The sequence below is a fragment of the Sebastes fasciatus genome, chromosome 4 (genome assembly GCF_043250625.1).
Source record: "Sebastes fasciatus isolate fSebFas1 chromosome 4, fSebFas1.pri, whole genome shotgun sequence".
Lineage (NCBI taxonomy): Eukaryota > Metazoa > Chordata > Actinopteri > Perciformes > Sebastidae > Sebastes > Sebastes fasciatus.
Genome location: NC_133798.1, coordinates 22,485,368 through 22,539,940, shown reverse-complemented (window position 1 = coordinate 22,539,940; position 54,573 = coordinate 22,485,368). Strand labels below are relative to the sequence as shown.

At 39.7% G+C, this 54,573-nt stretch overlaps 3 protein-coding genes across 7 annotated transcripts in view; 2 read left to right on the top strand and 1 right to left on the bottom strand.

Annotated features, from left to right (window-relative positions):
• Positions 1–275: 275 nt before the first annotated feature.
• On the top strand, positions 276–18,267 carry tbc1d2b (TBC1 domain family, member 2B). The gene is made up of 13 exons (XM_074632871.1): positions 276–834; positions 1,503–1,653; positions 4,495–4,666; positions 6,505–6,659; positions 6,834–7,084; positions 9,861–10,286; positions 10,453–10,563; positions 10,758–10,954; positions 12,289–12,783; positions 12,880–12,997; positions 13,223–13,408; positions 15,030–15,151; positions 15,680–18,267. The coding sequence occupies exons 1-13, from the start codon at positions 376–378 to the stop codon at positions 15,873–15,875; spliced, it is 3,039 nt and encodes a 1,012-aa protein (XP_074488972.1). The 5' UTR covers positions 276–375; the 3' UTR covers positions 15,876–18,267.
• Positions 18,268–18,400: 133 nt separating this feature from the next.
• Positions 18,401–38,230, top strand: dapk2b (death-associated protein kinase 2b). Of its 5 annotated transcripts, none has more exons than XM_074632876.1 (12): positions 18,406–18,566; positions 19,129–19,286; positions 28,435–28,656; positions 29,284–29,422; positions 30,976–31,105; positions 31,202–31,250; positions 31,346–31,372; positions 31,472–31,624; positions 32,074–32,119; positions 35,081–35,170; positions 35,274–35,354; positions 37,169–38,230. In XM_074632876.1, the coding sequence occupies exons 2-12, from the start codon at positions 19,210–19,212 to the stop codon at positions 37,244–37,246; spliced, it is 1,092 nt and encodes a 363-aa protein (XP_074488977.1). In that variant the 5' UTR covers positions 18,406–18,566; positions 19,129–19,209; the 3' UTR covers positions 37,247–38,230. The 5 variants fall into 5 exon arrangements, with proteins under 5 accessions (XP_074488974.1, XP_074488975.1, XP_074488973.1 ...); XM_074632877.1 differs by having other exon boundaries at positions 18,413–18,566; positions 19,126–19,286; XM_074632873.1 differs by lacking the exons at positions 35,081–35,170; positions 35,274–35,354; positions 37,169–38,230 and adding an exon at positions 33,247–34,895 and having other exon boundaries at positions 18,401–18,566; positions 19,126–19,286.
• Positions 38,231–52,689: 14,459 nt separating this feature from the next.
• Positions 52,690–54,573, bottom strand: part of ciartb (circadian associated repressor of transcription b) — a 9,256-nt gene continuing 7,372 nt past the window's right edge. The window contains exon 6 of the mRNA XM_074632870.1: positions 52,690–54,307. Coding sequence (XP_074488971.1) covers positions 53,921–54,307 — 387 coding nt within the window. The 3' untranslated portion in view covers positions 52,690–53,920. The remainder of the gene's footprint in view (positions 54,308–54,573) is intronic.

The window sequence follows — 54,573 nt, the reverse complement described above, 5'->3', positions numbered from 1 at the left end:
TTTTTACCCAGGGGCCCCCTAACAGATTCATCCAGCCATGTTCACCTGACAATTTTAAGTATTTGTATTATGTTTTATATCTCCAATTTTGGGGCTTTTCAATGTTTTATTATCTCCAAGTATATATCATTTTTAAATTGGCTATATCAACAATTCAAAACATCTTTAATGTAACATCAAAGCAACTATTCTTCTCCTTTAGGCTGCTTTTAATAGATCATTTTCCCCACCTTTTTTTTTTTTTTTTACCATTTGTAGCAGCTGGAGTATATCTCAGCTAGGTTGCACATCTGGTCAAACACCCCCACCTAGCGGTGCTGCAGCCTCACACACTGCTGCACCACGTCACCCTCTTTGAAATAAACTACACCTCCCATGCTCCTCCTCTCCAAGAGGCAGGGCAGTCATGCGGATGGAAACAGAAGGAGTGGGCATCCGCCGCCGTGCTGCAAGAAGAAGAAGAAAAAGAAACTTCGAGGAAAGATGCACGAAGAGGAGGATGGCAGCGAAGAAGCAGCACAACACTCCTGCCCAGCGGCCCGGATCGTGGCCTCCAGGTCGGTGGATGTCGCCGAGGTGGAGGGAGCCAGAGACCAGGCCAACAAGCTCTGCGGATACTTGAACAAACTGTCCGGCAAGGGGCCCCTGAGGGGTTACAAGCCGAGGTGGTTCGTGTACGATCCGAGGAAGTGTTATTTGTATTACTTCAAGACTCCCCAAGATGCCTTGCCTCTCGGACACATCGAGATAGGAGATGCGAGCTTCAGCTACGATGTGGAAGGAGAAGAGGGTCAGTTTGAGATCCGCACAGCTGGCAAGGAGTTCCTCCTGAAGGTAGAGCAACTTTTCACCATGTGTTGCATTGCTTTGCTGTCATTTGTCACTTCCTTTTCTCATTGTGGAAACTGCAGAACCACCCATTCAAACTTGATTTATTCTCAGCTTTGATTTAAGTCAGATAATGACAGTATTTGTTTGCTGACAGCCAGGGTTGTGATTTGACAACTTTTAAAGAACAGCTGACTACAAAAATCCACTATACATGTTTTGCCAGAGAAGAGCTTAATCAGCACATTACTCAGCTGATTGCATCCAAACACACTGTTTGAATGTGGAGATAACTCTGCTTCATGAGCTCATCATGAAGGCTCTTCTCATGTGATGGTGTCTTCTTAGCTGTCACATGACTATGGCTGGCTGCCCACTAAAGTCTTTTAGCAGATGGTGTGAATGGTTAATACCAAACAGATTGCATGGCCCGAGGCTGGAACTGAGACTGAAACCAGCGTCTGCGCTCATTCACATGACAGATCCTAATAGTAACCTGCTATAAAAAGGGCTCCTGGGTGGTTTCATGCTTTCACTGCTTTATTTAATACCACAGGTGTTATTGTTTTCTTCGGGTAAGCTGTCATTCCATTGATATTGATGCGTGACTTGTTTTTAACCCTTGATCTCTATAATATGACTGACTTGTGTTACTTGTGTGCGTGTGTTTCTAGGCGCCCACTAAGCAGGTGATGCATTACTGGCTCCAGCAGTTGCAGCAGAAACGTTGGGAGTACAGCAGCACACGAGGCTCCGGTCAGAGAGACAGCTGGAGCTCCCCGACCCTGGCCTACCCTCCCACCGGCCTTGTAGGCAAAGATAATGGTAGGCAGGTACACACACACACACACACACACACACACACACATACAGTGTGTATGGACACTAGGGCCGAAGAATTAATCAAAATTTTATCAAAATTGCAATATGGCCTACTGCAATTTTCAAATCGCAGGAGGTGCAATATTTATTGAAGACCAAATGTGTGTCAAAATGTAATTTAAAATTAAATATTGTCGTGGTGATGTCCTGGTCTACACATGATATTCTGCGGACTTAAAGGTCCAGTGTGTAGGATCTGGCGGTATCTAGCGGTGAGGTTGCAGATTACCCCAGGAAGGGGTGTCGGCGGGCGTTGATGCAAATTTTCGTAGTGCCCAAACGGCGGTACTAAAAATTCTTTGCCCGTCATGTGATGCCATTGGGCCTAGAAAGACTTTTTCCCATAGACTTACATTGGGAAAGAGACGTCCGTAACTCAGCGAATCATTTTTTTTAGGTAAATCAGCTTCCCAGTACGAACACTCTAATAGACCTTATTTAAATCATTAGGTCCTTAAAGTTGTAAAATATACTAATAGCTGAATCCAGAGTTATTTCCCTTCCTCCATTCATGTGACTGAGACCCAGACCGAGGCTGGAGCGAGGGCTGGGAGGCGGAGTTAAAGGAAACGCTACTGCACCTGCTCTATGGGCCCAATGGATGCAGAAGATCGCCGGATGATCCGGGTACTTTATCACTCGGCAGTCGAGCCATTTTGGCTTCATGCGCCACTAAGCAACTCTCATAGGAACGAACAGGAGACCGCCTCCAACGTTGATACCAATTCTCTTTATACATCCATGGTTCTGGGCTACTGTAGAAACAATGCAATGCAACATGGCAGACTCCGTGAAGAGGACCCACTAAATGTCCCCCTAAATGTTACACACTGGTCCTTTTAATAAAACATCTTTGTTTTGTACAGATATCCACAAAAATCATAATCATTTTTAAATGTTTTTCAATGAAAATGAGAATAATGATGTTAAAATAATCATTCCTTCTAATATGGCAAATAATATTGCAATATCAGTCAAAATAATCGCAATTAGATATTTATTTTTAAAAATCGTCCAGCTCTAATGGACACTCGTTTTCACCGCTCTGCTCCATCACGTCCAGGAAACCAGCTGAAAGTAAACACCTGCATCTATCTGATGGATTCATATTTACACAAGTGCTACAAACACAAGTCGAGTGACTTTGTTGCCAGGTTCCCCCGTTCCTACAGAACGAGCATGTGCAGCAGGAGTGGTTAACGTCAAGCGCTGATTAAAGGAGAAATAAAGGAGTTCACATCTACTTTATCTCGGGTGTGTTTTATTTGAAGGCACTTAACAGAAACAAATCTCATTGTGGGTACTGCTTGCTGCTTTCAAGTGTTCTCACAAGTATCTGCTACTGTAACACGACAGAATAAATACAGCTCGACAGCATTTACAATATAGACAAGAGGATGTATATATTTATACAGTATAATACATTATTAACCCTATCAGTCCCAGCATTACTCGTTATGGCGAGTCAAGCAATGTGTGTCCTGCTCTCCTATACATATTTTCACCCTAGACAGGTGTCCTTAAACACACATGTTTTGTCCGTAGATTCATGACCTCGTGTCTCTTTCTGTTTCTGTCTGTTGGGAATTAATAGTTGAAATGACATTGCTTCTGACAGCATTGGCTGGAAAGCTGAAGGCTGGATTCCACGGGAGGCAAAAAGATACAAGCTCTTGGGCAGATAGGCCTAAATATAAGACTGCATGATGTAATCATGAGTGAATAAGGTTTTAACTTGCCAATACAACTTGTTTTGTCTGTTCTAGCTGAGTGAAATTAACCTTGTATGTCTCTTTCCTTTCCTGTCATCACATACACAATGTTCTTTCTTGATGTTTATCTATCTTACAAAGGAACAAATACCTGTGTTATCACTGTCAATACACACTGAATAGAGGTATTTACTCAAAAACACTGTAATGCTTGATTTTGTCAACAGCCCCATACAAGACCAATCATCTCAAATCAATAATCCTACAACAATTAGCTGTTCCTCATTGTAAAGATGTAGATACAAAAGTGCTTAAAAGTACTGAGATATTTTGTTTCATACTTTTTTTTTTTACACCCTGTGTGGTTTCTGTCTCAGACGTCCTTGACCTTTTGTCAGCAAGCGAGCTGTGATGATGAAATGTGTGGGTGCAGTCTCCTTAACTGTAATTTTCCCTCGAGCTGCTGGGCAGAGGACATTAAATGTTTTATGTTGCCCTTTTTTCGCACGGCTAGTGAAAGAGATTAACATGCCTACGCTTCTCTTCACAGTATAACAAGATGCAAGAATATCTGGTAATGGCCACCACTGAGTATAAAGGTTTAGATACAGCACACACAAAGAAAGCACGCTGTAACACGTGAAACTAATTAGCTGTACTAATTAATGTTGGCAGGAGAGGATGACGTCAGTTCAGAGGTTTTATCAGAGCAAAAGGAGTTTGGCAGGTGTGACAGCATAGCTGTGAGGCAGTTTGGTCATTTATAAAATGTTACCACCCATTTCATACAAAAAGGAGACTTTATATTTAGCCTTCTTGGCTCAGAAATGCTGCATACTGTATTTTCTGCTGGTTAAAGAGCTGCCCCATGAAACCACAGACATCCCCTCTGCTGTACTGTCATTCTGGATGATTCGAGCTTCACTTTACTCTGGAAACCATTCAGGGTTGACGATCTCATTTCCCCAACCAACAATTTGCATAGTTGCGGTCCTGCAAAACAGTAGTGTTGGTTAATGGGATATTATTATTGTTATGTTGTTCTAATGGGCTGTAATGTGTTTCATTTCAGATGTGGTCTTTGAGAAGCTGAGTGACAGCATGGAGAAGGTCCGCAGCGACTTTGCCATGGAGACAGACACAGATGGCGGTGGGATGGTGGGGATCCAGTCCGCCAGAGGGCCTTCTGCTGCGTCCACAAACCCCCTCAACTTCTCCCTCAAAAACTTCGGTACAGAACTCAGGTAAAGCTTTCTGCAGGATGAAATCATACGCACAGTTTTTAAAAAGGAAGTACGTTTGATTTTTAGTTCCTGCCAAACTGGCACAACTAGTTTAGTTTTAATTGTGGCCTGTTTAGAGCTGAATAGAGCAACAAAAAAACACCCCTTCACTTCTTCCTGTGGTTGTCTGCAGTAGAGAGGAAATGGTTACATCCATAGTTGTTAACACCAACAGTTCCCCTTCTGGGCCATACAACACATCTGTTCAAATGATGCAAAACACTGGCATGCTAAAAATGTGACACAGTTTAGAGTTGGTAGAGGTGCACTTGAATCTGCTGCCTACTCCTTATAGCATGTCTGTTCTGCCGTTTTATGATGATTTAGCTTCTCATGTGTTGAAATGCATAGCGTTATATAAGGGTTTGCGCAGTTATAGCTCATGATCTGAGCAGAAATGTGATGTTAAAAGATCCTCAGTTATGCTTATAAAGCGTGAATCCGTTGCGGAGCTGCAGTAGACGGATTTTTCTGTCACGTGGAGGCGACTGACTAGCGTGGCCAAAGCGCATCCAGCGTATACGAGGTGTGAGGAACGCGAAAACTTGCAATTTGCTGCACACAAATAGTCATGTGGTTGCAGCGATCTCACATTTAGACGTGTGAAAAAACACAGGTCTGTATGGGGGTCTTATGGTTGACATGAACCTTGTTTTTTATCACTTCTTTTTTTTTATTGCAACCCTTATTATAACACCAACAAATTACAGAGAAAACAACAGGTTGCCGATTTACATTTTGAACATTTCATCCAGTTAACCCTCAACCCCCATCAGACAGAGCATCCTTATTTAGACAGAAGATCTTTTAAGGAAGTATCAAGTTTGTCCACATTAAAGCTGTGTTTGGTCGTGCATCATTGACTCTTGCTGATGATAGTTCCAGGTAAGAAATGTCCAAAGCCAGTGAATACTTGAAATATCATGAGGAGGTTTCCAACGCTGGACCAAAAATGTTTTTAGCTGCAGTCAGGTCTGCCAGCCAGACTTTGCGTGTTTTGTCCGTAAGGGAAAAGGTATCATTTAGAAGATGTGCAGCAGGGTCCGTTGGTAGTTGTACCCCTGTTAGTTGTGCATACAACATTTATACAACAGGTACCAGTCCCATTTGATGTCTAATTCTCTGTGTTAGATATGCTCTATGACAACATTTTTAAATGTATATACTGATGATTTTTTTGAAGCACCGGTAACATTAACCCAAATTGCATCCCAGTCTAAATCTTGTCCCAATTCAGCTATATCCCTATCCCTAGCTTTCATTCCTGAAGTAGGCATGTATTTCTGTGATATGTGACATTGCATGTCTTGGAGCATTCTGTGTCCAATTTAAAATAGGATGTTCTTTTTAAATCGGACCCCCAGGGAACCCCGTAAGCTTTACAAGCTGACCTTACTCTGAAGTAGAAGAGAGTGTTTATCAATATTGTATTAAGAGACAAGTTCTTGACATGAACCTTGTTCATTTTACATTCAAGAATGCCTTCCATTTATGTTATAATCTAATTATTATTTCATTTTATATAGACACTTTAGTTGTATTGTGTGTGTGTGTGTGTGTGTGCTTTTTTTTACTTGTATACAGCTGCAGTTCTGTTGGCCGATGTGTGTAATGTGTAACGACCTCAACAAAGGCCGCTTGTGGTGCTAATGGTACCATTTACAAAGTAACGGAGTATCAGGCTTCCCTGCAGTTTGCCCTTGATCCCCGTGGATTTGAAAAGCTTTCACATATGTCCAGCAGCAACACTGAAGCTCCTCAGTCTTACTCACCCTCTTGTCTGGTTTCCATTCTGTCAGGAACTCCATGTCTTATCTGCGGCCGGGCAGGGGAGGTGAGAGCAGACGCAGTGTGTTTTATACCCAGAGCAGCCACAGCGCGGAGGAGTGGGAACTGGTGGACGCTCCACCCAAGGACTTCCCTGAACAGAAACATCATCCAGACACACACAGACGTACGTTCACTCCCTGCTGTTTAATACTCCGCTTTCATTCTCCAGAGAAGAATTTGCTCCACTCATTTGCGCAATACTATGACAAACGGACAAACACTTCATTCTTCCATAACGCTTCTTCCTGCTCCGTCCCCCTGAGTCACTTTTATTACGTCTTTATTTCCCCTCTTTCAGATTCCTTTGGATCAGCGTTTGCTTTCGACTTTGCGCGCAACTCGTCGCGGACTAAGAGGCCTTTGCTGATGGGCAAAGGCTCCGGGAGGTTCGGGCGCAGTGCTGAGACGCGCAGTGCCGAGAACTCCCCGGTGGAGTGTAACGGCAGCAAACCTTTCGAGATGCAGCTTCGCCTCCAGAGCCAACAGGAAGAACTGAGCCGCATGCAGCAGGAACAGGCCAAACTCAGAGAAGAGCTGGCCAGTCAGAAGGTACAGTGATCTCACTCTCACCATGATTGACTTAATGTGTGAATTATCCACATTAGAGGAAATGCCAGGCTGCTTTTACGATCATCTTATTTAATGCAGCACAAGCTTGAGGTCGTGGTGTCTGACTGGGCAGTTTGGTGTAATCCTGATTGCTCTCACCAGTAAAGGAAGACAGCGAATGATTAGTCATGCTTAAGCGAGAAACGAGGAAATAGCAGTTCTCCTAACAACAGTCACAGCTGTGTCGTTCCTTCCCATTACTCTCTGTTCTTGTTTTAGTGTTTTGAGACTAACCGATGGCTGCAATGCCAGTCAGATAAATATATAATGTGACATAATGTGTGTAAGCTTCCCTTTTGAAGTGGTTCACTGCCAGCTCAAACTTTAACAACAATTAACTGAGTAATTCTGAGGAACTGACTCAGCTGGCTGTATCTGACTGTTGCTGGAAATACACAGTCACTGCTGACATTGTATTGTTAATACTGTTGAAAGTTATGGTGCTCGTGGTGTTTGAATACAGTCAATGTTTCTTGAAAGAAACAATGTTGGCGTTACTCATTTTAATCCTCAGACCTCTCTGTGGACCCTTTTTTTTCTACCTTTTGTTAGAAAAAAGTTGGCAATGAAAACCGTTTGTTTAATTGTACGTCACAGTTACTGTTTCTGCATCTGTCTGACCACGTGGGTGTGTTTGTGTGAGTGCACATGTCACACAAACGTGTGAGCCAAGTATTTGCACATTGGTCACAGTTAGGCCTGTCTCGATAACTAATTTTACTACACGGCTTTGTTGAATACTCTATTCTGATTGGTCAATCACAGAGTTCTACGGTCTGTTGCTATGAGCGCAGTTCTGATGTTGGACTCTGGCGGACCGTTTAAGTAGCCAGTAGCCGTTTAATTAGCATTATAGTGTACAGCTAGCGGGTCATTCGCATTGGGGTGCCACATCCACATGCCACCCTGTTGGGGTTTATTTCACAACAATAACTGGCTCGCTATACATTATCCCTTACTTTTTGAATGATATATTGTCCCAGAAATAATTACAATAAACAATATCATTGTCATTTTGAGACCATTTTATGCCACTGATATAATAATATAATAGCATAATAATGCAAGTACACCCTTTCAAAGAGCATTGAACTTCTAATTCTTAAGAATATTCAGACATTGGAATTGGAAAGTGAACAACATATTAAAATATCTGGGGCTGACCTGAATGCTTTGAAGCTTTGACAGTGGCCATGGTATTCAACCTCCAAATCATTATTCCAATGCTTCATTTTTTAAAAATCTTTATTATTATTATTATTATTATTATTATTTATATATAAATATGTAATAATAAAATAAAAATCCCCAAATTGCCCATGAAATAAGGGATAATCCCACTCCATTATTCATAATTCATATTTAACATGGATTATTATTAGTTATTCTTAGACAGATATTGCTGTTTGTTGTGTGTAGAGGTGCATGTGTAAAACAGGGGAGATGGAGACAGACAGACAAAAGAACATGTCATCCTGCTGCGCTGCTCCGTGAAGCTTTGAATACCTTCGAATATTTCTCACCGAAGCTTCGAGCCCAAAAATGGTATTTGGGACAGCCCTAAAAATATCCTAAATAGATAATCATAAATAAAATAAAACCTCACAACCAAAACAATAAAAAACCAAAATAATAAATCTTATGATGCAAAGGAAAACCCTGCTGTTTATTCTGGCATTGTGTAAAACGTTGTTGACATTCTCATGTAAACAAACGCATGTAAACACAACGGGCGAAATCGAGGTCGGCAAAAATTATTGAGATCATGTCCATATATCGTACGATATGTCAATATAATAATTATTGTGACATGCATAGTCACAGTATAATGTATACTTAATGATATACATAGCTATGTTAAACTTTTGATACTGAATTTCGTGCTCTGTCATCGGGGCAGAGTGATGGCTGTGTTACATGTTGCTGCTTCATTCAGTAGTATGACTGTGGTCTCTGTCAACCAGTGTGAACTCGCAGGGTTTCTCTTTGGAAGTTATTTAGTTGAGGTGGTAAGACACCCAGATCCTAATGCATCCCGATACATGCAAAATTTCATAAACGTTTTTACATTTTTTATGATGATGTTGGTGGATGGTGTCCGTTTTAGTCGAGGTGGCCCACCTCTGTTGTAAATCCTGACTAGTGTACGCAGTTAGAGGTGTTTGTTAGAAGGGCAAATATAACAGAATTGTTATACAGTTTTTTGAGATTTATTTCCTTATGCAAGTAAATTTTAAGTTGGATTTGAGGTCAAATAACAGGCTGCAAAACTGTGGCGACACTTTTTTCTTACAGTAAACTCGTCGATTGTTATTAGTTGTAGAAAATAAAATCATCTTGTATGATATAATGTACATGTTAGCTTAAGTTTGTGGAACCTACACTTCGTTATTTACTTCACTCTAAGCTTGTTATGCCTCTGCACCCAGCAGTGTAAGGTGTAAGAAATGATGAAATGTAATTAAAATTCAGTTCATAGTGAATATGGTCAGCAGTTATGCAAGTAAAATCTCAGCAAACAGAATATGCAGCTGTCCCTGAAGAGTTTGTTGATTTTTTTTTTTTTGTAGATATTCGTGAATTTGCCCCACAATGACAAAAACATTGAATTCAACATATTGATATTTTCTGTGAACTAGGCGACTATATTTTTAGACATAATACCGACCCTACAAGACGATGTGTTGACAAAAACAAATCCTCTTTACTCCACCAGGAGCTGGTGAGACTTCTGCAGCAGACTCTGAGGACCTCCCAGTGCGACCGGCAGCCAACACGCCGTCCACCCCCGCCTCCAGATTCATCTGTGGCTTCAGACCAGACTCAAGGTTCAGCAGTAACCAGCCAGGAAGACGTCGCCCAGTTGGAGGCCCTGCTCAAGGAGAGAGACGAACAGATCCAGTCCCTGTGTGGCCACATGGAGCGTCTCGCCTTGGAGAAGGAGAGTCTGCAGCAGGAGCTGAAGGGCCTGAAGATAAAGGTGGGGGAGATAAACGACCAGCTGGGGATGCTGATGGAGACCATCCAGGCCAAGGATGAAGTCATCATCAAGCTGTCGCAGGAGAGCGACGAGCAGAGCGGCAATTCATGCGACGGTTCACCACCGCCAAACAAAGATCAGCACGAGGTGGACATCCTCAAGGTACAGAAGGAAACACTTAAACCAGATATGTAGTTGATAGAAATGATACAGATTTAGAAATGATATTACATTTCTTAAGCTTCAATTTAAAATATTTTCTCATGGTTTGATAATGCTCTGTTTAAATGTGTAGTCTGATTAACTGAACACGTTTCTCCAATTTCAGGACAGTCTTCAAGGCTACAAATCCCAGAACAGGTTCCTGAACAAAGAGATCCTGGAGCTGACAGTATTACGCAGAAACGCAGAGAGTAGAGAAAAGACTTTAGAAGCAAAGGTACTATCTGGTGTTGGTCGGTTAATGGTGCATTATTCTGTTAATAGAAACAGGAAGTCTGAGTAGCTGGCAGGGGAAGTCCAGTGGTGACCTTAGCTGATGCCCCCTAAACCTAAAAATGCCAAGTAGGAACAATGAATAACTAAACATATAACAAAGATGCTGATTAACGTTCTCTGTTATTGTTGCTGCAGTATACGGCCCTGGAGGCCAAGCTGTGTCAGGTGGAGAGTAAGTATCTGGTGCTGCTTCAAGAAGTGAAGAACCCGGTGTGTTCGTCCTCGGAGCAGAGCCCGGCTCGAGAAGTCATCTCCAGATTATTAGAGGATGCGCTGCAGGTGGAGAGCTCCGACCAGCACGAGCACCCCATCTTTAAACCAAACACTGTCAGGTATGGACTATGCCAAAAAACATTTATGAATACATGTTTTTGTTTCGTTCATATTGAAAGGTATGTTAAATTTTTCTCCATTTTTTTTTTTGAATTTAAACTAATGTTGTCGTAAAAAGCAACTTTAAAAAATTGTACAGTATTTTAACATCTATACTCGGGCTGTCAAAGTTAACACGATAATAATAACGCGACAACGCAAATTTGTTTTAACGCCACTAATTTCTCTAACGCATTACCGCAACTTGCAATTTTGAAGTTGTAGCGGGCTCAGCTTTAAAGCTAGAGTGAAGATACTGGTATCATATAAAACTAGAAAACCTATTGTTCCATCCATGTCATGCTCGCATACTTGCGCGAAGTAGCCTAAATAATTCGGCAAACTTGCCTTAAATTTTGGCAAGGAAAAACCGGCATGGGCATCTTCAAAGGGGACCCTTGACCTCTGACCTCAAGATATGTGAATGAAAATGGGTTCTATGGGTACCCACGAGTCTCCTCTTTACAGACATGCCCACTTTATGATAATCACATGCAGTTTGGGGCAAGTCATAGTCAAGTCAGCACACTGACACACTGACAGCTGTTGTTGCCTGTTGGGCTGCAGTTTGCCATGTTATGATTTGAGCATATTTTCTTATGCTGAATGCAGTACCTGTGAGGGTTTCTGGACAATATTTGTCTTTGTTTTGTGTTAATTGATTTCCAATAATAAATATATATATATACATTTGCATAGAGCAGCATATTTGCCCACTCCCATGTTGATAAGAGTATTAAATACTTGACATATCTCCTTTTAAAGTACATCTTGAACAGATAAAAAAGGTGCGATTAATTTGTGATTAATCGCGATTAAATATCATAATCGATTGACAGCCCTAATTTATACACGTTTTGTAAAGGTAAACTAAATGTAGATGATATCAAACTGTTGTTAAATAGAAAAAAAATCAATAAAAGTATCGGGTATCAGTTTTACCAAAATCTAACCACAAATCAAGGACAAATCCATTGCAGGAGAGAAAGAGAGACTGGTGTTGCCTCAATAGCCTTAATAATAGACCCAAATGTAATGCATTCACCAGATCTGTTTTCATTTTACTTGACTGGAAAAACTAGCTCTGCTATTTGGTATTTTGTTCACTATTGCTGTTGCTCTGACGTCTATGCAAGCTCAGGCACGTCGTTTGCGGCTCGACAAAATATATTATGGCAAGTTAAGCAAATGTGGGTCCCCCTGAAAGGGTTAATAACTTTCTGGAATGAATTCATAACATCACCGATTGATGATAATCTTTCTACATTTCCTCTCTTCCTTGATTTGATAACAGTGAATACGACACGTTTGGCTTCAAGACGGTCCCCGAGGAGGAGGAAGAGGAGGAGAAGCTGGATGCCAAGGTGAGAGCTCTGGAGCTGAAATCCCTGTCCATGACGGATCAGGAGGTGTCCGTCGGGGTGAAGTGGGAGAACTACCTAACCAGCACCGTGAACAGAGACCTGGTGCGCGCCCCTGAGCTCAAGGGCCTGTTTCGCTACGGCGTGCCCCACGAGCACCGGTCCCAGGTGTGGCGCTGGTGTGTCGCCTTCCATGTCAAGAAGTTTCGGGACCACCTGGCGCCCGACTACTATGAGACCTTACTAAATGTGGCACGGGACAAGCCCAACCCGGCCTCCAAGCAGATCGAGCTGGACTTGCTTCGTACTTTGCCCAACAACAAGCACTACTCCTCCCCGAGTGCAGGCGGCATCCAGAAACTCAGGAACGTCCTGATGGCTTTCTCCTGGAGGAATCCAGATATCGGCTACTGTCAGGGGCTGAACAGGTACAAGAGGGGTTCTGGTTTATCTCTTCATCCTTCTCCTTCTCTCCTTCTACGCCCTGTAACCATTCATTTTTTTATTGCATGTGATTTCTTCAGGCTGGCAGCTATTGCATTGCTCTATCTGGACCAAGAGGACGCCTTCTGGTGCCTCATAGCCATCGTGGAGGTCTTCATGCCAAGAGACTATTACACCAAGACTCTGCTCGGCTCACAGGTAAACAAGCTCAAAGGTTGTATTCTAGTATCTGGTGTCAGTGATGTCGATCATGTGACTGTGCGGCTCATGATTGATCATAGAAAGAATGCAGCACAGTAATTAGCACATCTTTCTCTCTCCTGGTTTTGACCACATGTTTTCTCCTGCTGTAAAAAAAATAATATTTCTGTTAGAGATAAAGAATGTAAATATACTGTATATGTGTTGGTTGTGTCTGTGCAGGTTGACCAGCGTGTGTTCAAGGACCTGATGAGTGAGAAGCTCCCCCGGCTTCATGCCCACTTTGAGCAGTACAAGGTAGACTTCTCCCTCATCACCTTCAACTGGTTCCTGGTGGTGTTCGTGGACAGTGTGGTGAGCGACATCCTCTTCAAGATCTGGGACTCCTTTCTATATGAAGGTCCAAAGGTGAGAGGCAGAAATTAAAAGTAAAACTATGACCTTCTAATCTCACACAGCTAGATTTCTGTTTGGACATGCTGACAGGGTTCTGAAGACTAAAACGTGAGATAAGGAGACCTCTGAAAATTGTGTTGTAGCCATTCAGTTGACTGAGTTTAAATATGCCTTCCTCTACAGATGGTATGTTGTTCCCAAAAGTGCCAGTTTATTGATTTGACATATCAACCCACTGTGTCTCCAACCTGTGTTTATTATGTTCTATTAACAATGGATCAAATGTATATTTGTAATGGGAAAAAAGGTCACTCATAGTTATGAATCCACATGACATTATCACCAAACTCTGCAGCTCTTCTTCAGCTCTACAGAAGCTTTTTAGCCTGTTTTAACTTGTGTCTTTGGCGTAACAACAACTTTTAACCAGTGATATACTGTACTGTATCAACACTGTGGTTGTTAGGTTGTAGGGGAGCACTGCTAACCTGACACGCCAGACGGTTTGTTACACAGAACCATCTGAGAAGTCGTCATTGGAAACTGTTTGGAAAAGGGCAGGCACATTAAAAAAATACTTGGCAGGTGATTGGATGAACCATCTGTCAATCAAACTCTTGCCGAAGCCAGTCGGGAGAAGAGCGAAAACATCTTTTCCATGGAGAAAAGCCTTCATTGCCGTTCTTTGCTCTTCTCTCAGTGAAGAAATACTCTCCAGTTCTGATATAACTGATGCTAGGATTCGCCATTGTTCTCCGTGTCGCCTCTCACACACACCTAAGCCACGCCAGTAGCTCCTCACAGGACGCTGATTGGTCCGTGATCTGGCTTGTCGGACATAAACGCATTACTTGAAGCCTGACAAGATGGATTTTCGTGTGATATGTGATCCCACAATCCTCGTGAAATCGCGAGAATGGTGCAAGATAAGAGCCTTGCCCCAGAGTTAAAAAAAACCCAAAGAAGTTATTAATGCAGCATTAAACCTGCAATAACTGATTTTTGGCCACTTGGAGGCGGTGGAAACAAGCTGTGGACGCTGACGTACTGTGTTATCTACTGTATCGCCTTTTAAAATGGTCATGGGGAACTTGTAAGCAAACAGTTTGCTGTTTACATATCCAGCAGACACATTAGCATTCATTTGGAGCTGTGTTTGTGATGAAGTCCAATATTCACTTTCCTTTTAATTTTGTTTTTTGGTGTCCACTATTTCCTGAGGGAAACCGCTTCTAAATGCTCCACTATGTTTACCAGCTAGTCCAAATCAATGCGTTAAAAGACGCTATAAAGCTCTGTGGAGCTGAGGGGAACTGCAGAGTTGGGTTTATCACTATGAGCGACCACTTTCCCATACAGTTAGTCAGGTTGTTGATATGGAAATATTGATTATAGCCACTTTATTAATTTAGACCCTATGACATCTGTGGTGGGAATCACAATTTGATTCAGCTGTTAACTCTGTAAATAAATAGCTTTTTGCCTCATAACAACACCGTAAGGATCGTACTGTGTTCAGACATTCCTCTAAAAGTGGCTCTGCATGTCAGAGGGGGATGATGTGTTATGGTATACAGTCACACACGGAAAGTCATGAGGTACATTTCACGGCTTTGATGATTTTTCTCCACAGATCATGTTTCGCTTCGCCCTCGCTCTCTTCAAGTACAAAGAGGAAGAGTTTTTGAAGCTGCAGGACTCCACCGCCATCTTTAAATACCTTAGATACTTCACACGCACAATCCTGGATTCAAGGTACAGCAACTGCACTTTGTTTTGGTATTTCTGAGGACAGTGTGTCTGCAGAGATAACGAGCAAGATACTTAACCTTGGAATAGTTTATCATTTCTCTATGCTGCATGGTTGTCTACAGTGTATGAGTTTTGTATCTGTAGACATTGCAGTAAGCATTAAAGCTGATCTGTAATGATCATTCTTAATCAGAACAGTAGGTCTGGATCAGTTCATTCCCTGATCATAGTAGTCATAATAGTTGTATGACTCTGGGAGACATTGGTAAGGAATACACATAGTTACAAACATAAAACAGGAACAACAGCATGTCAGATCTGCACAGCTCAGAGCATGCAGAGGGTTGTGTCTAAAGAAACCCGCAAATTGCAAAAATGTGCAAAAACTCTTGCGAGACGCGCCGCCTGACGATCTACCCTAACCGTAACCATCTCGTGAGAGTTTCCGAAATTGTGGGTTACCTTCTAGACACAACCCAAGCAGAGCAATATAGAAAACCGTCCCAGACTGATTTTTTTCTTATTTTCCAGGAAGCTGATGAACATCGCTTTCGGGGACATGAACCCGTTCCCCATGCGCCAAATCCAGAACCGCCGCTCCTTCCACCTGGAGAAAGTCCGTCTTGAGCTGACCGAGCTGGAGGCGATCAGACAGACCTTCCTCAGGGAGAGGGAGACGACTCAGGACAGACGGAGCTTCGTCAGCGACGATGAGGAGGATAACTGACCTTAAGCTTGTCGCATATGAAGACAGAGAGATCATTGCCATAGATACGCCAGTGACGTGTCACAGTTGTAAAGGGATTTTTCCTAAAGGATTGTTGGAGTTAGTCTCCGAATTAGCCGGACCAATCAACTTAATATTCATTTTGAGTGAAAACGCATCAAAAGACCAAAACATTACAGGCCGAACAGGCTTTCTATATCAGTATTCCTGCCTTTTTTTTTTTTGTAAATGCTTTATTTGTTGTATGCTTGTGTGTTTACGTGGCAGCCAAAACAAAATGCCTTATCCACGGCTCTTCAACCTTCAATGCCAAGCTGCACTCTTGCAGTCCGAATCAGTATTTTTTAAAAACATGGCTGTGATCTTTTAATAGTTTGTGATTTTATGCCTGTTGAAGGAATGATTGTATTTTTTTTTTTACTACTCTTGTTTTCATTTTTGCTTTCTCTGCCCACAGTTCCTTTCTTAAAATTGTTTACTCAAATTTATATTTTCCACATTGCCACTCAACAGCACATCTTTTGTGTTTGATCCCAGTGTCTCTCGATGCACTTGAATCACTTATGCTGAAATTCAAATGTTGCTGAAACTTAAAGTCTTAGAGCCTTCTGATCACGAATCATTCCAGCCTCTAGTGGAGTTTGTGGTTCAAAAGAATACACACGAAGCGTGATTTAAAGCGTCCCATGTATTATCACTTCCATACATGTAGAACATTTTAGGGAAGAGTGTACTTTTGTTTTCATTATCTCAGGATTCAGATCAAATAACTAGAGACACACCAGTTAAGCCATCATAGTAACAATTGGTGTCAGCCGGTGTTGTCTTTTTAAGTAATATTGGTCATTCCAGTTTATCTGTCCATATTTGGGAGATTGTTTTTCTAGGAGTATCACTCTTAATATGTTATTTTATACCTAAATACCACTTAATTACTTAATATTCTAAAATAATTTTTTGTTTTGCACCTACATTTGTACTTAAACTAAAGAAAAAAATTGTGCAACAACCACTGGATTTGGTTTAGAGAATATTTAGAAATTGTCATTGACTTCAAAAACACCATATTAGTGAATCCCTACAAATTATTTTATTATAACTATTCTAAAAGTCTGTGTATTAAGATTAATTTGCCTTGCCTTGTTTTAGTTATGTTCTTGACTTTTCCGAACATTAGTTGAGGTTGTTAGGTTTTAGTCACGGGAAATTGAATCCTTTAAACACCTATTTTACAAGATACACAGTACATGTATAACACTGGGATTACTCTTCTGATGTATTTGCATGTATTGTCCACAGTGTGGCAGTATAACATCTGTCTACCCAGTGTTTACACTAGTTCACAGAAGCCCTCCACACAGTATGGTGTTAGAGTTTATTATACCGTATTGATACATGATCGTTGTGCGAAAATGGAAATATGATTTGTAATCCATGAGGGAAGTGTTTCAGGAGATTTCTAGACATGTGTAGCAATATCTTCCCGTCTCCAGGTACTTAACAGAAGACAGTTTACTCTTTAGCACTGTGATCATATTCTCTATTACACCCGCTTTACAGTTTCTACTGTTAAAGTCTTGCTTAGAAAGAAACCATGTTTATATCTGGTTAATCAACAGTGTAAAACTGTTGTTTGAATGGGAATTTACAAGAGAGGAAGAAGTTTTTCTCACTTAGCCCCTTCTCTTGTGTGCTGATTTATTGTTTACAGTTTGTTATAACTTTTAATTTTCCTTTATTTTTATATTACTTTGAGCTGTTGAATGTTGATTTTTCGTCGCTGTTAATTACAAAATGACTGTAACTACCTTTTCTCTGCTACAGTATTGTCAGCTACGGCACCATACCTGACTTTTTACCCACCTGAACTTGAGAACAAATGGCAGAATTGTGGTTGTTTTGACGATTGAAATGTGAATGAAAAAAGACCCATAGATGTAGAGATTTAATTTGTTTTTCTCCATGAGAGCAGGTCTCTCTAGTGATTAGATCGGTTAAAGATTAAAAAGTTTTTTTTAGGTCACACATTTTGTCAAAGGGCTCATACAGCAGGTTTGCTCATATTTGAATACGCATCTGTTCCAAGGCTAGTTTGCATGCTTTTATTTGTTTTCTGTCAGTTTCATTTTCACATGGAATAAGCTACATTTAATGTCATCAACTATTCTTTCTTTCTTTTGCTTTTCCCAGCAATGTATTTGCACAAGATGACTTCAAAAAACTATAGTGCACTTCACTTTTCCTATGTAAATCTCTACAGTATCTTGTTCATTTTAATCTATCATTTAATGATGAATAATGCAAAGCTTTTATGTTACAGAATTACTTATGCCACTGTATATTTTTACCAGTTGAAAGACAAATTCAATAAACAATGGCTGACTGAGTATAATCTGACTCATCTGCAGGTGTTCATAAAAAGGATTAAGAGTAATCCTCAGTTCCTTAAAAGCTGGTGCATCTTTATTGATAGCCTGTCTCTCTCATGCATGCAGTACTATAATAGAGCCATCAGGGGGAGGGACTTGTGCAGACACAAAAGCCTGATGGTGCTGCCAGAAGTGACAGAAAACAACAGAGACGCTTAAGGAGCAGTTTTGTGTCTGAACTATGAGGAGAGCAGAGCAGCTGTAGGAGACGTGGGAACCGATGCAAGTTTATCATCAGCTGTGACAGAAGATACGACATCAGGTCAGTTTGTGGAGGAAGTGTGACATGCAACTTATCAGATAGGAAGTGCTATTTCAGTTTTTGTCATTTTTGTATGTACATAAGTGTTCACTCTTATAGTGTTCAATTAATTACTATTCTGCTTTTAAAGTTTAATTCATAGCAGTAAAAATTGTTATTCTTAATACTTACAAAGCACATGTTGCTGCCAATGTGAGCCGGTTTGCCAGACCAAATGTTTCACAATAAGAGCAAATTTCACATATCCTGCCCTAATTACCCAAAATGCTCTTTTCTTTTAATCCTGCTATAATCACAATAACTAACCACTGTTACACTGCCCAGCTTGGCACAGCTGTATGGGTTGTGCTTGTTAAGTTTTTAAAGCCAATAATCAGTATTAAGACAAATGAAAGACAGACTGAGTGTATTTCCTTTGCTGGTCTCATAGTGTTTAAGCTTTCTGAACAGGCAGGTGAAAGTAGATCCAACTCTGAAGGAATGCTATAGAGCAAGCTGGGACATGTAAACATATTCATCTCTCCAGTCAGAAATCAACAGGAACACCTCTTTGAATCAGCAGGGTTGGACTTGTGGTGAAAGGGAAGGAGACGGCTGGATAGACGGGCTTCAGTGGTGCACATCGAGGGGCTAAACTACATCAATGAAGACACCTGGCATGGCGGTATTCAAGCAACAGCAAGTGGAGGATTTCTATGTAATTGGAGAAGAACTAGGAAGGTGAGTACAGTAGGAGATGTTTAATTACACCCCATAGAAAATGATCTTCTTCACTTAGTGTGACTCAATGTGTGATTCATCTCTCCACTGCATACCTCTTGACCTAGTGGTCCCGGTGTGTACGTAGGTATGCAAACAGCTGGCCTGTTTAAGCTTGAACTGGGGAGTGTCGCTGTGTAAGAAGTAGGTTGAAGTTTACTACCAGAGATAAAGTTTAAAGGTAAATGCTCTCTAAGAAAACAAGCTCTGCGTGGACACGATATGTCCGAACCAGGAAAGAGGATAAAATTTGATTTACTGCTTTTGCAAAAGCTGATTCTGGGTGGATCAATGTGATGAAGGGTCGAGCCAGACAGCGAGGAAACTGTGTCCTATGGGGAAATGGATTAAAGGAAGTTGGCAGTGAGGATTGAGGAAGCTACAAATCCACTACACATGTGTGGAAGGGCGACTTTGGCATGTGCACCGCTTGCTAACAGATAGAGAGAGGCTGTGAAAAGAAAGTGACTTGACCTCTGACCTTTCACTTTTAGTCAGGATACACACTATGTCCCGGTGTTTGCTGGTCATTAGCTGCACAGCTTCTTTGACACACCCCTGACAGGATAAAACGAAGACCTGCTGTGGAAGTGCGCTCCAGCTGCATTTATACGCCTGTAGATGAAGAGTTTTGTGTCCAGCTTTAATTGTGTTTTACATTGAGATTCCTCATATATTTGCCTCATGAAATATTCAAATTCATCTGCGAATGAAAAGATTGAATATTATTAGTGGGGCTGTCATCGAACAAAGAAATTCTTAGTGGACTAAAACTCTTAATTTTGTCGTCTAATAAATGAGTTGATGTGTGGAGTTTCTCCACAAAGAATTACACAAAAGCACCACTTTAAATCTTGTGTTCACCAGAGATGTGTTCATAAGTTTCTTGGAAATAAGTCATTCAGCATGAAAAAAAAGCATAAAAAATGACTAATCAACTGAAGAAATCTTAGTCGACTAAGACCAAAACGACCGATAGTCAAATAAATAGACAAATCAAATAAGAGGGGTCCTAATTATTATTAGATAAACAGGCAATTTGCTTAAATGATAATGTGTGCCATTTCCAAATACCCTTTATATGTTGCTGGTTAATAAATCACGCACTAATGCTTTATGGGTCAGTTATAAGCCATTAATAAGAACAACTTTCTTACTTTGTGGGAAAGAGCTGCACAACAAATGAACCTAAATGCATTTACTAACAATTTATGAACAATTATAAACTAAATGTATTATAGTCTTTCTCTTGATTTCTCTTGTTTGGTCCATAAAATGTTTACTGTCATAGGAGTAAAGAAACCGATTTGATAGAATCGATTATCAAAATAGTTGGTGATTAATTTAATAGTTGACAACTAATCGATTAATCGTTGCAGCTAGGGATGTCACAATATCAGATTTTCACTACACGATTATTGTGACCTAAAGAATTCACGATAACAATATTATCGTGATATCTATAGGAAATATGAGAACAAATAAGAATAATGCTATCAGTCAAATTCATCTTTATTTTCTTTATTGTGCATTTTTGTCTCTTTTTTGACAAACATGTGACACTCAAAATATGAGAATAGGGAGGTGGAGAGAGTCTGTAACCATAACTGTATATATAAAATGATTTAAAAGACGCTGGATTATTTACACGATATGATCATATGTGTATTATTAACATGATATCAATATTTCATATTTAAATATGACGGTTATCGTCAATACCAGTTTATCGCGACACCCCTATTTACAGCTCTAAATGAGTTATCACGATTTATAATTGCAGATTATTTTCCAACATTGTAGGTGTCCTCATGATTAATTAAAGATTATTATTATTATTATTAATGGATTTGAACTAATCTTTAAAAGATCCTTCTAAAGCGTTTATAAAGGGTTGATAAAGAGTGCTTTATTTGAGAGTAATACCAGTAAATGAAAGGCGTGGTAATGTGTTGTTTAAAGGCTGACAATATCACTGAGTTGAGGTTGAGCTGGAAACATGTTGCCTGATAAGACGACACTGCTGAGAGCGGAGCTTCGTACGTGTTCATCACTGTCATGGGAGGTAGAAAGCTGATGTGGTTAAAAGCCACAACCGAAAACAAGAAGAGCTTTTTCAGTCACAGAACATTTCTGAGAATGTTATCACCAATTCAGCAGCTGGATTTTTTTTTGCTTGTAGTCTTGTTGTGACAACTTTATAGTGAGTTGAGGAGGACTGCAGCCCACCCCACCCACGGTTTGTGAGAGCCTCATGGGTTCAGACCTCTCCACCAGACGCCCCAATGGAACTGTTACTCAATCGTCCTCCCGAGAGGGTGAGGAAACTTGATGAGAGAGCTGCCAAAAACTGATCTCTGTGTAGATCTGTGTTAAGATCCTCTGTGGAACTGTTGAGCCATTCGCTACGGGAAGGTTGATTAATCACACTGTCCACCTACTCACACATTATAATGTCACAGGGCCCCACGCAGTTGTACGCAATGTTTCTTTCCACTACTGATCGGAGTTTCTGGTAAACCAATCTGTAAAACAATCCTTTCCTTGAAATGTGAGGCATTTACTGACCTGTCTTACCATCTGAGCGATGACACTGATGATGACACACAGTAGGAAGTGTCACAGTGTGAGCCCACAGCTGCCACCGGCCCTCCCAACAGACTGGTGAGGCTGTGGTGGTGGTGAGCTGTTTTACAAGTGACCGTCAGGGCAGATGGGGGATTATGTGAACTCTACCTGTCAACAACACGTTGCCCATGTTGGGTCATAACACCCAAGGACTTTTTTACCTTTACTACCACCTGCTGATACTGTGGCGGCCATGAGTGAAAAAACATCTTCTTTGTTAGTCATCATCGAGCAATGGCAAAAATTCACAGGATGCAATATTCTGGATGGGAAGTGCCATTGTCTTTGTTCATGCCTGAACAAAAACAAAAGGCTTGTAAACTTCCTATTTTGAAATTGCAAATACTGCACTTACATCCTCTACAGGTTTCACATTGGTTAGAACAGAAACTCATGGGCTTTGCTGTTTTTAGCTACTCTCGCTAGCAGTACAGCTTTAAAGATGGCGATGTCGGTCTCAACAACTATTGGATGGATTGCCATTCAATTTTGTACAGATATTTTCCAACATGTCCAACTCATCACACACTGATGCTTTGACAGACCCCTTGGCGTCACTTTTCGGTCGCCATAAACACGTGCTTAATGTTGTAAATTAAACAAAAACACTTGTTTAGGATTAGGCAACAAAACCACTATAGTTAGGTTTAGATAAAAACAATATGGTTGGGCTTAAAATGACTATGTTTGTACAGTGAAAATTTGACTGGGCGTAATGAACACGGGACAAATGATTGTAAAGTGAAAGCGAAACGTAACACACGGGACACAAACAGCGGTCTCTTTCGCTCTTTAAACTATGTCACCACAGTCCTGGCATACATTCCCGGTTTGTATACTGTTGCCGCGAATAGGTTTACATTGTAGTTAATGGAAAGCCCAACGTGTCTCCTACCTCCACTAAAGGGTGCCTAGTGTGGCGGTATCGAATGCCGACGGCCGTGACAAAGTGTTGGTATTTGACGTCCTGGGAATGAGAACAGGCTGGATATTCAGATTCCCCAGAGGATGAATCCTACTGACTTTGGTGATCCTCTGACGTTTCCTCTAGTGCAACCACGAGGTTGAACATTGTCATTTTTAGTGAAGTGTCTCGACAACTATTGGATGGATTGCTATGAAATTTGTTCAAAATGTCGACCTCAGGAGGAATTGTAATATTTTTGGCGCTGCCTTAACTTTTCATATAGCGCCACTATCAGGTGGTCAAAATGTTAATATTTAGAATTAAAATATTTTGATTTGAATACCAAATACCTGTAAAACTACATGTATATGTTATATATGACATTCCCGTCAGCCTTAACATTACTTTGTCTGTAGTGCTCATTAGCTGATGGCAGCATACTAACATGCTAAACAAAGATGGAGAACATGGTAAACATCAGCATGTTAGTATAGATATTGCGTACATGGTAGTACGGGTGTAACGATACATCGATCTGGATTGATATATCGATTCATTGATCAACGATCCAATATCATCGATGCAAAGTGAAAACATCGAGCATATCGTCATCTTTATTTTGAAATTCCCATGGTACGTCTGTGTCACATTTTCTGTCCAAGCGCACCTCCTCCCTACAGAGCCCAGTACTAAAATTGTCAAATTATGTTTCAGTTGCTTTTTGTGAGTTAATAGAACCGTAACTGATTGTGTTAAATGAGCATATGATATCGTCTCATAACGATCGCAGGCTCCTGAATTGAATCGAATCAAAATCGTATGGTGGCAGACTTTGTGATATCCGCATATATCGTGTCGCTGTCCCAAGAATCGATATGATATCGTATCGTGATTGTTATTGAATTACTCAAATGTCCAACTGAACGCAGGAACACTGAAAAGGTCACTTCACACCACACTTGACATGGGAAGTGTTTCACAATTTGTCTCTGGGTACTGCGGTTTTTGTAATTTGAAGAAATGCTAGCCACATTCTTGCAGAAGGAAATGAGGAGGAGAAATGTTTTGCGGAAGTTTGTTGACTACGGAGAGGATGCAGGGAGGGCAGCGATGCACACTTACAGTAAGGCCGCAGCCTTCAGATGTGTTGAAGTGAAAAGACCTGATAGTCGCGAGGCAGACAGGTGCTGCTGATGAACGCAGTAAAGTGCTAGAGTTTCTCCAGAGGGATTTACTGTGCATGATGTATCTATAGCACGGACAGCAGGCATGCATGTACAAGGAGCTGGGCGAGGATGCGTGTAGTCAGCTCCGAGGAACAGACATTCCTGCTGCTGAGGGGGTGAAAAATGTGTTTATTCAGTGCAGCCTGGCTGAGGGAACTCCACGTTGACCTCTTCGACATTCCCAGAATTCCCGTTTTGACACAGAGGTCACTCCATTACCGTCAGCAGCCCTACTGCTCCACAGATACATAGTTGACATCGGACCACTTCAAAACAAGTGGGAATCTAGAGCACCCTGAGCTCTTCATGGGCATAAATGTTGTCATGATAATAGCAGATGAAGGGTTTGTTACACTAGATAATACAACAGAAATTACACTTTCTGCAATGATGAGTCATATTTTAGAAGTTTGAGCTGCTTCTCCTTCACGTTGGAGATCACAGATGGTAGGGGTGGTTAGGGACAGGGCTTGGTCAATTATGAATCTGGCTGTCTGTGTCACGCCGCCCCAGAGGTTCAGTTGAGAAATGTGTTTAAATATTGGGCCGGCGCCACTTCGTCCGAGCATTCCTCCAACCTTGGCTGAAGATAATGACCTTCAGCTGTTGGAAGTGGAAACTCTGCGGGGAGATGGTGCTTTCAGCCCCACTGGCCGGCTTAGAGCTAAGACAGCCGGCACGCCTGGCCCGTTGTGGAATACCACTCCCAACATCACCGCTCTCACCGCTGCTACTCTGCACCTCGTAACAACGCTACAGTAAAGCCCTTGCACTGACAGTTGTGTTGTGTACTTTCTCGCCTTTGGGCTACAGCAAACACCACGAGGGGTCATTGTGTTCAGTCTTGTTTAACAGGCAAATCAAGGACACTGTCATGTGCTTTATGTTTGGTTTTGCAAGTGGAATTCATTGAGCGAGCCACCCCTCCCTCCTCTCCTCAGTTCACACATTACCGTAGTCATCTCGAACAGGGTCAGCCTTTCAGGGATGTCTCAGGGGTGGAAATGTCCTGTGAATAGAACAGATAGAGGGAGCATTTCAGATTCCTCGCTGTTCCTCTGCTTCTGCGCCTCACCCGCCGTGTTTTTATTATTCCTTTGCGGCATGTGTGCAACTCTGTGAAGACCATTGTTACGACATACACCTCCTCCTTCTCTCCTGCATTTTCTGTTGGGTCATGTTCACACCGACATCTGATCTTGTCAGTGTTTTTGTTGCCCCTATATGAAGTTTATAAGCTTAATAATAACTCCCTGAGGCTTTGTGGTTAGAAAGTATATGATACGATATGATACAATACGATACGCTTTATTGTCCCCTTGGGGAAATTTGTCTTGGACTCAGTGCTGCACATCATCAGCTGCCTCCACAGCAGCATCAATAAATAGAAACATTAAAAACAATAAAAACACAAACAACAACAACAACAACAATCCACATGTAAACGGAGAAACACATAACAATGTAAACCACAAACAACATATATTGCACATTACCACAACCTATATAAAACAGCATAAATAAGAGATAAAAAAACAAGAATAAGAACACCATGACTCTATTGCACAACCCTACAGCCTCAAGAAACATTTTTTGAAATTTAAAATTTTGATCGAGTTGGGCACAAACAATTTTTTCAAACGGTTCAGTTTGCATTTGGGGACTCTGTATCGTCCGCCAGATGGTAAGAGCTCATACACATACCTCTCTAGAACCTGGAAGCTATATTAAGATAACCTTTTTATTTGAAACACCTGGGCAATGCAACTAATACTACCGTATGTTTGTGGCGCTTATAATCTATTTTTTCTATTTTTTTATGGGTCAAATAAATGTTGATTTAGGTATTTGAGGCCATAGTTTGCAGTGTTGCTGTTCTCGATTGCATATAAAGGACGTTCTTCTTCTAGCAAACATTTTGTACATCCTGTGTAATAGTCATTGAAGATCTTGGCTTGCGTGGTGAAAGTACACCTCAGTAATTGTTTGAGCAAGGCAACTTTAAAAACAAGTTTTCAGGAACAGCTCCCAGATGTGGTTGTAGAACTGCACAGGACAGAGTGTGCCTCAAAAAGAGCAAACTGTCTCTACCGTCTCAGACTAATGCGCTTAAGGAAAGGTTAATTTTACTTTTGTATTTAATCCATGTATTTGTTTAGTGATGAGCTGGAGCTTTGTCTGTGTGGAAACTGCTGTGTGAAATGAGTGTAGCAGGAGCACAGTGTGTGTCCATATGTTTTTGGACAGCCTTTATCCTGCAGCTCAAGCTCAGCAGGCTTTTTCCTTCTCCCCAAGCAGCGGCAGCAGAGATGTAGCAGGTGGAGAAGGAGCCTGTGGGCCGGGCTATTCTTAGCCCACTGTAGACACCGTGATGATAGTGGACACAGACTGGACAGCCTCTCACAGCCACCCTGGAATCTCTGTGTGGACAGTTATGTCCAAAACATATGCGTGCCAGTCATTATCTGTGTCCTCTCTCTGGGTGTTCTTTCACAATGTCTAAAAATACAAACGCATCTCTGTTGCATTGAATAATTTGCAAAGGGATACAGTAAATTATTGTGTCCACCGGCATTAAAGGGATAGTCCAGGTGTTTTGGAGTGGGCTTGTATGAGGTACTCATCCATAGTCAGTGTATTACAATCGATGATGGTCAGCACACCCCCAGATTGGAGAAGCAGACAGGAGTTACTGCATAGAAGCAAAGCAAATTTTAGCCACCTAAAAGAAAGGCCCACCTAAAAAAAAACCAGTTTAAGTGTACACTATATTTAGAATATTTTCACCGCTTTACCTTGCAGTCAGACAGCCCTTTCCGACGGGGAACTGAAACCATAGTATCCATCAATGCTCTCATGAAATCCACCAGACTCTGTTGAAAAAATCTGTAATTTGACGTCGCTGAACATGGACGTTGCTGGTCTACCGCTGCCTCGATAAAGTAGTTTGTTTGTGCTGTTGTGTAACTATGGTGAATCCGAACTAACCAAAGTCACACAATAACTCAAACAAACTAACAGATCGAGGCAGCGGTAGACCAGCAACTCCCGTGTTCTGTGAGGTAAAATTACTGTTTTTTTCAATGCAGTCTGGTTGCTTTGTCTAGAGCATGGATAACGGCTTCAGTTCCTCGTCGGAAACATAGACTATATAGCTGTCTCACAGCGAGGTAAAAGGGTAAAACTATTCTAAAAATATTCTAGATATAGCGTACACTTAAACTGATGTTGACTTTTTTAGGTGGGCCTTTCTTTTAGGTGCCTAAAATACGTTTTGCTGGCAGCCCCGTCCACAGCAGTACATTACTTTGCTTCCTTGCTGGAACTCCTGTGTGTTTCTCCAAACCTCGGGGCATGCTGACCGTCATCTACTGTAGGTAATACACCGACTATGGACAAGTACCTCATACAACTGCACTTCAAAACACCCGAACTATCCTATTCATATTTATTTTATACAATCACTACTGCATGCATATTTGACTGAATATTCCTCTTCTGTCTTGTGGGAAAGATAAAGTTCATCTTCCCCACTCAGAAACTTTTTGGCCAGCTCTGCCACCACTTCCGCCCTCGTGTCTTTCTGTGGCCTGTTACTGAGGAGAGATCAGTGACTGAGAGGCTTGTTTTCAGTGTCTGAATGTACAGAGTGGGCAGGTCAGTCAGCCCACAGCAGCAGGAGTGGCAGCAGACTGAGATTACAAGTGCTGGTCTGATAATAAAGCCGTGGAGACTCACCTCATATATTTAACTGGGCGACAATGCTTCTCGTTCAGTCTGTCAGTGGGTCAATTATGAGTGAAATGACTGTGTAGTTATGTCAGGGGAGAGAGACAATAATGTTTAGTAGTTTACTGGTGGAGTCAGCCCTGTCTTTAAGGGGTCATTTAGGGGTCAGTGTAGCTCAGGATGTAAACATATTAACTAGGTGTCATAATCACATATCCACAGGCTGTAGCGTTGCAACACAAGAGCACAGTGAAACGTGAAACAATAATCCACAGCGAGATGGTCTCTAAACCACACCTCTGTTGGGAAATATTTCGAGTTTTGGGGATTTTTTCAGTGGACTGATCTCTCGAGGATGGCGAGAAATTTGGCAGGAAGGTTGCTGGAGTGGGAGGACAGCAGCTCTGTCCCACACTGCTGGTCTGTCTGATTGTTCTCTGTCTTCCGGGAAACAGGAAGTGATGGACTATACCTCAATATTTCAGCTGGTTTTGACACACAACTTCCTCCCTGTCAACATCCTGTTGTTAATTGTTCATTATAAATTGATTTTCTATCTTGAAAAATGTTACCTATAGTACACTCTGTAATGTCTTCTTTTTTTCTTTTGTGTCTGCAGTGGGCAGTTTGCAATCGTCAAACGCTGTATAGAAAAGAGCACGGACGTCGAATATGCAGCCAAGTTCATCAAGAAGCGCCAGAGTCGGGCCAGCAGACGTGGCGTAAGGAGAGAGGAGATTGAGAGGGAAGTGGACATCCTGCAGCAGATCCAGCACAACAACATCGTAGCGCTACATGACGTGTACGAGAACCGCACAGACGTGGTGCTCATCCTCGAACTGTGAGTCAACAATGCATCACAACATCCGTACAGAATCAGAATCTTTTTTTGTCCATGTTTCGATCTGTGAGTTCATTTTGTTGACTGCTGTGTTTGCTGAAAACCTTTTTGCCAAGATCACGTATGCCAGAAAGAACCAAACGTCTCTCGCAGAGTTATTAAAAGCTTGTGTTGAAAAGAGGCCTCAGATGGCCCCCGTTTGGGTCCAGCGAGTGCCTGGCAACATAGAGGAGACAATTAGGACGAAAAGAAAGCTCAGTCCAATCAAAGCAAAGGGGTAAACTGCAGAACAGTTCCTGTTAGATGCAGGACGAGACACTGTGCGTCATTCAGTCTGTTAGGTTTTCTTTGTATGAATATAAAAGGACATCATGTTTATGGGCTGCCAGCTGGTCAAAGGACACTTTACACCACCTTTCAGCAGCTTTTCACGTATTTTATTATGAAAAGGTTGAGAGCTACAGTGAGACATAAGTAGGGCAGATTGTTACCACAAACAAACATATCTAAGGCATCCTGAACCAGTGCATCCTGAGAACTCACTTTAGATAACGTTCAAGAGAACTCCAGATTATCTGAGCCCACAGGATGTGTCTCTGAGTGTGTGTGTGTGTGTGTGTGTTACAGGGTGTCTGGAGGAGAGCTGTTCGATTTCTTAGCTCAGAAGGAGTCTCTCAGTGAAGAGGAGGCCACTCGGTTTATCAAACAGATCCTAGACGGAGTCCTGTACCTCCACTCCAAGAGGATCGCACATTTTGATCTGAAGGTACAACCCGCTCCATCTGTGCATATTATGTAAATCTATATTTGTCTCGTGATGACGACGATGTTCTTTACCTCCACAGCTACTGAACTGTCCGTTCGTGCAAGGTTCAAGCGGGAATTAATGTCACATATATATAGCAGGTGTTTACTGTCTCGCTATTCTGAATCACACATCCTTCCTGTTGTCTGTGGCTGAGGTCCAGTCGCTCAGATACAGACACCACAAGGTTATCTCCTCACTTTCAGAGAGCAGTGTCGCCCACGCTGCTGATAGTCACTGTCCTGTTTTTTCGGAAGCTGCAGCTCCTCTTCACTCTTAATGCTCCTCGTTTGGCAATTAAGGAAAAAGAACACGCAGTGAAGGGCTCGATTCAGACCTGTCCGAGGCTGTGACCTTCACCTCACAATGACAGATCTGTGCGCTCATTTGTGTTGAGCATTTTCTGTGAAATCAGAAGGTTAATAGTCAGTTGAGGAAAATGTTAAAACTGTCTGTCCAGTCAGCGCGGATGTTACTTGTGACCTTTATATTGATTTATAGGAATCCAGAGCAACACAGTTGCTACACTAAACTCATGAATTAACAAGTTGTGTCTTGTTGTTCAAGCCATATAAAAATACAATGTGTGAAAGTGACAAGTTGTGTGCTGAACTATTAACTATGGAGGACTTAAGCTGACATTATAATAAATAAAGAAATAAATAAAGAAATGTAGAAATACAAATATCAAATAAATGTGTAGATAATTTTATAATAAATAAATATGCACAGAAAAAATATTTATTTTTACAAATCACTTATTTTCATATCCATTTATTTTTAGAATTAATTATTTTCTGTTTACATTTATTTATGTTTTTTAATTTCCCTATTTATTCAAATAAAAAAATACATTTTATTTATTTCTATTTTTGTGCATACTTATTTATTTTCAAATCAACATGCATGTTTATTTGATAATTGAGGCCTTTATTTATACAAGTTCTTTCTTTATTATTTTATTCATTTATTTATTTATTTATTGAGTCAGTTATTTATTTATTTATTAACTATTTTTTTTAGATTATAGTAGCTTTAGTCCTCCATAATTTCCCAGCTATTTCTTTGTCAGAACCACTAACTTCCTGTAGTGGTCCTGGCCAAGAAATAGTCCGGCACATAACACCCGTAAATGCAGATTTGTCTTTTTTACACTAGTGCTTTTGTAGGGCGAATAAACGAGACACAATCTGTTAATTAGTTAACTTTAGAGGTGCCAAATGTTTAGTTCCCTTTGGACAGAGGCAGGCTAACTATTTGATACTGTTTCCAGTCTTCCTGCTAAGCTACAGTAAAGTGAATCAGTAAAATTTCCAAGATGTTGAACTTTACCTTCAATATTTTAATATTTTACACTGACAAGAATGACTGTAACAATGTTTTTCTTTAATGCTTACGCAAAAGGCAGCTTTAACCAGGTAATTGTTTTACTCAGTGTTGTTTGTGAATTGCCCAATCTTGGTATTAGTAGAAATCTGCTGACAAATCTGCTGTTTGTTTTTTTTGCACTTCAGCCTGAAAACATAATGCTGCTGGACAGGAATGTTCATCTACCCCGCATCAAACTCATAGACTTTGGACTCGCGCACAAAATAGAAGCCGGGGTTGATTTCAAAAACATTTTTGGAACCCCTGAATTTGTTGGTAAGTGTATTTTATATGAGATGTGTTTGCAGTGAAGGACATTTTAAGAGGAGGCTTGGTGTTTGTGATGCACGAGTGTTTGCTGTCTATTTTCAGCTCCAGAGATAGTCAACTATGAGCAACTGGGATTGGAGGCAGACATGTGGTAAGAGCTTTTAATTACCTCTGACTCTGCTGCCTTCCATACACCAGGCTGCAGCGCATAACTTTGGATTAACCTTGTGCTGTTTTTTTTCACAGGAGCATTGGAGTCATCACTTATATACTGTAAGTTGAGATGATTCGTGATTATGAATATGGAAGCTTAACGTACCTAAAGAGATTATCAAGGACGATTTTTAAGTGAGTGTGTGAATGTTGTTTCAGTTTGAGCGGCGCGTCACCTTTCCTCGGCGACACGAAGCAGGAAACCCTGGGAAACATCTCGGCGATGGACTACGAGTTTGACGAAGAGCTCTTCAGCAATACAAGCGAGCTAGCCAAGAGCTTCATCAGAAAGCTCCTGGAGAAGGACACGAGGTAAAAGCACTGACAAACAGCTGAAGGTCAAAGGTCAATACAAAGCCTAGTATTAGAGGTTTCACTGCAATAAATCCTAAGCACATGCAGACATGACCCAAATGAATGAAAGGCCAGCCAGTCCACAGAAATCTAGAGCAAGGATTTAGTTTTTTGGACACAATGTGATACACTTAATAAAATAAGCTAAATAAACATTAGTTATACTGCAAGCTAATCCCAAGCAAAGCACTATATGTCTTTCTGTGTACCATGTGATCTTAATCTTGTTTCTTAACATGTGTTTCCATTTAAATGCACCTCCAGGAAACCAAATATTCCTGTGAAAGTAAAACCAGTCTGAATGTATTCCTGAGAGATTTACACATCCTAAGGCGTGACTGCTCACCACGCTCGGAGTTGTTCGGGTGTATTTACTCAGCTGCATTTTCTTTCTCTCATCATTTTAGAAAACGGATGACCATACAAGACGCCCTCAACCATCACTGGATTAAGGTATGCACTTGATTTATGCGTATTATAGCATGTTTTTGTTCCCTCAATAACTACTGTCAGCCCCACCTCCTCCTGCTACATGTGAAAACAACATTTAACAGTTAATGTCAAAGGTAACATACGGGTAACAGGTTTGTTTCTTATTAGAGCGCACAATCCATCTTTAAATGTGCGGAAAAAAAATTTGACTTCATGCTCAAAAAGTTCACACCCGTTAACTTTATATATGTTGAAAACATACTTTATCACAGTTACTGTATACTGTTTCCATCGCTGCACCATTATTTTTTTTCACCCTTCCCCTATCAACACACTTATCTACACACTAGTTGTGCAAAGGTTCAACAAACCCACGGTTCGGTTCGTATTGCGGTTTTTGGGTCACTGTTTCGGTTCGGTTTGTTTTGCACATTAGGGAGAAGAAAAACATAACCATTTCCAATGTGTTTGAACTCCAAAATATCAAAATAAATAGATTTATTTATAGTAATGAGAGATATTTCTCTATGAAGCCATAACACCAATTTTATACATGAGATGAGGCAGGTTACATAATGGTCAAGTAGGCCTTTGTTCAAATAATTGCCTCTTTTATGTCGTTGGTACCTCATCAGATAATTAGCAAGCCTGTATTTAATAGTTGTGCAACGGTTCAACAAGCCCACAGTTCAGTTTGTACATCAATGAAAGGTTCGTTTTGGTTTTGCATCCCTACTACACACATCTTGTACAGCCGTCTTTTGCAGTCTGAAACTTTGCCTAGAAATTCAAGTGATCGAACTGAAGAACTAATTGTGTTTTTAATGGCATGGACATTTAACAACCTGTAATAATGAGGAAATCTACTCCAACATTGGCCGCTGAGATGCATGCGAATGGTGTTTTGCTGTGGAGTCTCCGTCCTGTTCGGTTACAAGCATGAAACCAGGAAACATAACACCCTGAACAGGAATGTCTGCTGTTTTTTTGTGGCGCTCTTACCTGCCATGGCTTTCGCTGTAGGGTCACACACTAACCCTGCAGTGCCACATCTGCTGGGATATTCACCGCTGTGTGTATTCAAGATGCAACAATGAGACAGCCTCTCACTCACTCAGTGTGTCCTCCCTCCACCCTTCTGTCTGAAGTCCTGCGGCCACATGGAAGAGGATAGCGTTGCCCCTGAGAAAGCGGAGCAGTTGAAGACGAAACGTCTAATGGAGTACACCATCCAGTCCCACTCCAGCATGCCCCAGAACAACACATATGCCAACTTTGAGCGTTTTGCCCACGTGGTGGAGGACGTCAGTCTGATGGAGACGGGGCTGTCAGAGGTGGCAGGAGCCCGCCACACTCTGCAGGGTGATATAGAAGCGCTGCTCTCCATCTACAACGATAAAGAGAGCTGGTACAAGGAGGAGAGCGAGACTGCGAGGAAGCAGCTGTCACAGGTCCGCTACGAGTTCCGTAAAGTGGAGGCCACGAGGAGGCTGCTGCAGGAGGACATTAAGTCTGTAGATGCCAGTCTGGAGAGCATCAGTGGGAAGTACAGCCAGAGGCAGAGTAAGCTGGACGCTCTGAGAGAGGAGCTGAACTCTGAGCTGAAGTGGCTGCAGGAGATGATGAGCTCTCTGCATCCAGAAGGAGCCAACGGCAGCAGCAACAACAGCAGCAGTCTGAATACGGACGTGAGGCAGGCGCTGAAGGAGCTGCTGCATCCGTCTTGCAGGAGGGAACTGTGCCCCGAGGCCCAACAGCCACTCACAGAGTCAGGCTAACAAATAAAGACGCACCTTGAAAATCTAAACGTGTTTTTGAAAATCAAGCTGTTTGAATGTAGCACAAACTTTTGAATGTATAGTCTCTATAGTCTTTATATTTTCTTTATTTCAAATTTTTATTTTCTTGTGTGAACCATGTAGTACGATAGTAGGAATCGGAAATTGGCTTATCTGCATTCTTTCTGAGTTTGGTGAGAAGATGGATACCACTTTCTTGAAGCTACAAACAGGAGATAGTAAGCTTAGCTTAGCACAAAGACTGGAAACAGGGGGAAACAGCTAGCCTGGCTCTGTCCGAATGTTAAAAAAAAAAGAAACTGCGTACCAGCACCTCCAAAGCTCAGTGTTACATCATGTTTATTTAAGCCGTAAAAAAAAGTATAAAAACGACAAATTGGGGTTTTGAAGTATAATTATGGCACAATAATAGTAATTATTCTAAAATGTAAGTGATATTTGCAGACAATTATGGTCTCGTTGTATTGAGCGGGTTTGGTAGCTTTTTATTTGGACAAGATAATGAAGATAAATATTAGTTGTGAGTTTTACTGTGTCATGGCCAGAAGGCTCAAACAGCAGCTCTTTTCAATGGAAGAAGTTCACATTTTTTTAATTGATTTATTTTTTCATTCCATTTTATTTTTAGGACTGTATATTGATGTGTATATTTTTTTCACAAAGATTATCATTTGTAAAATTGCATGTGTTGTCCTAAATATGTTGTTTGTGTTTTTGTTGTTGTTGTTTTTTAGATTATTTTTCATTGATTCAAATGTGCACTTTTACTAAAGATTGAATTTACTTATTTATTTTTTTATTTCTTTCTTGGAGATGTTTTATGAGCCAACAGGAAAAACAACATCTGTGATAAGATCACGTGTGTTTATGTGTCACCTCACTATCAGTGTTTTTGGCGTCTCAACAGATATTCCTGTTCACGCCTCACACTTTATGGCCTCTGATGTGCACACCGACACCACTGTTGTTTAAACACTGAAATAAATGTTCACCATTTATTATGTTGCCCGTTTACAAATCCTTTTGATCTGAGATTTCCCTATACTTCCTGTTGTACCTCAGATTACAGTGTAAAAATTAGACCCGTACATAATGCATAACGTTTTTGAACCTGCTTGAACATTTGACATTAACATAAAAGATACTTCCTCTGTTATTTCATCCACTCATTGTGTCTCTGCAGCCTCTGAATCCCAGACAGGCCATGGTGAAGAGGTTGTCCGTGGTCAACTTGGATAACTTTAAGAGACAGTACGCAAGACGCAGGTGGAAGGTAAATAAAAGCATTTTTAGTACAGTTGGTTCATGTATTATAAAAAATGTTGCTCTTGATAGCTTTCAGGACTCACTCTCTTTGCTTTTTATTTGTTCAACAGATGTCATTCAGAATTGTGGCTCTGTGCAATCACTTAACGCGGATCATGAAGAAGGGCAACAAGCTACCTCAGCCGGACGAGGTAAGAAATAACTGTTGTAAAGCTAACAGTAATGGCTCAGTCTGGACAGTTGGGAATTTTGCATATACACTTTGTTGCTGAGAGTTAGATGAGAAGATTGATACAGCTCTCATGTCTGCGTGGTAAATATGAAGCTACAGTCTGTTAGCTTAGCTTAGCCTTAAAGACTGTCCAAGATTTCCAGGAGCAGTGACTTCCCGGAGTTTTGTTGTCAATGTGAGGTTGCTAGGTAACCAATGGAGACTGCAGGAAGCATGATTTTGGGTTGTCCGTCTGTCCGTCCATCCATTCATACTATTCTCGTGAACGCAACATCTAAAATTTTTCACAAACGTCCACTTGGACTCAAGGATGAACTGAGTAGATTTTGGTAGTAAAAGGTCAAAGGTCACTGTGATCTCACATCTGTCCCATTATTGTGAACGTGATATCTCAGGAACACCTGGACACATTCACCTGGACTCCCCATAACTCTAGAATTGATATGCTAATTATAAAATTTTCAAACAAATATCTAATAGAATAAAATTGTGACATTTTGGACAGACATGGATGTAAACTGCAACTTGACCGGTTGGCGGAGGCATACAACCACAAGGCGGTAATTCTAGTTCTAAGTTTTACACTAAAATTTTTGCACGGATTAAACAAACAAAAAATAAGGTGTCAACTTGTGAGCTTTGAAGGTTCTGGTAAGTGGATTTTGTTAACTTAAGACAATCCCAGGTTAGCTCTTTCCCCCGTTTTCTTTTGTGCTAAACTAAGCTGCTGGTTGTAGCTTCATATTTACCGTATTGTACAAACATGAAGTATCAGTGTTCTCAACCAACGCTCAGCAAGAAATCAAATATGTGTATTTCCTAAAATATTCAACAATTTCTTTAAAGGGACTATTTGTAACTTTCAGAAATGCTTCTTAACAGCGACACCTGTGGCCGTGAAATCAACGAAAGTAGACATGAACGAGCATCGCTCAAAACAGTGAGGGGACACACGTCAGCTAAAACCACAATATCACTCTATATTTCAGCTGCTTGGCAGTAATGTTAGCTGACCAGACGAAGGTCTCTCCATGAATAACCGCTGATACTAGAGTTGGCTTTTCTTGCCTCAGCGCAGGCTGAGGTAGCGGGGCTCTGCAGCGTGTCTCCCTGCTCTCTCCGCCCGCAGCTGGAATGAGCAGGGAGACACCGGCACCCGGTCGGTAACGAGACGATAAAGTAACTCGCTGCGAGGCCCCGTCACTTCACAAGACACGGGAAACCTCTGTTGGTCTGCAGGAGCTGCAGCATTTATTTCTGCACAAACGTCCACTGACATTCACTAGATATTCTCAGAGCTAAACTAACTCTTCTGCAGTGTGGAATGAGCGCGCGTTCACGTCTAGAGGTGGAGCGAGTACGCGAGAATGCGCGCCCGCTCTGAGTGAAGGCAGGCAGGCAGAGGAGGAGAGAGTACAGCCACACGCGAGCGCGCATATGCGAGCGCGCATATGCGAGCGAGCGCGCATGTGTCCCGACCCGGTACATTTATACGCTTACAAAGTTACAAACAGTCCCTTTAAGAGTAACCATTTGCAGTAATAATGCAGTAGCTACTATCTGAACCGTGCTGCATTGGACTCTTCACATAAGGCTACATGGTTAAACTGGTATTTTGCAGCTAGTTATTCATGGACCCTGCTTTTCTTTCTTTTTTTTATAAAAACAATAAAATAATATTTACATTTTGTGGACTCCTACAACTGTCATCACTTGTCACCACACAAACAATTTCACAGCTGTTTCTCATCTCAAACATTTGGATTGTTTCAGAGGGATTGTGAAAGTGACCAAGAGGAAGAAATCCTGAAGAGGAGGCCGAGGAGCAGAAAGAGAAGCAGCACTTCCTGAGAGCAACAAGTGTGCCGGTCGGTCAACGATGTTCCGGTTTCAAAACAGTGACTCTGGACCTTTATGACGCACACTTTGCAGCTGTTACTTGTCATAAAGAGTCATCTCACATTATCTGTTTGAGTGACTGCTGTGTATGCAGCATTTTAATTGGTCAAGGCAACTTTGCGTGTGTTGGTGACCCACAACACCAGCAGATCATCTGCTATGTGTTAGATAGCGTTCTGCCATTTCTAAATTCGAACTAGCGTTTTCTGGCATAAGAAGATATAACTGATTATTGTTGACAGGAACTGAGAAGCCAATGTTAGCACCACGTCCACAAGAATGTACAGTAGGCAGCTTCCTCTTACAACTGCAGTCTTAAAAGTCCCTCAGCTGTTGTTTAACATCCGAGTATTGACAGTTAGATTCTCTTCTTTTTATTGTGCAGGCTGCATGTGTGAATTTACAAGAGGTGTGTTGTTGAAAGCACTGACAGATGAATGAGATGGTAGCAGATAGCCAAATGTTTACATGTTGTTCTGCTTAACATACAGCAATGGCTGTGTAATCACAGTTTACCATTAACCTCTTCATTTGCCACATCAGAATAATTTGCCTGGAGCCTGTACACTACACAGAGCTAACTGTTAACTGTAGTTAACACAGGATAATTTTAATTACTGTCAATTACTCGTGTCTAATGGGGCAATAATTGCATTTCATCTTATGCATACATAAAGACTGTATATAGATATTTTAATTATAAAAGACATTTCACAGTTGAATTTTTGAAAGCAGTTGTTAGGTCCTAGTGTATGTATGGTGTAAATATACATAAATATCAGCCAAATGTCTTAATTTCACTGTTACTTGTATTTTAGCTCATTAAAAAAAAGAGCAAACACTGTTTTAAACACACACATGCATCTTTTTCTGTTCACTTGTATGTATTGTATGTAATGTAAATTGAAATTTTGTTTAATAAATTAATGAACGTGATTGTTTTTCTTTGTGAGTTTTTAAAAAGTAAATAAAAACAATGACTCCATCACAATGTAAAAATGACAGCACCATTTAGCCTTTAATTCTTTTAGGGCAGCGGTGCCCAAACTTCTTCACTTGGAAGGCCTAAACTGAAACTTAATGGTGGGTCACGGGACAAAAGCAAACACCTATTGTAATGAATTGTATTTAAGATGCAAAATGGTACTATAGGATCCCAACCTCGTTTGATTGAAATGCCTTTTGTCCGTGTGCCACTATCTCTGCCTCCATTTTTTTCTTACCTCATTCACGCCAAACTGACTTCTTGCACAATTGTCACTCTGCCCGCCATGCTCAGATTATGAAACAATTCATTAGTGATCCTACATATTTAAAGGGCCTCCCAAAAAAAAGAAAACAGAAAAAAAGAAACTGATTTATATTAAAAACTTTTATTGATATTTTTTTTTTGCTAGAAACATCTGACCACTTTGGGCAGCCCTGTTTTTGGGCAATCACATTATAAAATGTTCTCGTTAACTGCGATCTCTATGTACAGGTGTGATTATTACCATATATTAGTCTAGATGTTTGAAAAGATGACCACCAAAGACGTCTTTTAGCACATCTCACAAGACAACCTTGAATGTTCTGTTCAAACACACATAACAATTGGCCCGGGGGCGTCACGCCCCCGGGCCAATTGAAATGTTCCCGTCAAACCACAATAAGGCTATAAAAGGTAAACAAAGTGGCCCTTGACAATAAATACATTATGAATTCTCTGAACATCAGTGAGCACTAATTGTGGTAGTGCACTCCTAATGGTTTTTCCCCCAGCCACTGGGCAATAATTTAGTCTCACAACAGAACCGTTGTTTGGGTCCAGTTAGGCTGAAAGAGATTGGAGGGATAACTTGACCTGAACTAAATACATTTTTGGCAGCGACACAATGTAGGCCAATTACACACTGATGCTAAGAAAGGAGTCCTAATCAACAAGTGGGTCAGTCTGAAATCTATAAGCCTGTTTGTGCTTCAGCATTTACGCCATTACAGAATTACTTAATGTTCAGTATAAGAACACTGTGTAGAACTGCATATTAAAGTATGAGGGATTTAAAGAGCCATTTAGTTTTGCACTTCCATAAAGTTGGGTGACTCACAAGGGACACATAACAAAGGGAATGGTCACAATAAAGTAACAGCTTCATGCTCCTAAACCTCTGGATCTTACATTTCCCATAATGCAACCAGTAACATCCATTCATTGGACCCTCCCTGTCTGATCAACACCCACGTCTTTCAAACTCCATGACCCCAGTTTGTAACTAAGACTCTCTGTTAAAAAACTGTAGTCTCTGAGCCGCAGCAACAAGCAGAGGCAACCCTGTCGGGTTAATTTTTCAGACTTTTTTTCAACTTTATTGACAAAGAAAATGGAATATACAATAAAGATACAGAGAAAATATTATTTATTTATTTATTTATTTAGACTATATTATTATTATTTATTTGTATTTGTTCTATGAATTGTAGTAAAAATATTCATTTATTTATATTTATACTATAAAAAATAAGTAGAAATGACAAAGCTTAAAACCACTGTTTTCCCAGACTGAGTAGAACTCCTCCTTATGATGAGTATACCGACGTTTGTGTGTAAAATTGGTGGATTGGCCCTTCAAGTTCTTCACAAGAAACAATATGAAAAAACTGCACAAAGTTTCAGTGCTTTGATCTACATAGAAATTCATATTTTTGTGATTTCATCTTTACATTTTGAGTAAATAAATACACACAGACAGCAGGATGCATGTCATGTAATACACATTATCCACAGTACTATACTAGATTATACTAGATTTTAGTCTATTGAGCTAACGTTCCCCTCTTAAATATAATTAAATTTAGCATGTACTAGCATGTATTACTGAAGTAAAAGGTGTTAGAGTTACTGGCATTAAGAGCAAAAAGCTTAATATGTAGCTGTCAACAGTCACACTGTTGACTTTATACATCTCAAGTCCTTATTTGATCATAGACATACAGCAACTCTCCGATTCTACTGTACAGCGTTATGTTTCTGTTCAATGACAACCTGTGATTTACTGGCACAAGATGAGATGAGAGAAAACATTTAAAGCACGCTCGGGGTCACTCGTCTGTATGGAGTCTCTCTCCAGGCGGGTGACAGTAAATATTTCAGCCATGTCTCACTGAAATATGACCTGAGTCCTTTGTAGATTTGTCATTGATAGAGAGTGAAATGACATGGCTTCCAGTCAACCGTTACAGTTCAGTCTGAAGCATCTCGTATAACAGAGTCACAGCTGGTGTGATGGGATCAATTCTGTGGTGGACCAGCGACGGCGTTATGGGATCATAGGATACCAGCAGACTTACTTCTGGGATGAACTGATGGATGGGTCGCTCACACAGACAAATAAGGAGCGCTGTCAGAAATCTAAGTGTAAACCATGTCCTTCATTGAAAGAGATACCAAAGAGGCAGATCTTGACTCTGATGTGTCAGGAGGCCAGACTGTAATATGTAACGTGGTTTGCATAACCCAATGACTCTTCACAGCCAGAATGTTACTGTACATTACCTGCAGGTAAATCTGAAGTGTGAGGCACCATGGTGACTCTTAACATCATATCATAGGCATTTGACATGCTCATAATCCATGTGTAAACATTATAGCTTTTATGGCAGTGTTGGACCTCTGTTGAAAGTGGATATGTACAATCCCACCCTGTTGAGCCGTTGAGATCATTGCATTGCATTAGCTAGTGACACGTAATGTTATTGTGGAAGAATTAAACTTTGGTCAGAGGAGTAGCTTTCCAGTGATATTTTGTGTTTCTTTCACAATGATGCCACCTACTGGGCGTAACAAAGACATCTGGAGTAAGACCAATAGTAGATGTAAAAGTAATGATTTGTGTCAGGAAAATAAAAACAAAATGTGAAAAGTAAAGCTATGCAAAAAAAACAACAACAAAAGTGTCATTAATAAAGCATGCAGACAAAAGAAACAGACAACTTGTGAGCATATCAAGTGATAAATTGTAAGCCTCCAACATGTGTATACAGTGTAAATAGAGGTAATGTCTTGTTTACATATGTGAAAACCAAAATATTAGTTGTAAGTATGAATCTCTCCTTAGAATATAGATTAAATCTGCAGCTATAAGGTTTAGCACTCTAATATTAGACCACATTTTGTTCTGGACTTGTTATATATTTGCAGTAAACCATATGTCACTTGAATATTATGTGAATTGTTATTGTATTCAGAATTATACCTCTGATATTACAGCTAGCTGTGTGCACAGTGACAAATGTCAACAATACATCCTCTGACTCCAGCGATTCATAGTGTCTTATTTCCTGCGAGCACCTGAGGGCTGTGTGCTCAGTGAACAGAGCCGTCAGAGGATCTGACAGCGGAAGCTGTGTAACTCTGGAAACAGACCTGAGGGCATTAATCATGAATGCCAGCCTCTCACTTTATCTGTGTGATCATTAGGCCATACTTTAGCATGACGATCACTCTCTGGAAATGAGCTCCAGGAGGCTGCTTCCATTATTCATACCTACAAGAGCACAGTCGGCCCCCTATTCTTGGAGATGAGACTTAATGAAAGGTGGCCATATTTAGGCTCTGTGCTCTTGTCACTGAGGAGCATGTCTTTGTTAGTGGTCTCAACCCCCCCCATGCGTCATCCTTAGCAATCTGCTTCCCCAGAACCTGCGTGATTAGACCCAAGAGAGGTGATAGGTATTCCTTGTTAGGATGCAGAGGTTTACTTGTACACCCCTTTAAGGAAAAGCCTCACATTTGATTGGTTGACCTCTTCATCAAAGTTGAGTTTTGCTGCCGTAAGAGCAACTGCAGATCTGACAAAACTTTAAAGTGGGTCACTGATTCATGTGGCAGACAGTTACTGCCTCAGGCCTATATATTTCGAAAGCAATATTATTCTTGATTACATTTTTATACATAGTTCATACTGATTATTTTAAATTCAGAACCTTTTCACAGGACTATTCAAGTGTTTTGTCAAGAAAGAATTGTCTATCTGATTGTTTGAAGTGGTTGTTGAAGGTGTTGTAGTTCAATATATTGATTCCCATAGGTGACAAAATGCAGAGAGTGTACCTGTCACGGCCATGGCTGTGCCCTTGTGATTCCTATTCCCCTCTCCTCTTGTCTCCATTATTTGTGTATAGTTTGTTTGTGTGTGTGTGTGTATGTGTGTGTGTGTGTGTGTGTGTGTGTGTGTGTGTGTGTCTACCTGGGCCCCAGCTTACTCACCTGCGGGCATTCAGCTCATCACCTGCCTCAGCTCACACACGCCTGCCATTCATCAGGTCTTCTTCTCTGCAGTATATCTACCCTGGCCCACTTATCTCCAGATCGTTGTTTTCAGCTACACCAGTAGAACCACGTACGTCTCAGACCTCTAATTAATTCCTGTGAGATTTGTGCTTGTTTTTGTAAGATCAGTCAATCAATGAAAAATATCTGAGAAAAAAAGTTTGAAAAATGTCTGTAAAAGAAATTCTGAAAAATGTCTGAAAAAGAAAGTCTGAAGAATGAAAGAAAAAAAAGTCTAAAATATTTTCGAAAATAAAAGTCTGAAAAAAAATTTTCAAACAATTTTCAGAATTCTTTTTTTTTTTTTAACACCTTCCAGATTTGTTTTGACATTTTTTGAATATATTTCAGAATTTTTCAAAATTTTATTTTTTGCCAGAACAATTCTGGAAATGTCTGAAAAAAATGTCTAGAAATTTGTTCAGAAAAAAGTCTGAAAAAATTTCCAAACTTTTTTTTCAGACATTTTCCAGAATGTTTTTTTCGATATTTTCCAGAATTCTTTTTCAAACATTTCAGACTTTTTTCAGACTTTTTTTTCAAACAATTTTCAGAATTCTTATTTTTTTTTTACATTTTCCAGATTTGTTTTCTGACTTTTTTTCTGGACATTTTTCAGAATTATTTTTTTTTACATTTTTTCAGACTTTTTTTGAACATATTTCAGCTTTTTTTTTCCAGACATTTTACACAATCTTTTTTTTTTGCTATTTTACGGAATTGTTTTTTGGACATTTTCAGATTTTTTTTTCATACTTTTTTTTCATACTTTTTTTCGAATATTTTTCAGACTTTTTTTTTGAACATTTTTCAGAATTTTTTTTCAGACATTTTACAGACTTCTTTTTTTTGGACATTTTTCAGACTTTGTTTTATCTCACATTTTTCAGATTTTTTTTTCAGACATTTTACAGACTTCTTTTTTTGGACATTTTTCAGATTTGTTTCCGATATTTTTCAGACTTTGTTTTATCTCACATTTTTCAGACTTTTTTTTTAAACATTTTTCAGGCCTTTTTTTTTTAAACATTTTCAGATTTTTTTTTCAGACATTTTACAGAATTTTTTTCCGATATTTTTCAGAATTGTTTCGGACATTTTTCAGAACTTTTTTCCCGACATTTTTTGAAAATTTTTCAGAATTTGTTTTCAGACATTTTTCTGAATTATTTTTCAGATATTTTACAGAATTATTTTTCTGAATTTTTTTTGCACATCTTTCTTTTTTCCGAAATTTTTCAGACTTTTTTTTTTTTTACATTTTTCAGACTTTTTTTTTTTTTTTACATTTTTCGGACTTTGTTTAATCTCACATTTTTCCGATTTTTTTTCAAACATTTTACAGAATTCTTTTTTTGCTATTTTACAGAATTTTTTTTCGGACATTTTAAGACTTTGTTTTCGAACATTTTTCCGACTTTGTTTTATCTCACATTTTTCAGAATTTTCTTCCAGACATTTTACAGAACTTTTTTTTGGACATTTTTCAGACTTTTTTTCAAACATTTTTCAGACATTTTCTTTGGACATTTTTCAGAATTGTTTTTTTTCGACATTTTTCAAATACTTTACTATGACTTTTTTCAACATACTATATATGACTACTTTTGATAAAATCTTTCGACATACTATACTATGACTTTTTTCCGATATTTTTTCAGACTTATTTTTCGGTAACATTTTTTAGACTTTTATTTTCCAAAATATTTTAGACTTTTTTTTTTGAACATTTTTCAGACTTTTTTTTCTTTCATTTTTCAGACTTTCTTTTTCAGACATTTTTCAGAATCTTTTTTTTTGCTATTTTACGGAATTGTTTTTCGGACATTTTCATACTTTTTTTTCGAACATTTTACAGACTTTTTTTCATACTTTTTTTCGAATATTTTTCAGACTTTTTTTTTGAACATTTTTCAGAATTTTTTTTCAGACATTTTACAGACTTCTTTTTTTTGGACATTTTTCAGACTTTGTTTTATCTCACATTTTTCAGATTTTTTTTTCAGACATTTTACAGACTTCTTTTTTTGGACATTTTTCAGACTTTTTTTTCCGAACATTTTCCAGATTTGTTTCCGATATTTTTCAGACTTTGTTTTATCTCACATTTTTCAAACTTTTTTTTTTTAACATTTTTCAGACTTTTTTTTTTAAACATTTTCAGATTTTTTTTCAGACATTTTACAGAATTTTTTTCCAATATTTTTCAGAATTTTTTCGGACATTTTTCAGAACTTTTTTCCCGACATTTTTTGAAAAATTTTCAGAATTTGTTTTCAGACATTTTTCTGAATTTTTTTTCAGATATTTTACAGAATTATTTTTCTGAATTTTTTTTGCACATCTTTCTTTTTTTCGAACATTTTTCAGACTTTTTTTTTTTTTTTACATTTTTCGGACTTTGTTTAATCTCACATTTTTCAGATTTCTTTTCAGACATTTTACAGAATTATTTTTTTGCTATTTTACAGAATTTTTTTTCGGACATTTTAAGACTTTGTTTTCGAACATTTTTCCGACTTTGTTTTATCTCACATTTTTCAGAATTTTCTTCTAGACATTTTACAGAACTTTTTTTTGGACATTTTTCAGACTTTTTTTCAAACATTTTTCAGACATTTTCTTTGGACATTTTTCAGAATTGTTTTTTTTCGACATTTTTCAAATACTTTACTATGACTTTTTTCAACATACTATATATGACTACTTTTGATAAAATCTTTCGACATACTATACTATGACTTTTTTCCGATATTTTTTCAGACTTATTTTTCGGTAACATTTTTTAGACTTTTATTTTCCAAAATATTTTAGACTTTTTTTTTTTAACATTTTTCAGGCTTTTTTTTCTTTCATTTTTCAGACTTTCTTTTTCAGACATTTTTCAGAATCTTTTTTTTTGCTATTTTACGGAATTGTTTTTCGGACATTTTCAGACTTTTTTTTCGAACATTTTACAGACTTTTTTTCATACTTTTTTTCGAATATTTTTCAGACTTTTTTTTTGAATATTTTTCAGAATTTTTTTTCAGACATTTTACAGACTTCTTTTTTTTGGACATTTTTCAGACTTTGTTTTATCTCACATTTTTCAGATTTTTTTTTCAGACATTTTACAGACTTCTTTTTTTGGACATTTTTCAGACTTTTTTTTCCGAACATTTTCCAGATTTGTTTCCGATATTTTTCAGACTTTGTTTTATCTCACATTTTTCAAACTTTTTTTTTTTAACATTTTTCAGACTTTTTTTTTTAAACATTTTCAGATTTTTTTTCAGACATTTTACAGAATATTTTTTCGGACATTTTTCAGAACTTTTTTCCCGACATTTTTTGAAAAATTTTCAGAATTTGTTTTCAGACATTTTTCTGAATTTTTTTTCAGATATTTTACAGAATTATTTTTCTGAATTTTTTTTGCACATCTTTCTTTTTTTCGAACATTTTTCAGACTTTGTTTAATCTCACATTTTTCAGATTTTTTTTTCAGACATTTTACAGAATTATTTTTTTGCTATTTTACAGAATTTTTTTTCGGACATTTTAAGACTTTGTTTTCGAACATTTTTCCGACTTTGTTTTATCTCACATTTTTTCAGAATTTATTTTCAGACATTTTACAGAACTTTTTTTTTGGACATTTTTCAGACCTTTTTTCAAACATTTTTCAGACATTTTCTTTGAACATTTTTCAGAATTTTTTTTTTTCGACATTTTTCAAATACTTTACTATGACTTTTTTCTACATACTATACTATGACTACTTTTGATAAAATCTTTCGACATACTATACTATGACTTTTTTCCGATATTTTTTCCGAAATGTTTGAAAAAAAAGTCTGAAAAAAGTTCGAAATGTTTGAAAAAAAATTCTGTAAAATATCGAAAAAAACATTCTGTAAAATGTCTGAAAAGAAATTTTGGAAATTTTTTCATCGTATTGTAGGTCAAAACTTTTTGTAAAAAGTCATAAAAAAAGTCACAGTATAGTATGTCGGAAAAGTAAATAAAAAAGTCATATTATTGTATGTGAAAAAAAGTCACAGCATAGTTGCTGAAAAAAACGTCATAGTATAGTATGACAAAAAAAGTGATTAAAAAGTCACTTATATACTTATGTTGAATAAAGTCAAGAAAAACTCAAGATAGTATGTCAAACAAATTCATAGTCGAAAAGTGAAAAAAGTCACAGTATAGTATGTCGAACAAAATCATAAAAAGGTCATAGTATAGTATGTTGAAAAAAGTTTTTAAAAAAAAGGCATAGTATAGTACTGTATGTCAAAGAACTCTTTTAAAAGTCTTAAAAGTCAAAAAGTCATTTTTATATTACTATGTTTATGACATACTATACTACTATATTATGTTGCATTGCTGCCACCTTCTGGAACTAGTCCATTACTGTTTCTAGAGCTGCAAGTCGGAAGTTCTTCTTCTTGTGTTGAGTTTTATTTACAATGTCCAACCAAAGTGATCCCCTTCACGACACTGTCCGTTATATGATCCAGTTGCTTGAGTTGGTGCAAATCCCTGCCTCGGTGTTGTACTCTAGTGATGGCGAGATGAAGCCTCATGAAGCTTTGAAGCTTTCCAGCAAATTGGTTCGGAAAAGGGTTCATTGCTCGAGGCTTCATGTGCTCACGAAACCACCTGGTGGTCAAAGAGTGTAAAACAGACAAATATGATCTTAACCATGTGATAAGATAAGATATTCCTTTATTAGTCCCGCAGTGGGGACATTTGCAGTGTACAGCAGCAAAGGGGATAGTGCAAGAAACAAGATGCATAAGCTAACACAATAAAAAAGAGCTAAACAAAGTGTAACAAAATATGAACCAAGTATAAAGATTGGAAGTATAAAAATAGGAGTCTATACAGTATTGGCAATAAACAGACTATTAACAAAATTGCACAAGTGGAAAATGATATTGCACAGTGAGAATTAAATGAAAATCCACCTGAAAATATCAGGTTATTGTCAGTTTGTCAGTTTTTGGTGTGTAAGTGTAAGTGCTCTACTGGGATCAGTGCTGGTTGTGGTCTACTGGGAACACAGATCTGTGATATACTGTATTTTGCGCCAGTAAAGGCTTTTGGGAATGACTATAAACAATGAAAAAAAATCTATTACCATGTAATCAATTTATATATATATATATATATATATCATATTTAATAAAATGTCTATTTAGTAAGTATATTATGAGTATATAAGATACATGTATAATAAACTGTAATTGTTTTGTGAGTAATGCATCTTATGTGTGCAAACCAATCCTAAGTTAATAATTGTATTGTAGTGGAGTGTAATATAATATAATAATTGCAGGAGGGTTAATATTAGTGTTCTGTGTCACTTCTGGAAAGCGGCATTGGTTGAACCAGTGAAGATCTGAAACACTTCATGAACCAGTGGGCGGTACGGCCGGGCAACGAGGCTTCGGATGTCATCAATGACGTCATTGGTCTAAAACGATACAAGCCTCGATACACGCATCGCGGAAAACTTCCTGGATTACTCGACACACGCTCCGAAACCTCGGCACAGCACGTAACATCACTATTGTACTCTATCTAGATCTTCTCCAGATAGGCTATGTCCACAACTTTCAAGAATCTCCAGGCAGCATCCAGCACTGTTTCACTGCTTTCTGACTCCCCCAGTATTTCAACAGCACACTTTATAACCAAGGCTACAAATGCCAAAGATCCTCTCGTACTGCCACCATTTCGTTGTCTCTCTTCTTAGCAGCTTCAGCATATGACAATCCCTGTCCTGCTCTAATCTTATTCACTTTCAATTCCTTCACTCTTCTAGGACACTGTGCTGACCCCGCATGGTGATTTCCCTCAGGCACTTTGCTTGCTCTTCTTCTTCTTTGCACTCCTCCTCAAAGCAGTTGTCCTTCCCACATCTTCTGATCTACATACTATACTGTAGCGACATGACCATATTCCTGACAGCATAAACATCTGAGAGGAGTGGGAGGACACCCTACCGTAAATTACACCCTTGCTTACAGGTAATTAGCTGGCAATATGTTGATGATTGGGGTGTGAGGGCTTGATGATATGCCTCGCTTACATAATTGGTCTCTGAGGCATTGACAATCTTGAAAAACATACAAATTGACCCGTGACAAACGCAGCTTGTGTAAGAGTCTGTGGTGATGTTCAGTCTGTGACAGCTGACCACATTATGAGAACATACTTGAGCAAGTGTTCTGAATTTGATAATTTATTTAAAAATATGTCAGCGTATTGTTGAATCATTTGTGAATTCATTCATTCACTTGGATTAAATGTTTAATTATCTCATTAATGACCCTCATCATTTCTGCTCTGTGAAGCGTGTATCACCCCTTTAATAGTCTCCTCAACAACAGATTATGTATGACTTAGCTTCTACATCGTGTTCACACCCTTTGCATGTCATTCTTGTCACTTTCCTGTGCACGTACCGTTCAACATTTGCTGTTTGAAATACCCAAAATCTGGCATCTGAAGAAATATTCAAAATCAATGCTGCTGCTAAAACCCACGCAGAATGGCAATGGTGCTCTTTGAACATTGTTCTTCCTCCTAAAAGGGCTGAGGATAACCTATTGGAGACGGCAAAATCAATTGCACTATGCTGAATTGCAGAGGCCACTGCCGTCTGTATCAGTGATCAATGTGCTTGGGGGTCATTTGGCTCCAGAGACCAGGATGTTCCCACTGCAATATCGGGAAGAAACAGCAGCCTCCCTTATACAGCATTGATTTATCCACATTAAACTATAAATAATAAATAATAAGCTACAACAAAGGATTGCTTTGTTTCTGCCTTGATGAACCAACGCTGAGACAATGACTGCCCAGACCTCCCCAGCGTTTATGCAAACTCCTCAGAGTTATGACTCAATCTCCCCGGTGAGAAGCAGCGATAGATTGCTGTGGCTGTTTCATCATTTGCGTAACCCGCTCTCCTAATAATTGCGCATGGGATATTCTGGGTTCACAGGTCGCTTAATTAAAGGTGTTCAGTCCTCTGACAGATGAGACCATTATCTCTGTAGGGTGTGAATGAATCCACTGTACAGTTCATAATAACATAATGAGTCCCTTCCTTGCTTTGCGGGGATCAGAGCAAAATGTGCGACAGTCTCTTGCAGAATGTTCTGAAACACGGCGTTCTTTCTCCCAAACCCCCCGCCGCTCTGACAGCCTGCGAATTATCGAGGATACCGGTGTTTTTGTTTTGATGGACTCCTCAGAAAAAGAGCAGATGCAATGGCTTTGATTTTCCAAGTGAATCAACTGGCCTTGATTTCATGTCTAAGTGACCGTTAAGGTTTTAATGCTCACTTAAGTATCTGACATTTGAGACTTGGGAGTTAATGAATCCTTGTCTGGGTCTGAGATGCTAGCAGGTTACAATTTGCTGACAGCAAATCAGTTTTGGTCGCAGCGTATAATTATATATTTGTGATGACTCTGGTCGTGACTGCCTTTTAAAATTGCAGGATTAAACACTACAGCAATGAGTATTAACACAACACTGTATCTGTTGCTTTACAGAAGGATGTGGTCATTTGACTTTAACAGCTTGAGGAAGTTTTCAGAGGAAATGCTTTATTCATTCTGTACCGATATAATTAGACCTTTTTATAGCATTGAGAGGTTTCTCACTTCATGCTATTTGCTACAGTATTTCTTAACTGATTAGGAAGTGACTTCACATCTGACTCTAGACTTGAGAACTACATAGAAACGGTACATATAAATAACTGCAGCAGAGTGAAGCACCGCCACCTTGGCTCTGATTCAACGCCACGCCGCCTTGTCATTTCGCACTCAGCTGGAGCTCAAATCAAGGCCAATTTGCAATGAAAGGGAAGCTGGAGAGAATGAAGCTGTATTTATTATTCCTTCCAGCTTTTTGCAACTGGAACCATGGACCTGTCCTCCTCCCTCCTCCCTTTTTTCTCTCCCACTCGCCTTTGAATGCTCTGAACAAAAGGCTCCCATCTCTGCTCCTCCAGTAATGATTAGTCTTTGTAGTTTTGCCCACACATAGCCCGGACAAAAAACTCTGACATCAATCAATTTTGTAAAGCATAACCTCTGTGAACCCTTTAAAATGGAAAGCAATATGAATGCTTGTCCGTAGTAATATCGGTATATACAGCTACCAGGTACTTCTATACCACTTATATAGATGAACACATAACCGAGCATCTAGTTCATTATCACTTGCTGTTTTTTCTGCGCACTTGTGAATTTCCTTTTTTAGATTCACAAGCCAGCAGTAAAACCGAACATTCCTTATTTGGATACCTTTCACAATTAACGTAATTTTTTTAAAATACACTAAATATGAGAAGAAATATTAGTTTTAGAGCATGTCCTTGAAGCCCTTATTGCCACACATTTTTTGTTTTGTAATCACCCAAATAAAGTATCTTATTTTTGATTACATTTAAATTCCTTGCTTTTGGTTTTCCATGCAATTTCCTATCACATGTTCACCATTGGCAGCCTGATCACTGCACAATGTGGTTTGGTACTCGCTATGAGAAAGGTGCCCTTTTGTTGCTGCAGCTCTTCCTTACATTCATAACAACTTCCCTCTTCTGGGCGAGTGCGAGGCAGATCTGTGCCAGCTGTCTTTGGATATGGATGCTGTCAGGTCGTCTGTGCACGTGAGTTCAGACCATTAGCCTTGCCCTGGGAGATGGAATCTGGGGCGGCAACGCTGAAACAATGCAGTCTGGGTAATCAACCTCCTGCCAATCACCCCTTTTAATCTGGAAAAAGAGACACGTGACTACATTGTGTAATTCAGAGAAAGACAAATGGTAGACCTCTACCATTTTTAATCTCCTTAACTTTCTGACAGATTGTCTTCCAGGCCACAAACTTATATTTTCACCCTCTGTGAATATACCATGTTCTTACTGAAGAGAATAAGAAAAAGCTGACTGAAACTGAATCCAGTGGTTTCAATAAAATGTTCACCAAGGTTGGCTTTTAAAGGCGACTCCAGAGCAGCATCATATTGTGGTTTTAAAGAATGTGTATTTTCCAAATGAGAGAACGGAAAAGAAGAAAATTGCTTTCATGACATGCTGTGTTAACCGCAGTGCTAACGCACAATGAAGGATAAAGCTATGGTGATTCTGTTTGCAGAGCAACAAAGGGTGAACTCATGATGTTTTTCACCTAGAGGTGGCAGTATTCAGTTTTAGATTTGGTTTTTGAATTCTAGTTGGCAGAAGTACACCATGACTATTGCCAGTGTAGTTTCTCAGAAGCTCTGAGGATTGCTCCAGGCAGTTGGAGCAGAAAACTGTGCATCACTCAGAACTTAAGAAACTGCATTTAACTGCTACTAAAAGGAAATAGCCTACAGCAGTCATAATCTTCTCGTTTTCTGCAGCAGCCGGCTCATTGCCTTTTCCTGACACGTGCAAAGGCATTACTGTTATTCTTTCTCTCTTTTTTTTTATACTGAAAGTGATGCTCATATATCATTATCATGAGTTGTCATTGTCCGTGTTGCACCGGCAGGTCACATTGTTTTAACTCTGCTATCAACAGGTGTGTGAAAGTGCACGGATGGGGAAAAAACTAAACCCACACTCACTTTCTGAGAAATGTGAAGTGATACTGAGCGGTTACATTTCACCGCACTTCTGTAAAAGCACAGATTTCACTTTGTCTGTACGGCAGAAATGAAAATTACATAGCGCCTTATAAACAATGAATCGTATTATTTCTTCAGGAAGTGAGCTGTTCACCCTTTAATCTGTCTAACTGATATAAATCAGATCTTCGATGCTTAATTGAGCTCGGTTGAGACTTACAATGAGCTATTTTGTAGAATCCTTTTGCTGGCACAGCTGGTCTTTCCCCCTGTGTGTTACCCTTTAAAATAAGATTTTTGTTTTACTGCAAAGTGGTGCGAGGAGAGGAACATTAGAACAAAGATGTATAATATAATCGTGGCAAATTCGAACATTAGAGGCTCAACCCTTAAGCAATTGCTGCGGTGACTTCTACCAACCCGCATTAAGGAAATTCACAATAAAACAATCCATAGTCATTTTGCATCAAACAAATATAACCACATTTATTTTGAAAGTATAAAATTTCACACTATAAAGGCCACTTTTCAGGGTAAATCGACAACCTTTCTGTAAGATTTACACAGAGAAATACCTTGTCCCTCTCTGCTGGTCTAACATACTGTCCAGTTCTGTGGCAAAATAAAAGAATTGTTCTACTCCACCACAGAAAGTAGTTGGCAAGATCTGAATAATTTACTCGATACAGGAAAATGGCAGGAGAGTGAGAATTCCTGATTTGTACATCCCACAGAGGAGCAGGTACTCTGAACGGTTCTCTCTCTTTATCAAACCGGCTTACAGGCACAGCTTGACGTTACAGGCACTGTTTGCCTTTCTACTGGGAGACTCGAAAAAAGAAATCTGCGGTTGACATTCTTTACAATGGCACCAGTCAGGCCACGAGAGCATCCCCACGGAGAGAGCATCCTCTGTTTGTACAAGCAGAACGGCTCGCACTGCAGACCTCGCTGTCAGAGGCCGTTTGGCTCGCCGCAGACGAGGTGTCCAGACTTTTGAGCGTAGCGTTCACATTCCTACTCACTAACTGTGACGTGGTGCCCACTGAGGTAGAACAGTTGTACCAAAAGACTTATTTATAAAGTATACAAATGAGTAACAGTCACATCAATAAACTTAAGAGTGGAGTCATGGGGTGGGGCGGGGAGGGAGAAAATAACATCACATTTCACCCACATTTTCAGCACAACAATATGTAGACCACTGACATGTCTGGATATCTGAAAAAAATCCCTTCCAGCACAAACTACTCCTGCAATTCTTTCCCTTTCAGGCATAATGGCGGTTTCACAGATAACTCAAACTGTATTATTGCATCTACAAGCCAGTGGGAACAGTTCAGTTGTGAAATCACTAGCTCCGTTGATCTTGGCATGTGAAATCTATCCTTCCCACTCTCACACACGCTAGTCAAGAGTGCAAACAAAAAACAGAAGATAAGTCAACGAAAGGGAACTAAAGCAGACACTTGTCATGTCAGAGAGGGCACATTCCCATACAGAGAGAGTACAACATGTTCGTCAACACTCCTTCCACATCAAAGTGGAGTCGGTGACGTCCCTTTTGAAGGCTCCCGTCTCTCCTGAAGGCTGGAATGGGCAAAGCGAGCTGACTGGCTCCCAGCAGGGTGGGCAAGGCGAGGCTGGGCTGTGCGGTGCTTACAGCTGGACACCCAGCCGTCTGTGTGGACTAGGACCAGCTGCTGTCCGTCAAACCCCCCGTCCCCCTGCGGATGATGATGCTTTCTGTCGACTTAAGAAGCCGCTCTAGACAGGGCGCGTTGATTTTTCCCGGCGGAGGGCCTCTGGGCACCGAGTCTGTCTTAGTGTGGCTGTCCGTGCTGGAGGACACAGCGTTGTCCTGCGTTAGGTCTCTGGGGGACAGCAGGTGCCTGGGGCCAGCCTGGGCCTGCTCTGCTATGGGGGAGCAGATGGGTGACGTGTGGAGCCACTTCAGGTTACTGGCAGAGTAGGCTCCGGGAGGAGTGAGGTCAGTGACTCTCAGGGTTTTGACGCCGGCTGGAGGATCACTGACGGTGACGGGGCTCACGACTGCAGCGACGGTCACTGGAGAAAGCTGTTAGGAAAGAAGGAAGCACAGTTTAATTTTAATTATTTAGTAGTTCATTAATCAGGGGCAATGATGGATCAACAATAAAACTGTAAATGAGTTCACCTAGAATGCGTAGAATTTTCTAGAGCTGCAATTAACAATTATTTTCATTGTTGATTAATCAGTCAGCTATTTTCTTGATTAGTTGTTTGGTTTATAAAATGCCAGAAAATGCTGAAAAATATCGATCAGTGTTTCCCAAAGCCCAAGATGACATCCTCAAATGTCTT

Excerpts from the sequence above, each read along its gene's own strand:
- tbc1d2b (XM_074632871.1), top strand. The coding sequence starts at position 376 with ATGCTCCTCCTCTCCAAGAGGCAGGGCAGTCATGCGGATGGAAACAGA. Across the intron at positions 1,654-4,494 it reads CCTTGTAGGCAAAGATAATG|ATGTGGTCTTTGAGAAGCTG; the intron begins GTAGGCAGGTAC and ends GTTTCATTTCAG. Across the intron at positions 7,085-9,860 it reads AAGAGCTGGCCAGTCAGAAG|GAGCTGGTGAGACTTCTGCA; the intron begins GTACAGTGATCT and ends TTACTCCACCAG.
- dapk2b (XM_074632873.1), top strand. The coding sequence starts at position 19,210 with ATGAAGACACCTGGCATGGCGGTATTCAAGCAACAGCAAGTGGAGGAT. Across the intron at positions 28,657-29,283 it reads GTGGTGCTCATCCTCGAACT|GGTGTCTGGAGGAGAGCTGT; the intron begins GTGAGTCAACAA and ends TGTGTGTTACAG. Across the intron at positions 31,251-31,345 it reads GGATTGGAGGCAGACATGTG|GAGCATTGGAGTCATCACTT; the intron begins GTAAGAGCTTTT and ends TTTTTTTCACAG.